Here is a 62,451-nt window from a genome sequence, read left to right as displayed (position 1 = left end):
TTTGTATACATAATTAGAAATAGCGACTTTTTTTTACATCAATCAAAAATAGAACACGATATTTTCTTGTTACTCTCCTTTTATTTATTGTATGTTTTATGACCTTATATAGTTTAGGTAGCTACTCTATTAACTATTTCAGTCCATTTTAGATTACTAATTAGTCGAGATAAATTCGTATGGTTTTAGTTTGAGCAGTCAGTCCAATATTTAATTAATTGAACCCTTATGAGATATTTTTTTATCTCATTAATTCTAAAATATTTAAATAACTGTATTGTGATTGTTGTCTAATCTCAATAATCCTTTTTTATGTAAAAAATAATATAAAATGTGTAAAAACATTTATATTACTTTGTGATATAATTACTTATTTAGAACATGCCATATGAATTCTATCAAGAAATTTAAGGTAGACTAACAGTTAAAATATGACGTTAATTTTTTTTTCTATTTTCTTAAACTTATTTTTTCTTTTTTTTATAAGTACTCCATTTTATATCTCATAAAGCATATAAAAATATAATTAATCAAGTATATTAAGATACAAACAGGAATAGTATTTACCTTGAAATAATAACATATTTACCTCGGGTCACAAACAGCGAAAATAAAGACACAAGCATCACTATACATGTAAATTACAAAGACCGATTTTGAAGAGCTCTAAAACTAGACGAATTTACAGTATTATAATTTATTTTTTAAATTTACGGTGTTTTCCTAATACTTTCATAAAATAATTTTTTCACCATTTAGTATGAAATAATTTAGCCTATTATAAACGCTTTAATAAACTTTATGCAATTATAATGGAACTTTTTACATTTTCTAATTTTCCTCGTTTAACACGCATTTTACATAAGTAAATAATTACAATAATGCAAATAAAATTGTATCTAAAAGACATGATATATTTTTTTATTTACTAAATTTAGAACATTATTTCTTTCTAAAAGTTCTTTTTCTCTATTTATATGATTGAAGAACGAAAACCGTAAAAGTGATCTTGATGACAAGTTCTTCAATTAAGAAGGATCAGTCTCTTCGTTTAAGTAAGTTAAGTTTCGATCCCTTTTCTCTGCTTCTTTTTTTATCTGTTGCATGTAGGTCAGACTCAATTTGCATGCGTCTTTTTAGTTTTCAGTTTGAGTCTTTGTTGATCAGTCGTCCTAACCGTGTATCATGATCGTCTTTTCGTTGCCTGTAGGTTCAGATAGAGCTTTTTGAGTTGTGAGAGCGGTATAAGACTCTTTAGAGTGGTTTGGTCTTCTAAAAAGGTAAGGGAAATTAATATTTGTTGTAATGTTTTTGTACGAAAAGTATGAAAATTTGTGTTTGATAGGTAGTGAAATTTATGTTAGGTTGAATATGATATTAATTGAAATGTTTTGTTGTGTGATATTGTATATTGATGAGTGCATTATTGCCTATTTATGAATATTTCAGTGTATGCTTGTGATTTGATAATGGTGTGAAATTTTGATGTTATTGTTTTGAAGTTTCATATTTGCAAATCTTATGTAGAGTCAAAAGTAGGAAATGGAGAGTGTTATTGAACTGATTTTTATTTAGTCAAAATAGAGGTTTTGGTAGGTGAATTTTGAGAAGAAGGGCTTTGGAGAGATAATTAATGTTTGAGGTATGTTTTTAGATCATTTTAAACTTATCTAGGATTTTAATTAATCATAATTGATGTTGAGTTGGTAATTTGTTAATAGGTTGAGTTTAAGTTGTTTTTGGTTCATTTTTTAGGAGCTTTTACTAGTGAGATTTTAAAGTATAAGGTTTGTGCTAAAGTGTAGGGTTTGGGGTTTGTTGTTGGGTCATTTCCAACTTGTTAGACCCCAAGTTGCCAAGTTATGTGTTGCAAAAGGAGGAATTGAGTTTAGACCCTTGTGAGTAGTTAAATTGGTTTAATGCACCTAGTTTCTGGTTTAATGAACAAATATGATGTTTGGTGGTTATTAGGAGGTCATTTAAAATTTAGATGGCTACTTAGAGTCTTAAGAACATAGTTTAAAGAAAAAGAAATAAAATACATGAGTTTTAGTTGTAGGTTGATTGGTTGAACCTTGATTCCTAACCAAATCATCAAATTGATATCTAATTTAAGTTATGAACTTATTTTTAAATCATTCCCAATGTCTAGGATGCCATTTTGATCATTGCTCAATTACTATATGCGGTCAACCAAGGTTAGTTTAGAGGTCTTTACTCTTCTTATATGATGCTCAACGATAGTCCAGCAGCGCTCAAGCGTCTGTCTTGCGAGAGGTTTGCGCTCAGCGGCACAAAAGTGGTGCTTAAGTACTAGCTTTACGAGAAGAATGACACTCAGCGGCAAGGATGTGCTGCTCCTAGGAGTCTTTGCCAAGCTTCTTGTTTTGGAATTCTTTTGCTTCTATGATCTTGCAATATTTGTTTTGGCACATAAGTTTATACTAAATGATCTAGATACAACAAAAAGTGGGGATTAGTGATGAGAATTGAATCAATACAACTTAAGATGTTTCTACACTTGTTAATGTATGTTTGTTTAAGATGTTATGTATAGTTTGCGATAAATTATGAATGACATGTGAATGGTAATGGTATAATTGCATTGTTTTAGTGGATCGATTATTCTAATATGATGTATATTTGTTGATGTTTATAAATATGTTCATGACATATGATGATGAATGCTATATATACGAGTTTGATTTAAAGTTGATATGAATGGTTTATGAGTATGAAATTGTATATGATACTATAAGAATTTCGAGGAGAAATCCTTAATATGGTTGTGTATAATGTATGTATTGGTATAGGGATGCTAGTAATTAGGGGTTATTCTTGTTGGTAGTCCCACATCGACTAGAGATAAGGTCAATTTGTAATATATATAATTGAGTGCAAACCTCACCTTACAAGTCAGTTTTGTGGGGTTGAGTTAGGCTTAAAGTCCACTTCTTAACATGGTATCAGAGCCATGGTTGGAGCTTATCCTAACGATATTTGTTGTTTGTTGGGCATATTGTTACACCCGCTATCGAGCCGCTATCGGACCAGCCATTAGTGTATAGTCTCACGTGCGAGATGTATATACCTCGGCGTGAGGGGGGTGTGTTGGATGTCCCGAATTCTGATGCTCTCAATAACTTTCAATCTCAAGAAGAGAAGGATAGTTATGTCGTAGAGAGTAGCAGAAGGTCTTTAGTCTATTAACCTCAGAGTGTAACAATTGTTAGGGATGATTTATTGTTGCACCACATAGTTCGATATCAATACATGTATTTGGATGGTCGAGTCTAGAAATGACATAATTATTTATGTATTGCTTGATTTATATTATTAAGGTCATATTATTATTTTAAAACGTATGAATGTACTTTTTATACTTTAACTTACTCTTCTATCTTTGTCTAGTCGTGTGTGTGTGTTTGTTTTCTCTATTTCAAAGTTCACCTTTAATGGTATGAGTTTATGGACTGTCTCTAGTGACCAGGAACTAGCTGGTGACGGAGCTGAAGTTTAAAGTAGGAGGTTTTGTCATTTCCTATTTGTTTTGTAAAGTATATATTATGCTTCTGGTTTAGTGTAGTATATCTCTTTGTAGTGTAGAACAATATATATATTTATTATTACTTCATTTTTTTTAATTGTAATAACAATTTATATATTATTCGTGAGATTTTTTATTTTATGAAAAGAAAAATATGATATATTCTACCCTAGTTGAAAACTACGATATTTGAGATGTTACACAAAAATATAAAAATATAATATAGTGACTTTGTTAGTTTTGCTAAAAATCGTACCCATGAAGTAAAAGTGTTTATTGTGAATAATGAGGAGGTAAAAAAAAGATGGATGAAAAAGATCATGAGTTTATTAACGTTGGATAGAGAAAAAAAAGAAGAAAAAAAAATGTAGTTATCGAAATTGATTATGAAAATTTTACCATAATGGTTATGTGAATGAAAAATTGTATGGTAAAGAATTAATGGATAAAGATGATAAATATAAATATTTAAGGTTTAAGAAAGAAATTATATAAAGATTTTGGAATGAATTTTGAATTTCCTACAAAATTCATAAAACCTATGATAGAATATGTATTTTTAAATAGTAAAGTGGGTAGAAGCTCGATCAAAACATACAAACTCAAACATTCATTTGATTAGATGTTTTGTAATAAAAAAATGTCCGTCAAAATTAATTCATTTGTTAGGTTTTAGTTTCAGTTTCTCTCTTCCATTTATAATAATCTTAATGATTCAACAACAAAATTAAAATTTAACTCATTTTAATAGAAAAAAATTTATTGGACATGGCTCGAATTTACTTAAGAGAGGTATAAAATTATAAAAATTAAATTTAAAATTTTATTTGTGGTATGTATAGTTATGAAGGATTAAAGTAAACGCTTTAAGTTCTATCACAGTTTCTGCATTTATCAGAAAACATAGTTTACTTGTGCATTAGGAACGAAACGTTTCGAATTTGAAAAACCAGAAGCAGGAACTTGAGTTTACGCGAATGGAGGAATACGGCGCAGCAGAGGCAGAATCGAAGGAGAATATTTGGTGCAGAGAAACAGTGCCAAAGGTTTTCAAAATTGTCTGCTGCACATTACCTCTTTCTAACACAGACCTCGTTTTGCTCCTTCTTGTATCGCCTTCGGTTCATCGAACCCTTCTCTCTTGCCAACCCCTTTGGGAGGTATCTACTTCTAAGCAATTGTCTTTTGTTTTTTACTAAATTACATTTTCATTTCTTGGTATCAATCTTTTTTTTATTTTCTGTTGTAATTAGTTTCTCAATTTGCGCGAGTTAAAGAATGCGGGGAATCGCCTTATAGCTGCTCTTTCTTTGGTCAGTATTTTTTCTTTTCTTTTTTGATTTATTTAACTTGTGTTTGGTTTTGGTTGAAGAATATGGTGAAGTATGTTAACTATGTAATAATAAAAAAATGATCTTTTTTGACTCCGAAATACCTACTTCATAACTTGTTTTAAGGGTAATCTGGTCATCAAAAAAATTAAACTTTTGTAATTGTAAAGTAATAGAGAGGAGGAAGGCCGAAATAATGGATGTCAAGTGAGTGCAAGAGTTTGTTAAGGTGTCAAGATCAATAATACAAGGCTTTATTACCATTATGTATAGTGTGTCTTGATTGTGAGAGTCAATAATAAACATTTTCTATTGAACTTGTTGATCCTTGATCCATATGTATGAAAAAACGTATGTTAGGTGATGAATTTTAAAAATAATGGCTTCCTTGTTTTTAAAATTTGTTATTTTATGGCTTTTTGTTTAACATTTTGCGGTTATTTGGGGGTGTAATTTGATGCATTCTTGTAGCCTAGATACAGCCATGTGAAGCAGATTAACCTTGAGTTTGCGAGAGATGTTGAAGACACGCATCTCATTCTTATTAAGGATAAGGTAACACGTGTATTTATTTTTTACTATTTTATACTTTTTTGTATATTTATCTTTGAATGTTAAGGATGGAAGTAGCCTGCTGGTTTAACCGAAATATCGTCATAGAAATTTGTTACTCTGTTGTGTACAGCAAGATTGATTAGTGTGATGCCTCAACTAAGAGAGAAAGAGAGAAAAGTGTGGGAATGTTTGGTGATTTGATATGATAGAGATCGAAAAGTGTCTACAGTGCGAAGTGTCCACCAATCAATTTGCAAAATCTTGTATTCTTATATTTTCTAACTTCACTATACTGAATTTTGCTTCAAACAGTTGCTAATATATTTGAAAGTGGAAAATTTTTCTAACCTCATCGAGCTTGGTAAAATTAGAGAGCATGAAAGATGAAACTAACATGGTATAGTCCAGTTTTAGTATTTCTTTCTCTTTTTAAAATTTTGGTTATTATATCATGTTGATATATCACATGTCCCAAATATAACTTGTGTCATTGTGAATTTATTGGATAATAAATAGAAAGACGATAGCATAAATTTACAGCTATATTCTGGTCATGGGAATGCAGATCATGGATTGAAGAAATAAGAATTTATTGTATCTAAGAGAAAAAAAAAACATTAAGATATGGGTACCATCGAACTGAAACCACTGTCCTGGATTGTGAATTGGCTACCAATAACTGATTGCATATTGATGGGCTAAATCTACCTGGTTGCAGTTAAAATGTAAAAGTCTTATCTGATTATCCTCTCATAATAACATCTACTTTATGTTATGGAATATATGTTGTCTGCGTTTCTAACCAAATATTTTGAAGCATTTCTAGTGTTTTAGTTCTCTTCAAAGCTTGGAGTCTTTAAATTTGAATGCCTGCCAAAAAATATCAGATACAGGAATTGAAGCAATAACCAGTTGTTGCCCCCAGCTCAAAAGCTTTTCGATCTACTGGAATATCAGGTGCTTTAAACTTTTCTTAATGTTTGATGTTTATGTTTGCAGCTGGTAATCTTTATTTGCATTCAAAAGTCAATCCTTATCATTAGTACTGAAATACGAATTGCAGGGTATCAGACCTAGGACTACAATATATAGTGAAGAACTGCAAACATATAGTTGACTTGAACATAAGTGGATGTAAGGTATGCCTCGGTTTTGTAATTAATTTATTCAGTGTTATTGATTTAGTATTGCATGTATGTACATTTACTATGCATTCCTTCATTTTATATTCTTGTTGCTAGTTTATATTAAATTTTCTTTGGTCTTTAGTTGTGTAACGTATTTCTAAGGCAGAAATTTTATCATTTTTACTCATTTATATAATTAGTTGAAGTTTATCCAATTGTTATTTGATACACTTATTAGATATTTATATAGTTATAATGTCTTTCTTGATATTTAATATTGGAGAAAAGAAAATGTATTTTCTTTTGATATTGAATACTTGATAATATCACGTTTTATTTACTATGATTTTTATTTTTTGTAAAGTAATTATTTAATTAATATTTGAAACATTAAAGGGCTAGGTATGGGTTTATCTATTCTCGGTAAGGGATGAAATGTAGAGATGTCAAAATATGTTCCGAGCCGTGAGCTAACTTAGCTCACCACGGCTGGAAAAAAGTTAGTTTTTTAAACGAGGATTAAACTTAATCCAACTCACTTAACCGTGTTAAATGTATTCGAGCTGAGTTGAAGGTGGGTTGACGCATAACCCACTAATAAAAACCCTTTATTAGTTTTTATACCATTTTTTCATAAGTTTTTTATTATAATTATTTGTTACTTCTAATCGTGTAAGTTAACAATTTGATTTTTTTAAATACTACAATATTATCCAATAATTTTTGAATAGTTTGGATGTTTAATTTATTTGTTTGCCAAGTTATGCAGGTTGACACTTTAATTTCCACCCACTATTTTTATAATAAGTTTGGTGAAATAGGTGAACACTTTGATTGTATTGCTATAAAGAAATGAGTTGGGTCAATCCGCCTTGATTGTATTGCACTAAATATATAAAATAAATTGAAAGAACAAAATATTCTTAAGTGAGACAACTCACTAATCCACGAACTTGTGGTGGGTCAAGCTGATTACAAAATTTCTGACTCATCAAAAAGTAAGCTGGGTTGGGCTGACAAATTTCTACCATATAAGTTTACAAGTAAGAGACACCATTGCTCGATCTTTAGCTTCAACATCGGGCCACTGCATTTTGCTTTTTACTTTTCTATGAGATAATATTTCCTCCGAGGAAGACACAATATCTTATAGTAGAGCATTTGTCACTGGAGGAGCTTGCCCAATTAGCATAATAGTACCCTGAATATTTTCTTTATCTTCGTATAGCAAACCTTGTCCTGGAGCCTTTATGAGGTACCTTAAAATACTAATGATGGTATTCCAATGATCAATACATGGTGCCTGCATAAGCTGACTAATTACTCCACCTGCAAAAGATAGATCATGCCTCTTAATAGTAAGATAAATTAGCTTTCCAACCAGCTGCCTATATCTTCCTGGATTAGGAAATGTTCACCTTCTTCCATTATTAGTTTATGATTTTGGTCCATAGGACTATCTACTAGATTACAATCAAGCATACTTGTCTCTTGTAGTATGTCAATAGTGTACCTCTTTTGATTGAACTACCTCAATATAATATTTGTCAACTTTCTTCTTGATTTCCTCCAAAAAATTCGACTTCCAAGAACATTTTTAGTTCTTCTATTGCAGATAGGGCATTAGTCATGAAAGAGACCATATCACGGTCAGTCATTTTGAGAGATGCAAGCTTGCTTGCATAATATAGAGGCATTGGATATCATTGATATAAATGTTTTAAGCTTTCTTCCAAAAGGAGTGGCATGTTGTGAAAGCTCTAAGGGACATTAGAAGTCTTGGTTCTACATACTGCCACAATAGAGCACAAAGTTGGAAATCAACTTGTTTCCACGGTTCAGCTTTTCCGGGAGGCACATGGCTTCCATCTTGCTCAAGGTGGTCATGATGACATTGGCCAAGAAACCACATTTCAACAGTTGCAGACCAAGAGAGGTATTTTTGCATTTAATTTTTCAGAGGAAATGGAAGGACTTCCAGGGAATGAGACAACAGTAGCAAAACAGCCACTCAGGAACAAAACAAGGTTTTAACTAGGAAACCCTAGATAGCCCGTTAAACCTTGCTTGTAAAAGGCAACCAAGGACAAAAACAATAGAGGAAGGGCCGACAAACACAACCAAAGCAACATTGTTGCTCGGGTGAGAGGAAGGTGGTGCGTGAGCTTCACACGTAGAGTGTCAATGAGGATAGACATGGTGCGTGTGGCATATGGGACTAATGTAGGCTTCCGGGCTGGTGGTGTTGGTCGTCTCTCGGAGTGGCAATCCAAATCTGGTGGTTGCCGATGGTAGATGGGGATGAATGGACAGTGAATAGTGGTTGACAACGTTGGACAATGTCAAGCAGTACAGGACAATTGCAGACAGTGGTGAACAACAATGGAGTTGGATAGCCGCAGACAGCGCAAACTAGTGTCGACGAACTAGACGAGACAAAAACTAGAGCATGATCGACCCACTTTAATACCAACTTGAGATTCAAACAAAGAGAAGATATATGTTTAGAGGGATTTTTAAAAGACCCGTCTCTCAATCTTCTATTTATAATGAAAAACATATACAAGAATCCATGGAAGAGTAAGGGCCTCTCCTGCCCTAGACACCTAGGTGTAGAACTATAGGTACAACTGATAGAAGTTCCCAACATTCTAACCCCTATACCTAGACTTAATGATAATACATAGATGTAATTATTCTAACACAACAAATCCTTGTTCTCTTTGCTTTATCTCGATAAGAAATGGTATTTTGTGCCTTAATGCAACTTCATATTTATAGTTTATGATAAATTGAAAATTATCTATTGAGAATTGGCACTTATATCCTCTGATGTCTGAACAAAGTACTATACCTAGACTTAATGATAATACATAAATGTAATTATTCTAACACAACAAATCCTTGTTCTCTTAGCTTTATCTCGATAAGAAATGGTATTTTGTGCCTTAATGCAACTTCATATTTATAGTTTATGATAAATTGAAAATTATCTATTGAGAGTTGGCACTTGTATCCTCTGATGTCTGAACAAAGTACTTTTATGATAATTGCAGAATATTTCAGACCAAGGTGTACAACTTATTGCTGACAATTATCCAGAACTAGAGTCACTAAATTTGACAAGGTATCGCCAGTAAATTATAACAGATTTTGTAACATCTTGCATGCTATGAGATTGTAAATATTATTTCCCAGATCATGGATCAGTAAAGTGATGGTTTGGGGTGGGAGGATTATGATGAACACTGGGGTCAATTATACCTATCTTCTGATGCTTGTCTCATAATTTGATATTTAGGTGCGTCAAATTAACAGATGAAAGTTTGATGAGTTTGTTGCCAAAATGTCTTTCTCTTCAGCGTTTGAATCTCTATGCACTGTCAAGGTTGGCCTTGAAACTTGACGCTAAATTCAAGTTGTACTGCCCTGGAATTTCATTAATTCATATCATTACTATTATTCAGTTTCACAGATGCAGCTTACAGGAACTTAGGTCTTCTATCACGTCTGAAGTTTTTGGATCTCTGTGGTGCCCAGGTAAAAAGTATTGGGTTTCTGCTATTATCTCTGGGCAACCCTATCTAATGCAGACAACTAATGGATACAATTTTGCTTGCAGAATCTTTCAGATGAAGGACTCTCCTGTATTTCTAAGTGCAAGAACCTTGAATCCCTCAATCTGACATGGTAAATGAATCTTCAATCTAAACATCTATCTGTCATATTAAAGTAAAGTGCTTGTATTCATAATTTTGCATGATAGGTGCACACGTGTGACTGATGAAGGGGTCATATCCATTGCAAAGGGTTGCACCTATCTTCAGTTTCTAAGGTATATTAATTTGAGAAATTTGTAGCACTTGAATTTACAGTACTGGGAGGTGCAGTCTTGACTTCTGAAATTTTTTTGTTCTTGTCATACTATGAACCTAAATTCTTCTCATGATATATGGTTGGATAAGGGGTTTGAATGTTCATTTTTTTGTTCCAGTGAGGACTATGACATTCACTTTTGCAACACTTGTACATGACATTTTTTTAATTAATCTTAACTAAAATTTCTATTATATAGTGCATATTTACTTCTTTCATACTATGCTTTGTGTTATCCAAAAATCATTTCTCTTACTGATTTGTTGAAAGGCATATGTAGCTTGTTTGGAATAGTTGGTGTGACTGACAAAAGTCTGGAGGAACTCTCAAAGTCCTGTTCCAACAAAATTACGACCCTTGACGTGTATGGATGTATTGGCATCAAGGCAAATTCCTACCTGAACATAGCACTATTTCTGTATAAAAGGAATGCTAGCAACATACTCTTTAACACACTATTTCTGATTGGTTATAATTCTTGAAGAAATGAAGAGTCAGACTTATAAAAAATTGCGATTTTCAATAAATTTTAACCAATGATAGCTTGTTCAAAAGAGTATATTGGTAGCATTCCTCTAGTGAAAAATTCCAATTATTTGCTGGACTGGTTTTTCTAACAGTTCCTTTATTCCCTTGCAGAACCGAAGCCGTGAATACTTGCTACAATTGTTTCCCTATTTGAAATGCTTTAAAGTGCATAGCTAATGAGGTGGTAGAGAAAAGAAGAAATTTGGTACTAAAAACAGTCCTTTTGACAATTAGGACATATTAACCTTGAAATTTGCAAATTTAAACACAAATTTTTTGCTATTTCTTTCTTCATGTGGTGCCTTTTTTAGGTTATCAATTTACGGTAGTAAATGTGTATTTTGGGGTGTTAAAAAACCGTGTGCAAGTAATTTTTGTTAATTTGAATGATTATGCCTTATTCTACAACTACAATTTCGACACAAGAAGCCCGAGTATAAGCGAACAACAAAACTGAGTTCTCGATAAGAAAATGACAAGCTTAAGTGGAAAGTGTTTTCCTATTTATAAATCAACCTACGAGTGTTAACCGTTTTTTATAAGTCTTATATGTAACTTCTACTAAAATTGAAAAGTGAAAGTTGAGGTTAATTTATGAAAGAAGTTTGATTTATTTATTTTATAAGTTTTTATTATGAAATCAAGATAAATCTTTGACATTGTGAAAATATAGTGGAATGATGGAGTCCTTCCTAATCCTTCTTTAGATTGTGTAATGATAACTAATTATTTTTCACTTATTTGATTTTCTAGTTTAATTACTTTTATTTTTCTTATGAACACTTCTTTTTGGAAAATCGTTGATCAAAGATGAAACAACCAATTACATAAGTCATCGCATGTTGCAAGTTATCTTAGTCTCATTTTACACTATAATCTGAAATATAAAATTGATTATGAAGTAAAGCGTGGAGCTAGTGATTTTGTTTAGATAAATTGTAGAGAGACCATCGATAAGATCGCTAAAATTGATGATTTGATTGCTTTTGATTAATATTTTCACGCGAAAATTTGGACCTTTTGGTAGTATAATAACTCAACATGCACATAAAATAAAACTACAATACAATGGTAGGAATTATATGGTAATGAACATCCATAATTACAAAGGCTTTTAACAATGTTGTGTTTAATTTTACAATCAATTACCCATACCACCTAGTAAGCTAGTATGATGTATTAATTTTTTTTTTATAATTATTTAGGTCCATTAAAATTCCATGAATGATGAGGTGGTTAGGATGGATAATTATACTTAAAAAAAACTACAATCATTTTACAGTTTTATTTTCTTCTCTTAAAAAAAAAATTCTGAACAGTCTTATTTTTCTTATTTAAACAGATATATCTTTCATTAAGCATTTTGCGAACACCTCAACTCTGTTGTTTCTTTAATTGAAAAAGATCTGTTCGAAATAACTTTATTGATCAAAGGTGTCAAAAGGTGTAATGAAAATAAATAATTCTCCAACAAAACATTCTGCAAAAACACAACATTCATTTTGTCGTACTGTGATGAAAAATAGAATGTTAATGTTTTTTTAAGCAACACAAGAAGAATACTGATCAAGCCCTTTCTTACAATCACTAGTTGTAAGCATCTCTTCCTATTTTGCCAATATATAATCATTGCAACAGTTCAGATCTCATCCCATTTTAAATTCTATTCTACATCATTATCAATTACGCCATACCAAATTTGTCAAGTTTCTGATGGACAGAGCTAAACGAAAACAATTATCAAGTTTCGAAGATTAACAGGACAGATACGTGAGAATTTGGAGCTCCAGGCATAGGGCTCCGAGGCGGTAACTAGGTTGGAAGGGGTCACTAGTTCTTTACTATTGCTAGTAATAAGATGTATGGAGTATGGAGCCCCAATGGGCATCTATGAGAAAATTCCCTTTTAAAGGGAAAAGAAAAACTAGGAGATTTGGGGAGAGGGCGTCAAGAAAGAGACAAGTCAATAAGGCAGAAAATCATAATTTTTTCTATGAGATAAAGGTGACATGATGATACACAGCAGATCATTGCTATAATCCCCACATGGAGATACCTGAAAAAGACAGGCATGATCTACCATTTTTACAAAAAACTTACCAACCAAATGCTTCTTTGAGCCTTTTTCTTTATGTATGTCTGAAACTGACCTACAAGGAATGGAAGTGATCATCAAAAAAAAAAAATTAAACAATCCTTGAAAAGCATGCAAACAATACACCCAAACTCTAACCAATGTCATACTGGAGCAGGATGTGAAATAGACAGGAAAAGACAACAAATTTGTTCAATCAGTACTTAACATTCTTTTACTCTTAAACCATGTTTAAAACCATCTTATGCCCCCGAGCATACTAGTGTGAATAATCTCAGAACACAGAGTAGCTCCTAATATCATGACAATGTCTGTCTTCATGACAGTTAACATTTCTTTGCAGGGCTGCCGCAGAATAATACGCATGTTGCTCATGCGAGCATCTTTAACAAGTTGACAAGGGAACATACAAATTCAAAGGCTGCCTATACAAGAAATTCCTCAATGTCAATGTTAAAACAGCATTCTAAGGAGTCAGATACACGGTGGCATTACATGGGTGCTACACGGTTTGTTTGCAATTTTAGGACACTGACAGCAAATGTCCTCTCTCTGATAATTCAAAATTGTAAATTACTACCTAGTTCCACCACCTCTCATTATTTTCATCCATTACATCCTTCTTCCCAACCCTCACTCTAAATGACACAACCCTATCACCATTTTTTCTGCTAATAAACAGGAGACTTGACAGCCTTTACACTTTAAAGGAACCAAGCACCCAAAGAAAGTTCATGACATTAATCTTCTTCAATAATAACTAATCAAGTATGCTACATGCTTGTGGAAGGGGTGGAGGCAGAGGATGGCAACTACCTTAAACGTCAACGCCTAGATTTATTCTTGCAGCAGCGGAACTCAGCTAAGAGAGCTATGTGATCTGAGGACCATTCAGGTGAAGGAAGTGCAGTGTCCTTCCTCAAACTCTCCTCGTCCAGTAACTCCAATAATGACTCCACAACTAAAGAATCCGCTGAAACCACAAGTCATATCGCTTCATAAAAAGGTGACTAATATATAGACTTTAAATTTAGCAAAATGATATACAACATGCCCACCTGTGTAAAATATATAATCTAGAGTGCCGATAAAATCTCTAGTGACATTTGTGAATAAAGGTTCATTTGTTCCACTGTCCAGTCTCCTTTTATGCTGATCATATCCAAGGCTAACTGTTCTCGCAAAAGATGAGTATGCACTGACCTAAATTTATGACACGAACAGCATATTCAATGGAACAAATGATACAAAAAACAGAACTAAAATAAGTAAACGAGCAAATTTTGAATATCCCATTCCATAATGGGATGCAGTCCAACAAATTACCAGTGGTAACTGATGAACCAACTTGCTGTGAGGACGTAAAATGTTAAGTGGGTCAACTGCTAAATCGGGATGTGAAGGGTCTACTTTCCCCATTGCAAGAAGTGCATGAGGAGCACTGCAACAAAGTTCAGATTAACCATTATAAATACAATATCCTTCCAAAATAAAAAAACAAAAGAAAAAGTATAAAGGAAAGTATTCATCAAACCTTCCCGGAACTGAATTAAAATCTCCACAAACCAACATTGGAATGTCTGCGCTTGCAGCTATTTTTTCCAACCCTTTTAAGAGAGTGTGAACCTAAAATAGGAGAGAAAACAATTAGATAGAGTAATGTCCAAAACAATCTTCTTGATAAGAACAGACTAGAAAATAATTATACCTGCCAGATTTTCACATCCTTTAAATCTTGGGGGACATTTACATGTGTGTTTGCCTAAAGTTCACAAGAAATATGTATTAGGAGTTACAAGTAGAATCCCTATAAAAGTAGTTCAACATAGATCTAAAAGGGGGTAGGTACATGGGAGAGATAGCATATCTATCATAGAGGAAGATCAAAATTATGGTTTCAAGAAAATTACCCATTAACTTCATCTATTTTATTTTTATAACTACCAGAATAAGATATTTTTCTTTTGCTCAATGGAAAAAAAATAAAATAAAACAGAAGAGGAGATGAAAGTAAAAGAGTGGGTCCCCCCAATGCATCACCAAATGACATGCGTAAAAAATGGTAGTTGGGTAGTATTTATATAGTAATGATGGAAAAAGGGCATGAGGGAACTTCCAGGACCCGTACTATACAAAATGGTCACCAGATGAAAAATTCCTGAATGCAGTAACAACCAGGAAACTGGGGAACAATAAACAAATGCAATAAGCAATGAAAGAAAATGTCAAATAAAAAATACACATCATTGTACACGAAAGAGCTTACCACACAAAGAAGCTGCCTTTTCCCAGGATTATCAAAAGGTTGATTGTTAACTTTTGCTTCTAGAACAACAATTAGTGCAACATTATCCTAATACAAAAAAAACTTGGTAAGTAACAATTATACGAGACAATAATTTTTTTTCCTTCTGAACATAAAAAGTGAAATGTAATCTTTCACAAAATAAGCCACCTTAACCAGTCTGTTCAAGGCACTTTTTTTCTGAGTGGTTGGAATTGTAGCCTCTGTCAAAGACTGTGCAGCCTTGTTAAATTCAACCTGCAGGCAAGCACACATCATTCTAATGTGTATAGAAACATAACTGAACAGCCATGTGCAAAATCAATGTCCAACCTCATATTTCTTCACATGTGAAAATCTGTCTCTGCGGAAAAATGTTGCACAACCATCAATTGTATTTGTGTTGCTACTGTACACCTGTAGCCCACAGAAAGTGTTTAGCATATAAAATATTTTGAAGTTTATGATCACAAGGACCAGAATATTGCAACAACCTCATTGGTTTTTCTCTTGTAAAGACCATAATAGCCATGTTTGTCCAGTTCAGGAGAAAAAAATTCATCATAATGATCGCTTTGAACCTGGAGGGGAAAAAGGTTGTCCATTAGCTAATACAGAAGCTATTGAAATCAAAAATTTCGAAGCTGGCTATGAGGATATTAAGATCAGAAGAGAATAAAGAACTAGAACTTAAATTTTCAGAATAACAGACCCCTCCCTCCAAAAATAAGGAGAAAAACCGCAAACATACACATGCATGGAAATTATGGTAATGTTTACTGTTACTTAATAATTCACAATAAAAGAATCAACTAAAGAGATTATGCCAACAAAGCGAAATAATTAATTTAAATACCAAATAAATAACCAACCCTTTTCCCATTAAGTAGGTCATCAATATGGATTACATGATGTCACAATGTTCTATGGTTATAGACAACAAACAACAGACCCCTAAATCCTTTTTAATAATTTTCTTCCATAGTTTTTCAAGAAGTGTGTATGTAGTAACTGCAACTCTAACTTCCCTGCCAGTTAATTCAACACCATTCTCGTCAAAATAAATAGTTAAGGTGCCAAGTAAATAAAACAAGTTTATTCAACCAAAATCAGAAGCAAGAACATGCTCATGTACCTCCTGAAGACAAATAATGTCTGCACGGTAACCAACAATTTCTCGTAACAAATTTTGCCGGCGATATGGCCAAGAAAGTGCCCAAGAAGGGCAGTAATTGTATAGGTCACTTGAGGCATATGCTTCAGACAATATATTGTAGGATAAAACAGTAAAAGTTCCTGAAGTTGTCATTCTCGCATCAACATCTAAATGCCCCACTCCATCAACACGTATCTGCCGGCGTGGAATAGGTGAAGGAGCAGGAATGACACGTGAAGTTAGTATAGTGTTAACAGGCCCCAAAGGCAGTTTCGTCTCGGCATCAACTACAACACACTCAAACTTAAGGACATGACCAACATCATCAGCGGTAGGGGTATAAGTCTTAGATCGTCCAACTTCAAACCAAGTTTCACCACTTCTTTGTGTAATAGCAGCTGGATACAAATTTGTTGCAGACCCATTTGTCAAGCTAGCACTTGAAGCAGAAGCAGATAAGCTGGAATTGATTGTCCCAGACCCAGTACTATTAAAGCGCCCAAATACCTCTTCCTCCTCATTTCCATTTTCATTAAGAGCACTTGCAGCACGATCATGTAAGACACGATGATGCTGCCATGCATCTGAAAAACACTTTGTGGTGCAATGGTAACTCTTAGAAAGAGGTATTTTGGCTTTAACACAACCTAGGCATTGCAGTGTGGCTTGCTCTGATGGATGTATGCTACAGACAGCAACTTTTTTATCACTCTGTACACGATACCTGCCAAATGTAAGGGCCAAAGGACAGAATCAGACAATGTAAAATATCAAACGTTAAAATCAGACTAATAGAAAGTGTATAAAGGTAACATACTTGGGATGAAATATATATTAAATAAAGTGAATAAGCAAACAAATATGTGAATGATTCATGAGTGATAAATTAAGAATCCAGGACATACCAATTAACCCAAAACCAAAATATGAAAAAAAAAAAGAGGGAGTATCAAGATAAAGAATTTGAACCTTAGTACATACACATACTACTACAAGTACAACCTTTCACCCACAAACAACTTTTAAATTAAACTTACAGGCAAAACCCAGACTGCATGAGACAGTTACAAGTAATACGATCATCAGCACAGAAAAACCAGAAGTTATATCTTTCTCCACTTGACCATTTGAATGCAGACAAATTAACTACGAACCTATAAAGCCCAAGAACTATCTACATAACATTTAAAAACTAAGCAAGTAACAGTGTCATTTTTTATAAGTATGTCATGTATGTAGATAGGCAGTAACACAGTTTCCTCAACAAATATAGACATTAACCATAGTTTATATATAATTGAACACATCACTTACAAAGACGAGCAGATACAATGTATATGTTAAACTACCCTACAATATATCTAGAATCATTAATTAAATACAAAGCATATTCCCTATAAAATTTTCCATGCTCATGGTAACAAGACTGGGTATTACATATGCAAGTTGGACACAAGAATGCTTCCAGCTTTGCTTCTTTGGAGGATGTTGGTGTGTGACACTGTGTCTGCCTCTATATACAGGCACACAGGATAACCCCAATATTTTGGATTCCTATTGTGATGCTGCAAGTACTCATTGACATTTTGGAGACCAAGGAAATAGGAATCCAGGATGTCTCCACATCCTTTTTTACTTAACAAATAGTTTTTAGTTACTTTGAGTTGCTGCACCTAACATAAAATTGGATAGCAGAATATCTCACATACCTATAAGAGGTTGATGAACTACCAAATTTCTCATTCACAACAAAAAATAGAAGTACAATAACATATTTCAGTAAAACTATAGAAACAACAAATATTTTAGTGTGATATCTTTCACTGTTAACTATATTTAAACTCAATTCCACGTCTAGGAAAAACTATAAGAGGATGAATTATCCCATAACCCAAAATTCAAAGCTTAGAGAGAAATTTTGATGAATAGTTAACAAAACATAACTTTATGAAGGCTAATTTTAATAAAGAGAAAACTCTACCCATGATCTCATAGCCAGTCCTAAGCTGGGGAGGAGGAGGATTGTGTTAGGCTCCCAGGAATAAGCATAAAACTTGTCAAAACCACAACACAGATCAATCATGGTTATTTAATGAGATTTCAAGATTTAAACATGATAGATGAATAGGGAATGAGAACTTTGACTCCAATATATAAGAAAAATGGGAAACATTCAGAATTGTGTTAAATTACATAGGGATTAAACATATGACCTACGCTATGAACTTATGGTAACAGTGGCTGTCCATAGATCAAGAGATGAGACTGAAATTGCAAAGAATTAACTTAGATTTGTGCTGGAAAGGTCTACAAGAGAAGCTATTTATTTTCTATGGAAACTGAGAAAGTGCACAGGTGCAGTTCCGCATACAATTGCATCCCAATGCCTGAGAATGCATTAACCAACAATCATAGCGCCTAGTATATCATTCAACTAATTTGCATCAATGCAGCACAAGGCTTTCATCCTATTCTCAAAATCTTTTAGTCTTACATAATACAAACTAAAAGAATTCTAATAACACCCAAAGCTTTTTAAAACAGCTGCAATCAGGATTTCAGCTGTTCTTGGCATCATGATTTTGGGACACAACCCAAATTTATGACACATTCTATTACACACAACACATGAAAATAGACCCATCACAGGAAAGTCCTAGTGCCTATTATATCATTCAATCTATAAGTGGCATCTTCCATCCTACCCTCAAAAGCTCTTAACCTAAGAGTTACTTACAGAACTCCCATCATTATAACAAAAAGAAAAGAAGATAGCAGTAACACCCAAGCTTTCAAAAACAATACCACCATCCGGGCCATCAAGGTTTTTGGTTGTGATCACGTATCAAGGTTTTTGAGCTCCCAGCCCATATTAAACTTTTATCAATAATTGTACACAATGACAAAATTTGGAATCTTGACCATATCCCCAGTTTCCCACAATGCCAAAACAATCGAACTAGTTCCCAAGTGCAATTTAAAAACCACCACAACATTTATCACTTTTTAAAATCTTTGTAAAACCACATACTCTTACTTTAACTCATAATATTACAAAATCCAAAGGATAAGAAAAGTAAAACAACCACTCAGCACACTTCTTTTCAACTCGGACACAACCGAAAAACAGGTTTTGTTATAACACCCTGGCAAACTAATCATGTCAACCAAAAACTAAGAGGTTAATTTTGTCAAATCCTAATAATCCCCTTTTGTTTGACCGAAAGTCAATCCCGACTATTTCATAAACAGGGAAGAAAACAGAAAGGGAATAAAAGAGTGCACGGAGGAAGGAACAGACCATTTGTAGCGAAGGAAATGACCATCTAAAGGGGCGATTTCGGAAACATCGTCGGTAGAGATGGTCTTATCAGGACGGCGAAGGAGGACGTAGGGTGTGAGTTCGCAACCTACAATAGGAATTTCCGAGGGCAGGTGCACGCGCACCACGCTCAGCATGCTTTACTTTTCTTCTTCTTCGTTCTCTTCTTCTTGACAACAGCGAAAACAATCTTGAAAACGGGATAACCCTATGATGGATAATCGAAAGTCGCGGCGGATACCTGGCGGATCCGCCATTACTTGACCCAAATACCCGCCAGCCTTGCAAATGGATCTGAGGATTCGAATAGAAGGTTCTAGAAAGGAAGAGGAAACGGTGAGATCGATTGCTAGGGTTTTACTGCAGAAGAAGAAGAGAGAGTGCAAGTAATTGTGTTTTCTCTTCCAGGGTTTGTTTTTTCTTTTCCTTTTCTCCAAATTTTCTTAGGGAGATTTTGTTAAGGGAGAAGGCATACGATACGACGACGCTGTGATGTTTTAGGATGTTTTGGAAGATTAGATTAGGAAGATATTTTTTAGGGCAAATTATTGGATTGGATTTTCTGGTGGTATGGTGCACTGTGGAATATTCCAAAATGGCTGAAATTGCATGAAGCCTCTTGTCTACATGTGATTATAGTAACAATTTATAATAAACAAATATAAATAAATGTTGTAATAATATTCAAATTATTAACAAACATAAATAAGTTTGTGTGTAATTGTATTGATATTTTTATTACATTAAAAATTATATTTTTATTACTTTTCATAAATAATTAATTAAAAAACAATATAATTTATAGTATATTAACATAAAGACATGTGTTATCGTGTATATATGTACACATTTTTTAATATTTATAATATTATATTAGTAGGTAATAATATTATAATGTTATTAAATTAATATATAAAATAAATTTATATATTTATTAAGATATATTTACCAGAATTTATGTATTATTATAAATATTATTTAAATTTTAAAAGTAGTTATTAAAAGAATAAAATTGAAAAAACAAAAAATATATCAAGTTATATATATTATTATAGATAAAATAAATTTTAATTATTGAAATAAAAAAATATTACAAATAATATTATGTAAATAGATTTTTATTATGAATGATTATTTAAATTTGAAACAACAATTACTAAAATAATGAAAGTGAAAGTAATTACTTTATAATTAATTATTTGAATTTAAAAAATAATTACTACAATGATGAAATTGAAAATAATTTTTATTATGAATAATTATTTAAATTTTAAAAATAGTATTAAGAATATTAAAGAAAATAAAACACCAATAGTATGTAATTATTAACTTAAAAATAATTATGTAATTATTTTAAAATAAAATTATTGTTTTAATTAATTAATACATAACATTTGGTGATGTAATCACACACAACTGCACAGAATTTAAGACTAAATCTTCATTCCTTAAACTGAACCAATTTTATTTTATTTTAAACATTTATTTATGATAATTCAGTAGGTATATATAAAGTAGATAAGCTCGAATCGGAAACACTATAAAAAGATCAAATAAACTTCACTAATAAAAAACATATATAAAAAACCAATAGATGATGGAATGAGAAAAACTAAATAATAGGAAGACAAAATAACTACAAAAGTATTTAAAAATAAATAAATAAGTGAAAACAATGGTGGAATAATAAGGAGGTCTTATAATCCGACCAGCTATAAGTAAGTCGAAGAAACATAGGTGTCATGTTACGTGGGTGTGGTGATTGAATAATTTATCACTTATTATATGAGAAAACATAGCAGACAAAAATTACTATATATTTAATTATTTAAAAGTATAAATATCAAAAAAGTTATTCAATTATTTTTATGGCAGACTCTATTATTCAATTATTTATGAAGACACACATGGACAATATGTTTGATGTTTAATAATAATGAAAGACACTGTCAACTTCTTTTATTTTAATTTGTTCAGAAAAAAAAACAATAAAAGGAAAGAAACAAAAAATAAAAAATAAGTTTATGATGTAAATTAGTTTCTATTGAGTTTTATTGGAATTAGATCATCTAACAAAAAAAAACTCATTTTTAAAAATAATTTAGTCACATATTATAATATATTAATTCTACGTGTTTAATTTAATTTGTATATTTATTACTTTAAAGAAATGTTAGTTTTATCATTATACGATTTATATTAAGACTCATATTTATTTTATTTTTCATTCATAAACTAACTTTATATATATATATATATATATATATATATATATATATCACCTTAATATGAATAAATAACATTAAATAAAATTTTAAGATATTTATAAAAGCAGTTTAAAATTATATAAAAATTATTATGTAAAATATCTGTTTTTTTTATTATTGAGATATTGGACTATGGACTTTCACACATCTTTATTAATCCTTAGACTTGTTAAGATTTGGAAAATAGATAATATTTTTTATTTTTATATAAGTCATATTTAGGTCTTAATTGGAAAAAAGTGATGAGTTTATGTATTTGATTTATTTTTATTTATTTTTACCATATATCTATCAATATATAACAGAGCTTGTTATAAGGGTTCATATGATCAATATAATTTTTGTGCTTCCTGGTTGGAGAAATATAATCCATAGCTACTTTTGGTTGAGTAGTTAATAAATGTTCATATTAAATCATTAGGTTTTTTATGGTATGGGGGCTAAAATGAAGTTAGGTGAGTGAAAAAAAAATTATATTAAGATTATAATAATGGTTTTTAAAAAATTAGGTAAGTTTTTTATCATTAAATGTATAGTGTTTAGATATTTTGAACAATGATGATAATGTTTTTAAATGGCTCAATGATGATAATGTTTTAAATAACTCCAGGGTTGTCTACTAGGAGAAAGGAATATATATCTTTTAGGGAGATAACTTATGTTCTTAATTTTGTGTAAGCCTGATAATTACATATGTCATATTATAATAATTAGTTTGATTTAATTACATAATAAAATAAAATTCTTATTTTATGTGCAATGTACACTACAACTAAAAATTGTTATGCTCAAATTTCATATCTTACACAACCATTTAACCATTTGTACACAATGAGTGGATAGATAATATTCATCATATATATGATTGAGATTAGTATTATAAATCTCATTAAAAATTCAATTCAACATTTAAACCAAATATATATAGAGAATGTCATTTTTGGAGATAGTATTAAAGAAAGGTGATTATTTCACTTAGATGGCTGGTATATGAAATTAATTAGTAATGTAATATTTTTTGTTACTTTGATATTAGTTTATCTTAATTTATTTATGTTTAATTTTTCTTTACTAATTTTAAAGACTATTTTTAACTTATTTATCTTTATAAAATTATTTTTATTTATTCATTTATCTCGTCTAGTAATATATGAGTATATTATGTTATTCTTTATTAAAAACTTAATATATGAGAATAAAATTTTAAAAATTATATAAATCGTTTAACATTACTTATGCAAGAGAAATGTTTCAGACAATTTATATTTTCTTTTATCATCATAAGTTTTTTTTTACTTCTATCTTAAATTGTTCATTTAACCTTTTTTATCGGATGTTAATATAATTTCATATATAAGAATTTTGGCTTAATGGTACATGTTTGATCCAATCATTGGTATTAGAACTCATAATCAAATAGTGAGATTCCTAGTGGAACAATGGTTGAGAGAGAGATTATTGCAAATAGCATCAATTGTCTTATGACGAGGCCAAGTGGGTTGAATCATGATGTTTTTGTTGTACACTCTTAAGTAGAAAGAATTGCACCCTGACTAATAGTTATAATTTTTGACCTAGTGGTAAGCACTTGATTTAACAATAGACATTCCAATAAGGTTGAAACTTCAATATGGTATTCATAAATGGATGATCAAAAGATCAAATCGCTATTCATATCTTAGTGTTCATTACTTTTTTTTTCTTTCTCTTTTGGCTTACTCCTTTTTTTATCTTATCAATCGCAATCATCTAGCAACCTCACACTAGTAGAAAAAAACCAAGCTATTAAATAAAGTTATTGTTGTGAAACTTGGTAAAATGATTTTCAACTTATGCCTTTGTAGGTTTCATTATGGTTCCCCAGTATAGATAATATAATTCAAGTTAAGTCTTACACACTGAGATTAATATAAGAAATTTGAAATATAGAATTTTTTTCAATTTAGAAGGAACACTCTTTAGTTTTTGTGTAATGGACTTTGAGTCCTATATTGACAAAGATCAAATAGGATTATGTTTTTATCATTGACCTCTTTTTGAACACTGATCAACACTGTATTATAATTCAATTAAACATTAAGTTAAAGGATAAAGTTGTTTTTAAAAAAAGTTGATTCCTTTAATCAATATTTCATCAGTGGAAAGTTGCCTATTTAGTTTTGTTAAAACTTCACTAATATAGCATGTTCATTTCTAGTGTGTTTATCTAAATTCATTAAATATATTTAATACCTTGTCGCATTATTTTCACAAGTTGACTATAACAACTTTACTTTCTTTGAAAATTTTCAACCTTATTGTATTCTAATTTAACATAATAAATGATTATGATTTACAAAATGACATTTACGCTGTTAAGTCATGAAGTAGAAAATCTTACTTTTAGAACTTACAAGTTTTTCAACTTTTTCATGTTATGCACATAAAATTGTAGGTAAGTCATTATTCATGTATGTATAGAATTACTTATATTTATATTTATATGTGTCTTACAAAGGAGCATTTGGAGGTTGTGTGTTTGCTTAATTGGTCTTATATTAAATAATTTTTAAGCATGGATATGCTATATATCTTTATTATATAAAACTCAACATAGTTAATATTGGACATATTTAAAACTCCACAAGTTGAAGTAAGCATTCAAACTCAAAAATTTGGTTTCTAGTGTTATAATCAACTTCCATACGTGTAAAAATGGCAAAACAGATTAGTCAACCTCGTTTTGGTCCATCCCGCCACTCACCCAAAAAAATGAGACGAGCTTGGCTAGTTCACTATACTAAAATGAGTTGAAAATTTTGACCTATCTTGCCAATGGGTGGGCAAACCTATCATTATTTGTTTAAAGAAATTGTTTATATGTATATTTACTTCATTATAATAAGTTATTGAAATTTAACTTGTAAGTGTTAATAACTTAAATTACAATATTATTGCATGCTTGCATCTTTAAGTAATATAATGTGACAATTTTAATCTTTTAATTTTTAATTTAAAAAAACGTGTCAACCCATCCTGACTCGCCTTTGGTCCATCAATTTAGCGAGTTAGACGAACAAGTCAAACCAAACTTGTAAGTTAAGAATTCCAACCAACTAGCCAATTTTTGGTGGGTTGCCAAGCAAATTCATGGATTATAACCTACTTTGTCACCCCTAGGACTACGTGAGTCAACCTTCATAAAGAATAAACAATATTGTAATTTGTTAATCATTGTGTATACTCAATTTGTTATTGTCGTATGATCTTCATGTTATTTTTATCATCTATTTATTAAATAATGTCTATTATATTTTTTTTTTCATGTAAACTTTGTATAAGCTTTAAAAATATTTACTCTTCATAAAAGTGTATTGTGTTTTAGTACTTAAGTAGTCTAATAAAATTTATTTTAAGCTTTTTTTCATTTTCTCATATAAACTTATATTTATTGATCCAGAGGCAAATAAAAACATAGCTTTATTTATTATCAACAAAGTTTTATTTATATCAATAAAGTTTTTAAAATTAGACTATTGTCTATTTGTGTGAAATTTCATGTGTTTTAATATCGTCTCCTTTTCCTACTTCAAAAATTCAATATATCGTACACAAACATCGAGATAATTTGAGTAACCCTACTTGACATTTACACAATTATTCATCACACAAAATTGTTAGTAAAACTTTTATCTCATCCGAAACATACCTTAATATTTTTTAAAGTGTCATGATAAAACTTTTCGTCACAATCTTACATATTTTATAATAATTTCCAAAATTTCTTTATCCACCTAAGAGCAATGTGACTTGTGTACATGAGAGATAACTCCATCATGTCTCACTGGGAAACTATTAATATGGTTATATCAATCAACTTTTAAATTGTCCCTCCAATTTTAAACAAAAAGAGTATATACACTTTGGACAGAAGACAAAAGACAATAGTAAATTATATGCATAAGAGATAACTTCATTATGTCTCATTGGAAGTTGCTAAGCAACATTGAAGTATTCATATTTTATAACATCCCATAATCTCACACTTGAAAATTCATAGTTGATATATATATATATATATAAGATTTCAACTACAAACTCATAAATATAACTCGAATTCTTCTAATTTATTCTTCTATCTCTTTCTTCATTGACACTGGATCAGACGACATTCCTTCATCTGCTCCCGTATAACGAATTATACGATCATTGCACATACACAAACACAAACAACTAGGGTGAGCTAACATGCAACAAATCATTTATAAAACATGCATAATTACTTTGATACAAACATCATATAATAATTATGTCAGACACCCTCATACCATCATACCACAATCACACCATAGATACTAATCCCATCATACCACAATTCCTAATAGACACTCATCCCACAATACCCAATAAACACTCATCCCACAATACCCAATAAACACTCATCCCACAATACTCAATAGACACTCGTTCCACAATACCCAATAGACACTACAATACCCAATAAACACTCATTCGGATGATACGTTGATGAGCGGTCACGGGAGGTTATGCACTTGTGATGACTTCTACTTCTTCTTACAAATACACTTTCAAAATACTCCATACCATTCACAAGGTTAGTCCTCAACACTATGTCCAAAACCGGCACATAGACCAGGACCTCCTGCCCCTCTCACCACATAATTCATCCTTCTTTACTTGAGACTGGATGATTATTAGAGTATCAGGATAACCTCCAACAACAGGACCCTCAACATCAACATATACACAAATACCATATCATTACAGAATCTCTCCACGAGACTCATACCATGCTCATATTCCTCAACTCATATTATACCATTAAAAAATCTTCCCATAATACTCATATCATGTTCAGATGCATAAATTCAAAACCAATATAATAAAAAACAATCATCACAGAAATCATACAAAATGAATATATCACAAAATAAATTAACAATACTAAAATATCACCATAAATGGTCACCGGAGAAGAATCAAATGTTTGACGAATCAAACTCACCATAGACGCCAGTACATATGACTAGTCACAACTTATTGGATTTGACCAGGGCTGCTCTATGATCAGGGATGTACCAACTCCGATTTTTAAGATTCCTCTATCCTACCATCACAATTATAATTCATAATTCCATATCTACCAAAGTAACATAAATTCATCAGAAATTTTCATTCCAACAAGATATATTGCACAATAATTTAACAGTACATAATCTGTTCAACAAGATTTAAGTTAAGAACTTGTCGAGTAGACTTCCAGGAAAGAGAGGTGCGTCACAATGGACAACTTAAATACCAAGTCTTTCCTTAGCCAAAGTGTTCATCAACTAGTTTTAACAAATTTCTTATTTACATATTCAAAAGAACAACATATAATATTAACACAGAAATTCAATATAGATAGATATATAACAAGCACATATGTTTTTCATTAACAGTATTCACACAGAATTTCAAGACATAAATAGTAATAAAACAATACTAAATCATAATATAAAAGCTTAGAAAGGTTAGCTCCCCTACCTCTATTCCAGACTCAATCTCTTGCTCAAAATTTGTTTCTCCGAAAACCCTCCAGAGCCTCTACTCTTCTTGCAACTAAAAATTTCTTCCTAACTCTTTCTTCTCTATTTCTCACTTGATTCTTCCTCTCTTTGTGCAGAATAGCCTCTCCTCTCATGGCTATTTATAGTTCAAAAATTTTACTATTCAACAATTTTTTTAATATTCTTTATTATTTTAATATTATTTATTATATTAATATTTTAATCACCACTTGACATATTGGCTCCCCCAATAATGCCTTAAAATCTGAGTGCTTTATCCACTATCAATATTTTAAATTTTTTTTTTAGAAAAAGGTAGAAGAGAGTTTGAAGCCATGTTCTTGAAATCACCACAATTTTCTACCAATTAAGCTACCAAAATTTCTTATTTAGCTTTACACATTTTATTTTTTACATAAACTTATTATATTTTCCATTCACAAAGAAATCTAGTAATAAAATGTTACTATTAAGGTAAATATTTTTCATGGGTCTTACAGTTTTAAACAAAAGGAGTGTATAAACTTTCAAAAAGATGAAGACAACATTTAAAGTTACAACAACATTGGAAACATAAGTAAAATATAATCTCAAGCATCCCTTGGGTAGTCTCTTTATTAACTTTCTGAATAATGTCAATTGGAAGATTTCTTAATTGACATTGAAAAATAATAATAATTGTATTTAAATGTTTACGCATCATAATAATACTAAACAATGTACGTCATAATACCTTGATCCTGAAAACCATTTATTATGATAGGTGAATGACTGATAAAAATATCTACGTCATAATAATACATTGTCATATTATAACGGACAAATAAAAATTTGTCATAATAAACTGTGCATATTATGATTGATTACAGAAACTTTCGAGCTATTGTGACGTAAATTTCTGTTACGTTATAATATGCGCAGACATACTATATCGCCCATAAATTTCACATAAAACAATGTTAAAATTTATAAACAAAACTAACTTAGAAATATTTCAATCTTAATCATATAAATAACGTTCCATTAACTTTGAATTGAAAAAGGAATAAAAACATAAAATTAAAAATATGAAAAACTTTAAATTATTAATTTTTAAATACATTTTTTTTAATTTTAAGATTTTAATTTTGTTTAAGAACATTATTTAAATGATATATTTTATCGTAAAATATTTTATTTTTCTTATAAAAGAAAATTTTCTCTTCGCATTCTCTTTTCAAATATAATTAAGGTAAAAAAAATCCTATTAAAATATGTGTTTAGTATTGGAGTAGTTTAATGATACTTCTTTTAAGCTTCTTTCATTTTGCCATATAGACTTATATTTATTAATCCACATTAGGTAGCTTAATTGGCAAATAAAAACATAGTTTTATTAATTGACAAAATTTTGAAAATTAAACTTTTGTCTATTTGTGTAAAATCTACTATGTGACTTGAGTAATATATCCGTACACAAATTTTGAGATGATTTGAGTAACTTATTTGACATTCACAAAATTATTCATCACCAACACACAAAATTACGAGTAAAAACTTTTATCTCGTCCTAAAAATACCTTAACATTTTTTAAAGTGTCATGATAAAACTTTTTTCATATATTACAACAACCTCTGAATTTCATTATCACCTAGGAGCAATGTGACTTGTGTAGATGAGAGATAACTCTGTTATGTCTAACAGGAAAGTTACTAATATGATGATTTCAAACAACTTTTAAATTGTTCCTCCAATTTTAAACAAAAGGAATATACACACTTTTATAAAGAAAAAAAACAACAATAAATTATGTGCATGAGTTAGGAAGTTGCTAATATGGTGTTATCAAGACTATTTGAAATTGTTCCTCTAGTTTTAAACAAAATGAGTGTACAAACTCTCATGAATATAAAACAAGAATTAAAGTTGCAAAAGTAAGTAAATATAATCTCAAGCAAACCCTTGTTAGTGCAGTCTCTTTTGATATATATAAAATATGGTGATATGTGCCATTATAGCTCTGTTAAACAATGATAGTGGTTTGGTTTCACTTTATTGATTGATTCTTAGTTTTTATATATTTATAATTTTTGTGATTTTATAGATTGATTGAAGACAAACGCACTTGGGTTGAAGAAAAGAACAAATTTAAATTGTTTAATTGATATGAGAGTACATTATAACACAAGTTAATCGATAAAATTGATAAAATATTGTACACTTTATTTGTTGTTTACTTATTATTGATATCTACTGTTCCTGGTCACTATTTGTAAATAAGAGTTAGTGGTTTTTAATCTTTTGGTACAGAGATTTAGTATTTGTTTTTATAATTAATGCCTTGAAGTGCGTGGTAACCTTTTCAATAAATAATAATAATAATAAAACGTGGTACACGACAGGAAGTATTAAAGAAATTATTTAATAATTAAAAAGTTAAACTTGCTTAATAGAAGTTACTAGATATTCTTAAACTAACACTTTAAGAATAAAAAAAAAGTTGTAGTAGATAAATTCAAAATCAAGGGTGTCTGATCTACTTAACCCTAAGCCAAATCAAGGTATTTATTTGGAAGAAAAAAAAGAGGAACATATTGGATATTTAATTGTTACATAGTTTTGTATGAAATAAGAACCAATAATTTCAATATTTCAACTAGATTCATTAGTTCTAGATGATGAAAGGTGTCTAAATTTTCAAATCAATCTATTGATTAAATACTTATAAAATGAAAATACATTTAAAAAAAAAACTTTACTTTAAAGATTAATTCTATAATATTTATATTTATATATACCGATTCGTCCTTTATTGTGTAAGAAATGCCATAATTACTGTAATATTTTTGTTTGATTATCTCGTCACCATGTTATGATATTTAAGAATCCGATTTAATTTTAAACCAAGTTTTATTTTTAAAAATTAAGCTAATATTGAGTTTACTGTCTTAAACATGTTTGTAGTTTGTAAAGTTAATGACTTTGCTTTTGTTTTCTATCAAAGAAAATTTTTCCTTTTTCTTATTCCTATAAAATTTAAAATAACTCTTTTTCAGTGCTTACAAAATATATAGACTTTTTGTTTTAATTCAGAAAAGTTTATATTTCGATTTTTTTTCCCTCCAAATGTTTTAATATTTGTTTTAATTTTAATATTTACTTCGAGATGAATTAATAGCCTTTCTTTTACAAAATTTAAGATTTTTTAAGTTAACGCACATCGATATTATATTAAAGCAGTAATATTTATTGAACACATAACTAATTAGTTAATATCTTACGATACTAATAATAAAAAAGTGATGATTTTAAATTTTAGAAAAATAAATGAGCAAACTAAATTTTTACTGTGTCTGAAAATATTAGTTATGACAATTGTAATATGGAGAATAATTATCGTATACTATTTTTAAGTTTTTGTAAGAGTGATGGTGTGAGAAGTGCTTATTCTTTACTATATAATATTTTCCAAAGAGACTTTATTTTATTATTTATTATTATAAAAATGATAATTATGTGCATATATAAGAAGTGCTTAATCATTCCTCACTTTAGAGTTTTCTTCTTCAAACAACTCTCACAAAACAATGGTGATAATTCCATTGGTTACCACTTCTCTCCTCTTCTTCTTCTTCTTTTTCTCGTCCGTCACCGTCGCTAAAACGCACCGTTTCGTGCAAAGCATTCCTCCTTCCTCCTTAGGCCTCCACCAGCAGCAGAAGCTCAGCCACCTCCACTTCTTCTTCCACGACGTTGTCGGCGGCCGCAACCAGACCGCGGTGCGGGTCGCGGCGGCACCCACCACAGACAAGTCCTCGACGTTGTTCGGCGCGGTGGTGATGATGGACGATCCGCTAACGGAGCTCCCAGATGCTGACTCCACAGTGGTCGGGAGGGCGCAGGGGATCTACGCGTCGGCGTCGACAACTGAACTGGGGTTTCTGATGGCCATGAACTTCGCATTCACGCAGGGGAAGTACAACGGGAGCAGCCTGGCCGTTTTGGGGCGGAACACGGTGGAATCAGCCGTGAGGGAGATGCCGGTGGTGGGCGGCAGCGGGCTGTTCCGGTTTGCCCGCGGGTATGCGCAGGCCAAGACGCATTCTATGAGCATGTGGGAAGCTGTTGTGGAGTACGACGTTTATGTTTTACATTATTGAAGGGTTTTGTATTACCAAAAAAATATGTGGATCCAAGTTCTTTTTCATATATTTATCATCATCTTTGTTTAAAACCTTTCTACGATATATCTATATATATATATATATATATATATATATATATATATATATATATATATAAATACAATATACTCTTTATATATATTTATATAAATAGTTTTTATTGTTAATAAAAAACCGTTTAATTGATGTCAATTCAATGATTTTCTTAATTGACATTGAAAAATAATAATAATTGTAATTAATGTTTAAATGTTGACAAAAAATAATCAACCTTGAGATTAAAAAAATTAGACTATATTTCATAAAAAAACAATGTTAAAATTGATAAACAAAACTATGTTAGAAATATTTCAACCTTAATCATATAAATGATGTTCCATTAAATTTGAATTGAAAAAGAATAAAAACATAAATTTAAAAATATGAGCAACTTTAAATTATTAATTTTAATACATTTTTTCTATTTTAACATTTTAATTTTGTTTAAGAACGTTATTTAAATGATATATTTTATCGTAAAATATTTACATTTTTTATAAAATAAATTATTCTCTTAACACTCTCTTTTCAAATATAATTAAGGGAAATAATTCTTTTAAAATATGAAGAGGACAAATGTGGCGGGACCATATTAGTTACTCTTTTATTTGTTGAAAATAAATTAAAAAAAAGTTGTCAAAGACTACCAAATATCAAATCAACTAGCTGCATCAATATATTAATATGAGAAAACAAATCGTTGATGAAAATAATTGTACATGCTTGACAACTATTCCAAATAAATCTCTTTTAATCAATATTGATTTGACAGTAACTATGTCCATTGCATTCATTATTGCATTCATTTTATTGATCCAAACACATCACTTCTGTGTTAGAGTAAGAGTAAGAGAGTTCGATATAGACGCAAAGTTATAATTGAGTTGTTAGATGATGGGTGTTCATGAATGTAGTTGAGTTGTTAAATGATAAGTTGTTTAGAGTGTAATTGAGTAATTAGATAATGAATTTGTTTCGGCAGGATTTAGATTTCTAATGTAAAACATTCAAAGTTGTTCGCTTCATTATTCAGTTGCGCTGTCTTCTCTCTTCTTCTTTTCCAAGTTGTGGGGGAGAGTGTCTGTAAAAGACACTCCGACGCTCCAGTCAGTGACTTTCTGTAATAATCTTGTAATCAAGATTAGTTATCAGAGTTCAAAGTTACCTCTTCCCTCAGACAAATATTTATAAATTATAAATTATGATGAGCTTACCATTAGGTCTGACTCATTAATCACCAATAAATGACATTATTCCTATTAATTGTCAATAAATGACAATTATTTTCATTAACTCCCCATCAACGGGCAGTTATTATTATTGATTACCTTAACGATTGTTTTTACCGATCAGTTAACTATTTATTCGCTCGGTTTATGGGCCTGAGAGGTATCATCGGTCGACCATGAGCCCAAAATAACTTAGAGGCTCTTTTGCACCTTTACCGTTCGGTCGGCTATGAACCCATAGTAACAGAATCATACGGAGGTGTAACTGAATTGTTATACAATGAGTATCAAGGGGTGTAACTAAGTTGTTAGATGATAGATCATTTGTAGTGTAATTGAGTTTTTAAAGGTGTGGATGGATCGTCTTAGGTGTAATTGAGTTGTTAGACGATGAGTCGCTTGAGAGTGTAACTGAATTGTTAGACATGAATTGTTTAAGGATGTAATTAAGTTGTTAGACGATGGGTCGTTTGGGAGTATAACTGAGTTGTTAGACGATGAGAATGGGTCATCTGAAGGTGAGGCCGAGTTGTTAGAGGATGAGTCATCTTGGATAAATCAGCTTGTTCCAAAATACTCATTGTAATTTAGTGACACTTGGATCGCTTGGGGTCAGACTGAGTTGTTAGACGACGAGTCATCTTGGAGAGATCAACTTATTCTAAAATATCCATTGTAATTGATTGACACTTGTCCAAAACCATGGATTTTTCGATCATTTGCATATGTGCTGATTTGACAGTTCACTTCTTTTAAAATATAAATACTCACCCATTTAATAAATCATCTTGTAGGAGCTCAACCCGTAAAAGCTCAATCTAAAGACTTCGTCCTGAAGGAAGTATGTTTGTAGGAGCTCCACCTAGAGGAAGTCGATTTGAAGAGCTCAACTTATTTGAAGTTGGCTTCAAAAAGGTCAACTTGTGGAAGTTTAGACTGAAAAAAATTGACCTAAAGAACTTGATTTAAAAGAACTCAATTGAAGAAACTTGACCAAACGAGTTTTATCATATCTCATTACATAGTAATTTTATTAATATATTATTTTTATATACAAAAATGAAAACAATTATTAAAAAAAAATCTCGCATAAGGACAAATCATTCAACTAGTTATGTTCACAAACTTGATGCAAAGTCAAATTCAGAAACCACATTTCTATACCTAAATTCCAAGCAAATGAACATTGATTAACTTATGTAAGAGTTTAATGACTAAATATTGAATGGTTTAAATTAGTTACATAATTTTTTTTAGAATATCATGTTGAAATAGTTGGTGCCTTTTAACTTTCTCATATTATACAATCCGCTCTTTATTTTTCTCTATTATTTCATTTAGGTTAATTATACATATAATCTTATTTGTTTGTTGTTTTTCTTAAATAGGTTTCTCCCTTATTTTTTTTTTGTCTCAATTGGGTCTCAATTTTTGAAAAATTAAAGTGATTAAGGTCTTGCCTCTAGTTTTGTACTAACAAGGTTAAAGAGAATGTCATGTGTTAGTTTTTTTTTTAAATATCTTTTAAATTATTTTTATTTTTACTTTTTATAAATTTAAAAAAATTGTCACACAACATTGTGCCACATGGAAATGACAGTGTGACGTAGCACTGACAATGCCACATGCCATTGTTATGCCCCTTGTCATTGCATTAATGTTAATTTGGTCCTTGTATTTCTATTTTGTCTCAATTTGGTCTGTGTATTTTTATTTTATTTTAATCTAGTTCTATTTTTTTCTTTAAAAAATTAAACAATTTTGTTCCTCTCTAAATTCAAACAAAATTTAATTTGTATATAAACCTTTGCAAATATTTTTAACAAGATTAAGATTAAGTTTATTTATATTTATATTTAGTTAGTTATATAAATGTTAATTATGTTTAGAAAAAAACATTAACATGATATGCTGGGGTGGAGTGACTTAGTGAATAAATTATTGATGTGAAAATGAATTTTTATGTCATTGATGTGAAATTTAACTTTTTTAAAATACAAATTTAGAGAAAATTTTCATTGAAACAATAACTAAAGGTAGTTCATTCTTTCTTGATCTTCCACATTAATTAAATTTTTCACGAAATTTTCTTTAATTTTTTATTTTAAGAAAATGAAATTCCATGTTATTAATTTGTTCATTGTTTTTTTTAATTCTTATAAGTATTTTTAAAGAATATAATTAAATTTTGTTTAAATTTGGGGAAGGACAATTGTTTAGTTTTTAAAAATATTAGGACTGAATTGAGACAAAATAAGATTTAATACATCATTTGGTTCCTACTTTTAGGGTTTTGGTTCAAAGTAATCCTACCTTTTAAAAAAGTTCAGTAAGACCTCATATTTCGTTAAAAAAAATGTTCAATTTGGTCCTTTTCGCTCACGCTGTTAAAAATATAACTATGCAAATGTCACCGTGGCATCTCATAATCTCATAAGCATGTGGCACACGTTAATAGGTGGACTTAAATGATTTTTTAATTTTAAAAAAAAAAATCCCTGCCACATCATCATCACCATCTCCAGACAAAACCTAATTTCTCTCCAATAAACCCTAGCTGCCGCACCATCCAGCACCGTTACTGTCATCCTCGCCAGCAGTCGTCCTCTCCAACGCATCACACGCCACCACCAAAGCTATGTGACAAGAACGCGAGAAACCCTAAGTCTCCACGGTTTGCTTGCAGGTCTGATTGTGGTGGCAGGTGGAGGCAAGCAGCGGCGCGATTAATGGTGGAGAAGAGTAGTGATTCGCGATCTGCAGCAGCTGTCGATTTGGTTGGTGGTTAGTGGTGGACAATTCTATGGTGGAGATTGGATGGCAATGCTGCTAGCGCGACGACGATTTGGCTGGTGCGAGAGTGAAAATGGTGAAGATTGGTGGTCGCGGCATAGCAAGAGATCGCGTTGGGTGGTGGTGCAAGAACGAAGGTGAGATGTGAAAGTGATGGAGGTGCAATAGAAAGGAGAAAACACTTTGGTGGTAGTGCGTGATGTGTTGGAGAGGACGACTGCCGGTGAGGATGGCGGTGACGATGCTGGATCGTGCGGCGGCTAGGGTTTCTTGGAGAGAAATTAGGGTTTGTGTGGAGATGGTGATGATGACGTGGCATTTGCACCGTTATGTTTTTAACGATGTGAGCGAAAATGACCGAAATGAACATTTTTTAACGAAATATGGGATCTACTGAACTTTTTTAAAAAGCAAGATTACTTTAAACCAAACCCCTAAAAGTAAGGACAAAATAAAAATATAAAAATTAAATTAAGACAAAATCAAAATACAAATATCAAACTAAGACTAATAGAATAACATGTGGCTTGAAAATGACACATAATACATACTATACACATAATGTTAGTTTGACACATAGTATTTTGTTTATTTAAAAGATAAATAAAAAAATAATTAAAATATATTTAAAAAAATTCAACAAAACCACCAAGTGACAACTGATATTTTTCTTAACGATTTAGTATAAAACTATTAGTAATAATTTAATTACTTTAATTTTTCAAAAAAATAGAAATTCAATTAAAATAAAGAAAAAATAAAAAATTTATTTAAGAAAAGTCACTATATGACTATCCATATGATTAAACTTCTCGTTTATTTTCCTTATATTTTTATTAAACTAAAGAACTTAATTTTAATTATTTTTATTGAGTATAAGGTATTTTAATAAAGTTTCATATATATCTTTTACGCAGACAAAATTAAAAAAAAAATAATAATTAAAAGTTCATTATTTACGCTGAATATTTTTTTATTTTTTTATTTTATAAATTCAAGTTCTACTATAGTTCCATAATCTTGTACAAACTAAGTAACAATAATATTTATTTTTACAATTTAATATTATAAGGTAATAATATGTTCCAGATTTTGTATGTTGGTTGGTCTAACAGTAACTTCTAATTTTTATTGTATAAATTTTTATTTATTTTGTAGATAATTTTTATTATAAATAGTTATTTTAATTTAAGTTTTCTTTAGAAAAAAAAAATCAGAAAATCTAAACAGGAAGTAGTTGTTGGTTTATTGAAGAATTTATTTTAAAAAATGTATTAATTTTGAAAAAAAATCCTTTTTTTTCCCTAAAGGAATTACTTCTACAATATCTAACGCGCCATTTTCTATTTTCGAAAAATCACCACTACTTAGAAAATATATAATTTGTTCTGAAAAAAAATATTCGAATTTGGAGATCTTTAAATAAATCGTTATCACTAAACGAATAAAAAAGGAAATTATGTAGAAGATAAACAAATCATAACAAAAATGATATGAAAAAGATGTCACAAATTTATTTTAAATAAAGTAAATTGCGAGAGTATTCAATATTCTTCTTCATCTTTCTAAACCCTTTCGTAGCAGCAGAGAGAGAGGAATGGGTACTCGAGAGGTCTACGAAGAGAAACTAAGGAGGGGAAATCTCGATCGCGATCCTACTCTCAACCCCGGCCTTGGTTCCCCACGATGCCCTCGTTGTCTCTCGCTTCTCAACCCTAATTCCGTTAGTATTTTTCTCACTTTCTTTTTCTCAAAGTGTTTGTTTATAACTGCGCTTAAGGTGTTCGATGAATTGACTCTACGAATCTGTCTTTGTTTTACGATCAGGAAAGAGGCGAGTGGACCATCACTCCCGTCTTGCACGACGCCACTGCTGTCGTAAGTTCCTTCCTTCCCAATTGGATCCGCTTTGGGGTTGTCGTATCATTATATATTGATTTTAATTCTGTAATGCAGACGAGGTTGTTGAAACATTGCGAATTTTGTTTTTAGGATTCAAAGTTCGAACTGACTTATTTTGGGCTCGAGTTCGGACTGTGCTTTTGTTTTAGTATTCTTTCTGGCTCCTTATTGTCTTTGTGCTTGCTGTTAAATAGGCTGGCTTGGGGATTGGTGCTATGCTTAGTGTAGTTCATGGTTTCAATACAGGTAAGCTTATTTATTTGTTTTCTTCTTTGTGGTATACCGTTGGGGATTATATTAGATTTGATATGTAATTTCTTTTCTGTATTAATCTCAGGCCATTTAATTTAGAAAATGTTTTAAGTATTTGTTTTTTAGTTAAGAATTATAATATAGTAGGACATTTTAATACCTTTGAAATTTTGGTCTGTGATGGAGCCAAATGCTGTCGTCGGATCCATATGTAGCCGCCCTCACGCTGGGGGATAAGGCTTTGTTGTTGTATTATAATATTTAGAGATGATGTTAAATCGTTTGTGCTGCTAATGGATTAAAATTAAAATTCATCTTCCTTCTTGTTGAGGATATTGCTAATTATCTTTGGGTGTAGGTTTGCCATATCTTCTAAAGGCTGTGAAGGGACCGAAGTGGCTTCCACTAGTCGTTGGGGTATGTAGGCCTTGATTGACTTTTGAGTTTGCTTTGCATATTGAAATTACTTGGCTTTATGCTCTGTTTCTGCCGTGAATAAACATAGCATAGAAGTTGGTTTCAAACGCCTTCCTTTTATACTGAGCATATTTGGTGCTTTGATGTACCATAGAGTTCTGTTTTATACTATAGTTATCTTATTTCTTTTATGGTTTGTTCACAGATTCCTCCATTGTTGATATTCTCAGGCATAAGTTCTGCTTTTGGAGGTAACTTCTGCACATGCCTACATCTTAGGCTTATATTTGGTTACTTATATTTTTAATAGGGCTTACTGAGTCACAGCTAAATATTTGACAACTATTTGATGGTAGTGGCTTTAACATAAAAGGAAACATGAACGGATAGGTTATACCCCCATTTGTTTCTGCTTTTGCCAATTGGTTTACTTGAATCAGTTTTGTAAATCTCAGCCTTGGGTATGTGTGCTAGTAACATGGAGTATATACTCCCAGTGTATGAAATAATATTCAAACAAATATAAAAAGCATTTATGATGACTGAAATGGAAAAAATAGCCTTAAGAGTCACAAATAACATATCGTCTAGCTACTATTGAAAATGCATGAAAAGATAATGACTCAGTTCAAGTTTAAGGTGTAACTGATGATATCAAAGACATTAGTTTTAGTAACAAAAGAACAAAAGAGACATCTTCTTTTACGTCTATAATCATCTGGATTGGGAAAAAAACCGAAGTTTCACATCAACTTAAAATAATTCCAAAATTTAGTATATATAATATAAGTGGGGTAAAATCTTCATCTTATAAACTGTTTTTGTTGAATTAAGTTTAGGTAAGTATGTATATTCCACTGAAAACTAAATACTGGAAAGTTTTCATTCAGATCATGCAAATTTGCTATTATGGGTGACTGCATTGCCTTGGGCAAACAAAGAGAAATTCTTTATCCCTGTTGTATAGGCTAAGGTTACCGTTATTGATAGTTTCTTAGTAGAACATCAGGATCCTTCTAAATACTTGGAGGATTGTGCTCCTTCTTAGTTGGGATGCAATGTACACCATACGGAGGAGTATTGTACATGCATTAGAAACCCATAGCCTGTTGGATGTGTTGGATGGATAGCCTGAGTTGAAGTTTATTTTGAAGTCCAAAATACCTGAGGGAACATTCAGGATTAGTTGCTCAAGCTAAAGACGGAAGAGTTAACAATCCACTGGTATATTCTAGAAGAAAGAAAAAGGTAAGTGAGATGGTAGTTAGTCAGTGATGCTCAAGTTGTCAGAAGTGAGGGACTGGATGGTTTATGGGGAAGAGATGTGGAAAGCGGAGGCCATTAAAGTGAGTAGTATTTCTCTGCTGGAGTGTGGAACAAGGATATTGTCTTCCTGTAGTAAGATTCAAAAGAGAGCTTTTAGTAGATCGTTACATGGGGAAAATTCTAGAAAGCTTTTAATTGCTCGTTACATTAGGAAATTCGAAAATCCTTTTGAGGAGTTTCTTAACCTAAGGCAAAGGGGGTCTATTGAACAATTTATCAAAACATTGAAGCTAATATCTTTTGATCCACGTCATTCCACTTGCCATAGCAGTATATAAACTTTTGTTGGAGTGGCTGCAGCCTGATGAGCATTGGAAAATTACAAACAAAAATTGGTTGAAGGTTCACCATGGACATGGGGCATTTTACTTGTTAGGCATTGCTCCACGTTCATGCTGATGTGAACTGATGTCGGATGAAAGATATTGCAGTTTTGAATCTCAAGGACTAATTTCTAAATTTATAAATCTTAGGGACTACAGTTAGTGATCGTAACAACTTTTAGGGACGAAAGTGAGAATGTACAACCTCAAGCATGGAGAGGCTGTACACCAGTGATTAGTGAAATGGAAGGGGAAATCTGTTGATCACTTAGTCAATTCCCCACATTTTGTCTTGAGGACAAGGAAATTCTTCAACAGGAGGGCAGTGATAGGGTCCATGAATCTGAAGGAGAGTTAATGATATAAGGCCTGAATTTTGGAGGGTTTACCAGAGGAGTGCAGAAGGGGTTACTAGCGGAGATTCAATAAATGGCTAGGCTGAGGTTAAACATTTTGTTATGCCAAAATTAGGGGTAGCGTCAGGTGGGTTTGAGAGGGAGAGATTTGAATTTTACAATACTCCTGTAGCGATGTGTAAAGAGCTTCTTCTCCAAGGTCTGTCCGAGCCTCTCTTTTTTGTTCTGGTTTACGTATATTTCACTGAAGCTTACTATAATACTGGGGATTTTTCTTTCAGTTCTTGGCGTTTTCCCTAGTATTTTGCTTTTCTGTCCAGTATATTTAGTTCGTTACAAGTCAGCCCTTACCATCTTGCATCCTGCAGTCATGAACAATTGACCATACATGCGAACCTGACTGTTTGAAGAGTATAAAGGAGTTACCCCCTTAAATTAAAAAAATTAATGGGTTGGTGGAAAATAGGTTTAAGTGAGAACAAAGTAGAAACTTCCTTTAGCATATGCAAGAGCAAAATAGAAGTCTTGCCATCTTCATAGACTCCAAGAGCAAATTAGAAAAGGGTTTTTTGTTTAAAAAGAAATGAAATAGACAATAGACTCCAATTTTGAGGAAGCATTGTGGTTGTAGTGCTGTGTTTAGGGTATATGACTATTCATGCAAAAACTTGACAACCGAAATAGGTGAATCTAGTGGAGCTTTGCAGTAGTTGGTGTCCCTAAATGGCATAGCTTTGCTGCAATTGCGCTTTTATTTGCTTGAATTGACTACTTTAGCATTAAGATGTAATATTTGGTAATTGATGCATGAAATACAGACTCTACTATCGATATTACTTATAGATTGAACTGATGTTTACAGTAGAATATGTTACTTGCCATGTGGTATGTCATACACCTTTCATAAGAAAAATCACTTAGAGGTCTTTTAAGTCTTGTAGTTTATTGTGTCGATGATACTATATGCTTTAAATACCTTTTAGTAATGTGGATACATGTGGAAATTTTAGGATATGTGCTTCCAAAGTTCACTCAACTCACCGTAACATCCTATTATGCTGCATCGAGTGCCTCACATTATGGAATCTCTCTTGTTACCCGACATATTGAAGAGAACTACAGCTCAAAAACTCAGCATCTCAAGAGGCTCTGATGATATTCCTTTCGGGTGTACTTACAAGGAAAATACATTACCTGGCAATTTTGTCTGCATAAACGTCCTGTGGATGGTTAGGATTGTTAAACCCTAGTAACATTTTTGTTTCTCCTTACGGAAATGCTTATATGTGAATAATCCTTGTTTATATTTTACTATTAAGCTTTGGTAATAAGAAGTCCATTTATTTAACTGTAGTGTGTAGTGTTTCAAGGGCAAGCAACTATGAAAAATAATTAACAAAAAATCTAGTCAACCTTATTTTTATAGTTATTTTATCTGTAAGGTTAATTTACATAAAACTAATTCTAGTCTGCAGCAGTTGAATGGGCCTCACATGCTCTGCTAGGGTATATTGGTGGTTCTACTCTCCTAAATGATTTAGTTATTGTTTCTCTATCTCTGTACTTTATTCTTACTCATAATATAAAACATGATTGACATGCCTTTTCTCGTAATTTAATTTGTTTAGGTTACGGAAGTGAATGCGTTCGTATTTAATATTATACATAATTTAGAATTTTAAATTGTGTAATTTGGAAGAATATTTTAGATTGTATAATTTTAGAATGAGATTGTACAATCCGAAATGTGGTTTTGAATTAGGTAATTTGATATTATATTTTGGTTTGCATAATTTACAATACGATTGTATAGTTCTGAATTATGTAGTACGAGATATAGCTTTATATCACAAAATCTGAATCTGTTTACATTATATAATTTGAGAGAAATGTATTTTAGATGGTTTTGAATTGCATAATCTAAAGGTTTTGGATTACTTACTTTAGAATATAGTTTGAAATTAATTATAAAGAGTAAATAACATGATAATGGTAATTTTTGTTATAATATGGGACGAGAGAAGAAATTACGAATATGACTAAAGAAAACCTAAAAGGAATGTTTAAATATACTTTGGGATGTTCATTATTATTATTTGGTAGTTGTAGGATGTGCTGAGAATCATTCACAGAAAGAAAGTACTTAAAAGAGGATTGTGTAGCGGATAACATGATTAAAGCTGTCAATGTAACAGAGATAAGGTTATACCAAAAATGTTACATAGTAAATAGAACACACCTAAATTTAGAGGGATTTTTCAAAGGGTATCTTCTAAAATATTTGATAGATTAATCAATTTAAAAGGGTATTTTCTTTTCAAACAAAACCTTAGTCTTAAAAAAAAAACTATTCTGAAATATATAGTTATTGTAAATAGGGCAGTAGCTAGATTGAAAGAATGAAGATAATATTTTTGTTGTAAGATTGAAAAAGCAGGTGTAGAATAATTTTGGCCTGTTTTGTAGAAGATTGAAGAAGTTACCTGGTTAGCAAACAAGCTACATCAATTTTTCCCCTAACTAACCCATTGGCCTACATCAATTCTCAAGTAACACGTTATGCCTTTTATTATTTATCAACATAATACATTTATTATGTACTTAAAATATTCGATTCTCCAACAGTTTAATTCTGGTTCTTATTTTGGTTATCAACACTTGAAACAAATGTGGTAACCATATTACTAAATTACAATCTAATTTCCCTTCCTCTTTAAGAAAATAAAATTAGATTTTGAATCAAATAATTTAATTAACAAAACAAAGAAATTAATATCAAACTAACTAATCAAAATAAAGAAAACTTATTAAGTTATTTACATAACATATAACATAATATATGTGGAAATTTTAATCATATATTAAAATAAGTTAATAACATATTTAGAAATTAAATTAAAAATAATGATTTAAAAAGAAATTAAATCACACATCAAATTTTAGAAATTAAATTAATAGTATATTTAGAAATTAAATGTGATTATTTTGATCTGTGATTTAATTTCTTTCTCAACTCTTTTTCTTTAATTTCTTTCTCTCTCAACTCTTTTGCTTTAGTTTCTTTCACTTGACTAATTTTATTTTTTATGTTTTTCTTTTTTTTTTCATCTTTTCCTTTTTCATCACAATTTGAGTATTTCTTCTTCCATATTCATCAAACATTTTCATTTAATTTCTATAGTTATGCTCTTTCTTTTCTTTCCTCAAAATTTTCTTTCAATTTTCTCTCCATATGTGAAAGAAACTCAACAACAAACAATTTGTCAAACAACTTGTGGTATGTATCAAGTTGAAGGACACTTTTAGTACTAATACCTCTAATAAATTTGAAAATACAAATAAAAATTAAAATTATTTATGAAAAAAAAACTCACATTAAAAGCCTAAGCTTCTCATACCAACGGATGAGAAATCAGTATGGATTGTTTTGATATTCAGTTTAAAGAAGCATATTGATGCTATACTTAATAAAAATGAGAAAACGAGTGATGAGGATAATCGTAACATTTTACCTAGTAAGATCAAAATTGATTTTTATAATTTAGAATTCTAGAAGCATCTCACAAATAAAAATCTCATTTTCTATCAAATTAATATATATATTCTATTTGTATTACAACTGAATTTTTATTAAAAAATGATTTAAACAAATTCTTTTACATTTTATATTAATTTTCAATAACTAATATTTAATATTAATTAATATTGCATGAATCATTATTTCTTATATTTAATTAAAAGATAAAAATTATAAAGAAACTAAAAGATCCCTCAACAACTTATTAATTTTTTAAGCGAATTACTTGAAAAATAAGAATTCCATATACTGTTTGTGATTTAAAAATAATAAATATTTTAACGTATGTTGTTAATTAAAGCATTTATTTAAAAGAGTTTAGGAATATATTAATTAAATATTTAATATATAATTTTAACGTTAATTAATTAATACTCTTTAAAAAATATTAATTATTAATATTAAAAGTTATAATGATTTAGACAAATATTTAAATATAAATTAGTAATAAATATTGTTAAAACTATTTTAAAAAACATTTATTATGAGTAATAATGATTTAAAAAAATTAATGTAAAATAAATTCGAGAAATGATTATTAACATTAAAGGTAAAGTTATATCAAAGTAACTTTATATAACAGATCATAAATGAGATAGAAGAGATAATGTAGGAAAAAAAGAATTGAAGAATAAGAACCACAATATATATGGAACATGTTTTGCTGTGACATTGTAAATCTTTTATATGTTAAAAAACATATCAATTTTATACCAATATTTTAAGGAAACACAATTTGTCCATGAAATCGTATATTTTGGTCTTAAAGTGAAACATATGAACCACATTAAATTCAGTTTTAAAATTATGCTACAGGGGACCATACTACTTTAGTAAATAATTATCACAATATTAATTCTATGCATTTTATTGTTTTCATTTTGTAGACTAAGCATCAGCAATACATTTCAACAATAAGACGAATTTGCTACTCTTTCAAAAGTAGATATTAAAAGATTTTTTAATATTCAATCTAATTTTATTTCTAACACAATACTATTTTAATTATTTTCTAAATGTATTAATTATTATAATTTATTTTATTACATGAATTAAATCATTCTTAAAGTTTTCACTTATTTTCTTCAACTATACAATTTCTCTCCTTTCATTTAAATTATCTCATTTCTGCCCTCTTTTTATCCTTCTATTTCTTTTTCCACTCATTCCAATATAAGGGATTAACATTAAAAAAATAAAACTTCTTATGGGAGAGTATTCTTATTCTAGATTGAAGTCAAACTCATTATCATTAAAATCTTTAATTTATTATCTATATATAGCACATATTTACAAATTCGACGAAAATTTAAATAATTAAAGCAGTAAAAAAAGTTAATAGTTTTTAATAGAAATTACAGGTTAACTTAATCAGAAGATTGACACAGTTTCAACAGTTTTAAAAATTCCTATTTTTGAGAGTTGATTGGAATCACTGAAAGACTTCCTAAAAGTTCAATTGGCCAATCCAAGATCCTATTTAACATTATGATAATCTAATGAACCAAGTGGGTCAGATCTTTTTCCCAATCAGTGAAAAAAAATTCAAGTTTATCTAAAGAGAAAATAAATAATTGGAATCATATAGTGCTATTATCTTAGCCCCTTTAGTCATACCTATATGCATACCATAGATATTTTTTTAGGAAGTAATATTTTATAGTTCAAGAATGGTACAATTGACAAAATAGTCATTCAAAATGTAAATTGTCACAACATAGAAATAGTCAAAAGGGTTAATTTCTAAGTTGAAATTTAAATCCATCACCATCATGATCAAAATTAGCATGAGTTTCTGAGACCTAGAATTAATGTAATGGACAAAATCACAGCAACAGATTTTGAAGTAAAGCCAATTGAAGATTCCATTTCTGATTTGTGTGTGAAGAGGGAAACTTCCATAATTAAAGGAATCAAATTGATGAAAATGGAAAGAGTGAGACAGAAATTGTTATTATTAGAAGCATATTTGTGAGATGAAAAAATGGTGATTTGTAGTGATAATGTGAAGGAAGTGGTAGTAGGAAGAATTAACATTGGACACATGGGATGAGAGAAACAACAACAATAATAATAAAATTATGTAAATTTGTTTGTTCAGTAGATGTCATAATGGAGTTGTGTTATGACAAGTGCACAGAAACTGAACATGAAATTGATTTGTTTAGGTGGGTATCACATGTAGCTGTGAATCAAACTCACTTAACCAATAAGGCATGAGATAGGGTTGTGTGTGGGTGTGCCTACCCTACATTGTACATTTGGATCAATTAATGAATAAAAAAACTTGGCAGCTCCTAAGACCCAGAGATGGTAGCTTCTAGGGGTGACCCTAGCTAGGGACTACCATTCCCATCATTCCTTACCTTCAAAACTATTATACTTTCTCTTAGCATCCATTCTTTGTGGGGTTCCAAATTAATTCTAAGATAAAGAACGGTTTAATCATGTTTGTAGTTTGAGAGGTTTTAGTAGTTTTTGTTTCCAATTGAAAAATTCATTTTAGTGAATTTATCACATTAGCCATTATATATAAGATTGCTTATTTAAATATCATTCTTAATATAAGAATATGACTTATAAACTCCCTTAGTATTATTACTTGTACAAGTATTATATAACCATATTCTAATTTTAATAGCTTGTTTAATATAAACTTTCATAGACAAAAAAGAAATAAAAAAAAGAAATAAACTTTCACAGTCATACAAGACAGATGTATTTAAAGATCAATCTGTGAATTCAAAAATTTTTGTGATGTGGAAAATCTTCTTAATACATAATTCTATCAGTGTTGTTTTAATCTTGTAGTAACTTTAATTTATTCAATTGATATTATTATTCTCTAAATGTTATCTTTGTTGGTATAATTATTATACGAGTTACATTCGAAATTCATTGAGACTAACATCAACAATGATCCAACATGAGAAAGAAAAAGAGAGAAAATGTGGAAACAAAAGTCATGAAAAACAATGTTAAGCATGGTGTGAGTGAGTGAGTGATGGTCAGAAAGTTTCATGAGAAGTAGCTCATGTGGTGATGATTACTGTGTGTAAGAGTTGAATGAAAGACTTGAAAAGAGGGAAGGCTATGTTGATTTTAGTGATACAAGAAATTTATGGAGATGTGGGGGCGATGTTCCTTAAATTGGACTGTTGTTTCCCTCTCTGCATCTGAAAATAAGAAAATAAGAAAATAAGAAAATAAGAAAATAAGAAAATAAGAAAATAAGAAAATAAGAAAATAAGAAGAAGTGGTCCTAAGGAGTCATAATGTGTGTACTCTTCTCTCTGTGTGTGTCTTCATTGTGGCCTTTATCACCTTTGCTCCCTCACATGCGCTTTTATATGTTACATTTACTTGTGGGGTCTTCCCTAGTTGGACTGATGTTAACACCACGGCGCTATTCAGGGATTGTCTTTCTTTATATTTCTCCTTTTCAAACTCACTTTTATATTTCTCCTTTTCAATCTAAACCAAAACCAAAACCAACCTACCTTTCTAGCTACCACTTCTATATATCAACTTCCTAAATCATCTCTCTCTCTATATACATGGACCATACAATCAAACAAACAATATATTTTAAGGTTTATTTATGTACAGTATATAAAAGCTGGTTTGTTTTTTACTGTGCAATTGTTTTTTCCAAGTCTTGTTGTACGATGGAACCTTAAACTGTGTTCATGGAAAGATGAATCAACATATTTGGATCGGTTTAGGAGATAGAAATCGGTGGTGGGATTTCAAATTCTTGGTTTTTCAATGGCAAACTGTGACTGGTGTTTGACTATACAAAAATTTGAAAAAGAGAGTGAAATCTGCCTCAAAAGCGAAATTTGTTTTTATGTCATGTACCTTGAGTTCTGTGATCTCGAAGAACAAACACCGAGCAAAGTTGATATGGAAGCAAATTGTTTATTCATTTTGTGGTAAAGGCATTGAAATTTATGAACATTTAAGATCTCTGCATAATAGGTTCCAAAACATGAAGTCAGGTGAGGACCTAAACACATGTATAGATATAATATACATGCAGATTGCAGAATCTAACTGGTGAAAAGAAGAGTCCTTAATTATATCACAACAAAGTCATGATGAGCAGTGTTTTGTACTAGAAAAAAGAGTTCTGCACATCCCTTTTATTTCACCTGTTTGTTGAGAGAACTGAGCAGAATTATAGGGAAGAAAGATCTCTTTTCATTTTGTAAAAGGAAATATAGTAACAGTCAGAAAGACACACATATAGTACTTAACATAGGTCATGACAGCATCTAATAATACATTGCCTTTAATTCCCATCAACACCCTTCTCAACTTCTCACTCACTGCTTCCCCTCGTTTACTAATTCTAATCATAACAAAAATAGTATTCTTACTTTTATGCCTTCTTCTAGTAAAAATATAATCTCAAAGGGTTACATCATATATATATATATATATATATATATATATATATATATATATATATATATATATACATATAAATAATTGTATTCAAATTCTTCACTTTTCACCTTTTTTACTTTTTGCAGGAGATTTTGTCATTTTTATTCACCATCATCTGTGATCAATTCTCATATATATATGTCAATGTTAATCATTTTCTTTTCTCCATTATTATTGCATGTATTTTTCAAAATTATAAACTCATCACAATGAAATTCTGTGTATGACTGTTGTGTCTGCTGTTATTTTATCTGTGGAAACTAATATATATATATATATATATATATATATATATATATATATATATATATATATATATATATATATATATGATTATACATATGCAAACGAATATATGATTTTGAAAAAAAAGGCAACTTATTTTGTCATTTTATGATAGCAGTGATTAATTAAATTAAATATAGAAAGCAAGCTTTATTTCTGTTTGATGAATTCCTCTTTCTGTGACTTTAAGACATTAAAAAATAAATACATCTGACATTTGATCCATGAAACAAAAAAGTAGGCTTTAATTAGCAGACACTTGGGTACTTAAATATGTTAGTAAATTAATGAATTAAAATTAATCGTATTTTGAAATTTTAAGGAGTGCATATATAATCCTATGAAGAAGTACATATGCATGGTTGGTTGAGCCATTATTTACGTTTAAGGTCATTTGTTCATATGTACTTGTTCGGTGGAAAACAACAGACAAATGAGTCCACCACCACTGAAGTTTGTCGACAATGTCTTCATCAATGATTCGTTCATCTTATTATCTTTTTGTTCTTGCAAAACTACGTGCAATATCTTTCTTAATGCTTTTCTTTGAAGCATATACCTAGCTAATTGTAGGTTCAGTAGATCATTCTGTTATTAATGCAGGTATTTTACGCCTTCTTACGCAATATTATTGGCTTCACTTATGGTATATGCAAACTAATTAATGGAATTTAAGCGATTATTATGTTTGTTGTCCATCTCCTCATTTAAAAAACTCGTTATCTGAAAATGAAAAATAATATTTATATAATTAAAACTTATACATTTGTAAGATGAAGTTTTTACTTTTGTAAATTAATTTTATTTTTATTAGATGTGTGATTTTTAATATATTTTTTCACATTAAAATATTTATATCTCAATTATAAAATTATATATTAATAAATAATTTGATAACATATTAAATAATAGATCCAATATATAATAAATATCACTACGAATATATTCTAATTTATAATTATAAAAAAGTAAATTTTAAATTTAATTTAACTTTAATAAGTTAATTTTGTAAGATTGAATTAATCTTAAAATTATTTTTAACACGTAATTTAGCTTTCTTGAATAGTGAATATGTACCTCGTATGTAACATTAAGAGCAAATAATCATACTGGGTTAGAGAATTCATAGATATATAGTTAGTATTCTGTAAAGGTTGTGCTATTGTAAGGATTGGGCACCCGTCTACTCTAAATTCTCTTTCTCACTGAATTTTCTTTTGTTAAGTGAAAATGAAAAGTTATTTTTCTCCCACAACAAAACTAAGATATACAACAAAGGAGAAAGGTAATTTGATTTATTTTAGAATAAATATTCCAAACAGTATTTGATCCATAGATAAGCTTTATAAACATAAAAAGTCTTAGACATTATTTTAATCTTTGTAAATACGAATTTGATTTTAATCTTTCAATATTTATTTTTAAAATCCAAAAGCATATTTTTACGAGAGCATTGAATATGCATGATTATATATTGGTCAAATATATGTATATATAAAAATTATGATCATATTAAGAATTCAAGTTCAACTAATTCCACTAAGATGTAATAAGTTTGTGTTTATATTTTTTGTATTTTATGCTATTGTATGTAACCCTTTTGAACTAGAATATCTTATTGTTTCACTAATATATTTCTTTATTGTCGATAACAAAAAAGATTGTGTTTAACATGTAGACAACATAAACAAAATGATTGTTTTGATTTTTTCTTAAATGATTTTCTTACATATTAATTGTTTATAATAATTTTTGTGATATGTTATTTAGAATATAATGCAAACAGTTAATCTAAATATTAAAAAAAATATACAGCTTAATACTTTTCATGGGAATGGACTGTCACTAAAATATCTTTCATACTTGCATTATTTGTATTTTCTAGCACATAAAACTGAATCATACAGCAGCACATTGAGGCAATTAATGAGTAATTACTTATGATATGTATTTTTTCTGAAGTCTTATTGTCAGGATATGATGTATGCATGTGTACCTCAAATCTGATTGATCACGGCATTGAAGAGTTGCTTGTACAATTGCCTTGAGAAGCAGATGAAATGGCCAACACGAACTGTAGCCAAATTAAATATTCATCACCCTTAGAAGATTGCAGAGGTTCTCCATACTTGTAAGAAATGGAATGGTGGAAAAGTACTTGAGTCAAACAAGTAGTTTTAAGTATCCTGAGTTGAATGAACTTTTTTTTTGTTTCATCTGAATTCGAACAACAATTGTTAATGTTTAGCATGTGATTAATGATGTTTTTTGTTCCACCTCTCATAATTAATGTGACTTTTGTATGTCAGATATAATTTCAAGCATATAACTATGTTATTTACATTGTAAACAAGGCTTATATAGTATATACTCTCTGACGACCTTTCAAACATTCTGTAACTGATCGATGTTTCAAATACTAAGCATTATTGCTCATTATAACACTGTTTGCTGTTTTTTTTTTTGTTTTAACTTTTTTTAAGGGTTATAGAAGGAGGAAATATGTGACAAGACAAAGGATCGTATATCCTACCTAATTAAGTGTTGACCATTAGTGTGGGAACTGATTAAACATGTTCACCTAGTTAATTCAGGAGACCAATATATTGATAATGCAATCACATTTATTGTTTACCAGTCACCTCACAACTGGTTTAAGTTTTCAGTCACATTAAAGTGGTTTTGTCTCTGGTTACACTGTTTATAAACTAACCATAAAATAAGGATTATTTATGAACCATGATGTTTTCTTAAGGATTTTGATATACCAACATGAGCAAAAAGACACAGCAGAAAAGAAAATCTGAAATGGTGGTAAAAATGGCATGTGTGTGTGAGTGTGAGTGTCTGAATTTGATAGGTATGGTAATAGATTGGGTAGTGGGCATTGTGGCAAATAAATCTCTGACCCTTTGTGCTGCCAAAATAACAGATGATTAAAGTAGACAGAAGCATGAGTACTAACTATCAGTCTATTATTGTTAAGGAGAAGATGTCCTCCTCCCTCTTTCCCTAGAGAAGGAATCTCCAAGTCCTATATTTCCACTCACAACACCAAAACTAACCCACCTAACATCTCTTTCTCTCTCTATCTTTCTATGTATATCAGACATAAAAGCAATGGGTACAGAAGATGGAAAAATAAAGATGGCAGTGTAACTACCATGTTCATATGTTCCATAAAGTCCTGAGACCAAAAGGAAGACACATCCTTTTCTGAGGGTTGGTTTTGCCATTTTAAACCCATATATCAAAAACCCTTTGGTACCACTTCCTTTGAATCATCAGATCTGTGTTTTGGAAACAAGGGCATAAAAGAAGTAACCCATCTTGTGGGTCAACACTACTCATCAACTTGCTAAATTATTCACCCTTTTGTCACTTCAATTTTTTTGAATCATTAATACTCATTACATATATGCATCAACTCTAATTCTACTCTCTACATCCTCCCAAACCGTTATCAATTTTTCCAAACACCAGGACCACTTTCTTCAACCTCTATACCCAGTTCAGTCATCTGGGGTCAACCTAGCTAGCCACACAACACAGAAAAAGCTCCAACATGTTCTTCAAGAACCAACACATGCTCTCAACCAAGATATATTCCTTCACCATTTATTGAGAGAACACAAAAATATACCATGTTTTTGCTACCTTGATTTTGCTCACTTTGTGTCTTAAGCCCTAGGTGGGAGCTGGCTAGGTTCCCATGCATATACATATTAGACACACATGATAACATTATTAAACTGATCCATATGTGCACAAATCAATACAGGCACACATGTATAGAAACATATCTGTGAATCTTCAATTCTTCATGTTCATATACCTGTCACTCATTAATTCTCTCTCTGCATACTTTGCACTGGTTTAAATAAGTGAATGAAAAAAAAAAAGAAGAAGCATCCGCCACACACGTAATTTTGCAATTAATTAATTGTATATGGGAGCAATGGTGCCTGCTAATGGCATGGAAATATCACTTTCTTTCTGCAAAAACTTGATCAGACCCATCAAACCTTATCATCATTGCCTTCTCACAATTACATTACATTGAATCAGAACCCACCTCTCTCATCACCCCACCTGCCTGGACAACATGATGGATTTCGGCACACGTGTGTCTCCACAAATTGTTCATGCGCTCACACTGTCTCTTACCCTTTCTATAATCCCACACGTGTGAAATAGTTCTCGCAGGTCTCACCATGAAACGACGACGTGACTTCACACACACACACACACATATATATATATATATACAGTTTCTTTCAGTGAACCTATGACAGACACACGCACCACCGTGGTCATAATCACAGAACAAATGTTTTGTTAATTGTGGTCTCTAATGATTGTTTTCCGGTTACAGAACAAAAAGCAAAACAGTAGAAAGACGAGATCAGATAATCATGATTTGAACATAAATTAAGGTTTGATTTGTGATGATGAAACCACATATATATGATCTAAAATTCAACTGTTAATGTGAAATGAAATAAAAAAGAAAGAAGGAAAGAATTAGAAATGGAAACAATTCCTCCCTCACGGGTAGAAATTTCTCATATTTTATGGATTCTGTCCCCAAAGTCGCTCTAGAAAGAGTCGCTGCCGAATCCCTCGATTCTCGTAGTGCCACCATAGGTTATTACTGGCTCACGATAATACTATGTACGAAAACTATGGAAACATGTTACTACAGATGAAGATCCAAACTCACATGGTCGTGCACACTTCCGCGTTTGGAGTCATACACGTAGCGATTTTGCGACCCCGACGATCCCACAACCTGCGAGGCTCTCACGTTCGTTATCTCCTGCGACGCGAACAAAGGCGGCAACGACGACCGTTCGTGGCTGAAACTAGGGTTATTGCTCGGAATTCGCCACAGAGCCAAAGGGTTTCCGTTAATAGGCTGCTGGTGCTGGTGGTGGCTGTGAGAAAACGGTGTCGTTCCGTAGAACCTCGTGTTGGTGGCGGTGGACGCGGTGGCGTTGTTCCACGTTGGATACGGCATTGGCGGTGTCGGAGCGGAACCAAAGCGGTAGTTCATGAGATTGTAGACATGGTGAGCGTCAGAGAAGGTGCTTCCGTGCACCATCGTTGACTGAAGGTGGGCGCGTTTGGCGTGTTGGCGTTCCCGTTTGTGCGCGTTTTGGTGACCGCCGAGGGCTTGGGAGGTGGGGAAGTTCCGGCAGCAGTAGTGACACTCGAACCTGCGACTGGTTTCGCCGTTGTTATCAGTAACGGTGACAGTGGTGGTAGTGGTATCGTCCTTGGTAGCATCGAGTTCGAAGGAGTTAAGGTTGTTACTGTTACTGTTGGTGTTGGTTAATGTTTCTGCAGAGTCAGAGTCCTCCGGCGAAACAGCAGTGTTGTTTCCGCCGGCGAATTCTATGCCGAAGAGACGAATGGCGGACTTCTCCTTGGCGAGAGGAGCAGGACGGATGAAAGGTAGTTGGGAGAAGGAGTCCACGTTCATGAAGTCGTGGACTTCTCTGTCTGAGGTTGTTGTTGTTGATGTTGTCTTGTCCATAAGAAGAGAGAGAGAAGAGAGTAGAAGAGTAGAGAGGCAGAGAAAGAGAAAAGTAGGAGAGTGAAGGTGTTGTTGCGTTGTGGTGAGAGTGTGTGTAGAAGGAGAAGAAGGGGTGTGGTGGGTCCTATAAACAGAGGGAGAGTGGGGACTCATCTGAGGACAATTGGGTCTGATCCATCTCAGAGTGAAGCCTGACAAGGCCACAAACTCTAGAGTGCCTTCGCCTTCTCAAAGTACCACCTTCACTCCCTTTCACTTCATTTTGGATCCACATCCATCTATCTATATACATCTATATGCATTTAGCCACCTTTTTTTTCCCATACCATCACCAACACCACCAAACTCTCTCTTTTTTTAAGACTATAAAAAAATAATATACTTTACTATAGTACACCTTAATTTAATCTTACATTATTATTATTATTATTATGCGATATTTTATCTATTTAGCTATATAAGATCTTCCGTAAAGTTCCAGAAATATACTAAAAATATAAATATATTTCTTATTAGTGTAATTGTGAACTAAACATTTGTATACTCAATCATCACATTAAATTCTTATATTCTTATGTCCTTGATTTCTTTTTTTTCTTATTCTTTAAGACTCTCTCTTTTTTCAAGAGTTTCCTCTGATACATAAATATCTATAACAATCAAATATATATATATATATATATATATATATATATATATATATATATATATATATATATATATATATATATATATATATAATATTGAATTTTTTATTATATTTTTAAACAATGATAAACTAACACATTTATATTTATTTGACATATAAAAGTAAAAAAATATTTATTTTTTTAAATATAAAAATTAAAATAAATATAAAATTTTGTGTGTATTAAAATATATATATTTTTATATATTTTCTTTACATATTTTGTGCATGATACAACATTAATTTTAAGATTTTCTTCTTTTGTTTATTGTAGAAGAAATATTTATTTATTTTGACACCCTCCATATGAAAAAAAGTTAAGAAATAGGAATGTTTGAGTTTAAACAATTTGGTCCTCTCTCTAGAGATGTTGATACTACTGGATGTTTGTGCACAGGTCATTTTTCAAAGAGGCGGTGGTATATAAAAGGTTAATTTTATATAAATATGATGAATAATAATACACTTTTTTATTCACATTCTAAAAAGTAAATAAAAAATAAAAAATTAAACTTTTATTTTCATGCATTATCAGGATTAGGGATAGATAAAAGCTGCGACGGATAGTTGGTATCCTCTGATATTTACTACCTGCAGATATTTGTGTGAGTAGCAGATCGAGTAGTGGGTGAATTTTTTTTGTCGGGTCGGATTGTGAGTAGACATTATCCGTGCCCGACCCGATCCGTTGTCATCTCTAATCAGTACAATCATTTTATTCTGTGTATCAACGATAAACCATCATAAAATATAACTTTTATATGGTTTATATACGTTTTGGATCTCTAGAAAATTTAAAATTTTTACATTTAATTTGTAATAATCTTTTATTTATTTCCTAAAAAAATTATTTTCATTTGGTAAATAAAAAACATAATTTTTGTCCTTTTAAGTTATTCTTAAAATATTTGATATTTTTCTATCATGATAATTCGTATACTTCTGCCATATAATGACATCACATTATGTATAGGAAGAGATAAAATATAAAATAAAAGAAATCGGGGATAAGAAAAGTCCTATTTTTCTTTTTTTGTTTGATTGGAGAGTAAATGCAAAATTTTTAACGGAAAAATCTACTTAAATTTCATCCAATGTGATAAATATGTCAAAACGGTATTGGAAGTTGTTTTAATAGTAAGAAACATCAATATTTGTTTTAAGGTTTTTTTTTGGGATGTTTTGGAGTATTCATGTGTTATTGTCTTTTTTGTAGATGTGAGAATGAGTGCCATCATTACATAAGCAGTTTTAGATTTTGCTAGACTGTTATGACATTTAGGAATGAAATACGATAAAACAAGTTGAAACAGATATCATTTGAAGGATGCCAAAGAGGTTGTAAGCATATCGATCGATATTTAGAGGAAAAACAAATAGACAAAAAGAGTTTGAAAGATGGTCAAATTTTCAGATACAGAGCTAAAGCGGAAGAGGGTAACAACCAAAAACGATTCAAAGGAATAAATTGAGTGGGATCATATATGTTAGTGACATGAATATGTATTTATTTTTATCTCGTAAATGGTCCATGAAGGTAGGTTATTCCATTTGGATCCTATTTGCATATACTTACGATTTTAAAGCAGTTCTTTAACTCATTTTTCTTTGAACTTTAATTCAGCTATCTATTTCTTGATATAAGTGTATTACTCAGATTAGTAGAAGAGTATGAAGGTTTATTCGCAAGTCTTATCTCAAGGCACTAAAATGATATAAGAGATATTTATACAAAAGAGAAAAACTTGTGTGCTTGAAAAAAAGATACAAATTATGATTTGCAAAAGAGTGTTCTGTTTTCCTCTTCTTGTTTTTTTCTCTTCTCCATTTTGCATGTTTTTAATGTGCTGATGGATGCATTAAATGAGTTTCACTAGCTTATTCATGGGACAAAAATTTGTTGGAAGATTGTGTCCATGAGATAATAAGTTTTAATAGAGTCATTCAATTATCTGATCTATTAACAAGTGCACAAAATTTGTTTTAATACAGTCAAACGGAAGTTATGGTATCCACATAAAATAGCAAAGATATTGGTAATTGATTTTTAGTTTTTTTTTTATAGAAAAATATGGATAATAATATATATGGTATAGGTTGAGTGAAGTAGAGACTAAAGATTAAGTTATATATTTAGATTCAAACATTAAGCATAAATCCAAACAATGGAAGCATAAACATCTAAAGATAATTGTATAAAGGAAAACATAAGAAATTTATTGTTTCAATGATATCACATCACAGAAATCAACTATTCATGGAATAGAATGTTACAATACAAATTTAACAACATCTATACATAGTATTTACAATATGAATATAGTCTCTCTAAAAAAATAAACTAATAATCAGCTCTTGGGTACTCACCTTTGAGGTTTCTTCTTCCTTCTTATGACTCAATTATGTTTTGGTGATCCAACCTTAAGGTTTCCTTTAACAATATTTAACAATTTAAAATTTTCAATATACATGTGTATATTGTGTTATTGTTTATAATGAGGAGTGATTAGTTATAAAATTTCAATTTTTTTTTGGGAATTTTAAATTTTAAATTTTAATTTTCAAATGAAAACAACTTATTTTACTCTAAATAATTTCAAATTCATCAAATACATTATAAAAGATATTATTTTCATATTCCACACTCCAAAAAGTTCTTATTTAAAGGGAAATATACAAGACTCTTAAAAAAATAATTGAATACAAAACTGAATATTTTATAGTATAAAATTGATCAGGATAATTTGATTGGTGAAGTTTGTGAAAATTTGTCTAGAGTTTAATATTTAAAATTCAAAGTGAGCAGAAAATCTTCCTAGATAAAAAATAAGTAAAATGAACAATATATAAATAAAAAGATCCATAAATCTATTATTTTCAAATTTCGGGTTAGAGATATCTTAACTTTTTATTGTTTTTTTCACGTGTGTCTCTCCTGGAGAAACCTACTAGTGGTAAGTTATAAATTCCACACTAGATGAAAATGAAATTTGACTTCTAAATCCTGTAACTATTCGAATACATATATATGTATGGTCCACTTTTGAATATGTTATTGAGATTTATTAGCAATAATTGAAGTATGAGTTTAAATCTCACGTTGAGTAGAAATCACAAAATTAAATACCATAAAAGAAAAAAAAATCATAAATCAAATACTTTATAGTTTTGGATTAAAAGTAATGTGAATCTTGATGTGAATTGAAATAAAGTCACATATATAATCTTTCTAGTAAATATTTTTTTAAAAAATTATTAGCAGTATCAGATTTGTCTTATTGATTACTTTAGATTGTTGTAATGATATAAATAATCTCTTCCTAACTTCTTTTATTTGAAAAGAAAAAAAAACATCAAAACTCATTTAAAAATAATTGTAATGTAAAGTTTAGTCGTATGTGAATGTTATGTTTTGTAGCTTTTTAATTTTCTTTTTGTACCTATTAAAATATTTGTTATTTGTGATAACGAAAAATGGGTATGAAATCTAAGCATTGTGAAGAACCCTAATATTAAAATATCCCTCTATATGGAAGAAGCTAACATTTAATCTCTCTTATTATCGACAACAATCTTACACTTAAAAGTGCGGTGATTGTTTTATTCTTTTATAATGTTAGAAATTTTACATCGACAAAAGATAAGACTAATTCATATTTTATAAGTGAATATAAATTATAATTTAACTAATTTTGTAAAGTTAAGTTAGACTTAAAGTTTACTAACACGATAAAAGATACATGATTGTATAAAAAAAAAGAGATTGATGTTGGTGATTGGATCCAGCTTTCTGAGTTTGCTGCAGAAGTATATGGTAAGAGAGAGATTTAGCAGTACTTGGTTTTGGTTTGCACACGTCAATCGGTAGTGTTATAATATGTACGTGTATTGATGAGAAAGCAGCGATTGAGTTGGATAATGAATTCTAAGTTTAGAATGACTAAGAAATGAGGTTGCTCTCTCTTTCTAGGACCATGTTTTGTGTGCATGGTACTACTAGTTGGTGTCCCTTCTTTATTTCTTTCTTCCCTCATTTTATATCTATTGCAGGTTTTTCCAGACGTGGTCCTCCATCAAAAATCATCATCATCTTCCTCCTCACACTTAAATCACTAAATAAAATTTAATTAAATATATTTTTAATGTTTTAAATTTTTATATAATTTCATCTTTAAACTTAAAAAATTAATAAATATAATTATTTTAATTTAATATAGTCAAAAAAATTTAATGTATCAAACGTTTTAAATTAACATTTGTTTATACTATTTAATATATTTTAACTCAAATGTTAAATATAATAATGTTTAACATGTAAAAAAAAGTTTGATGTATGTTTATGTTTAAGGATAAAGTATTAAAGTTTATATTAGAAAAAAAATTTCAATTTTAGATTTAAGTTTAAGAACTAAGGTAGTTATGATTTTAGATTAATTATTGTTTTCATATATATATTTATAATATTGAATAACAAAATAGATATTTTTCTTTCATTTCGACGAAAAAAAGGAAACACTACGGTGCCAGAAATGAGAAGCAATTTGGTACTTTCAAAGCTTTTTTTTTCTTACAGGAGCACTTTCAAAGTTGAAAAGATTATATCATTGTTTCTGATATACGTACAAAAAGACATGTCTTAGTTTCCAAATCTCAACTTCTATATTGAAGAAGCATTGAAAATTAAAAAAAAAATAATACACTATGGGATAATTTAGCACGCAAACTGGAAAAGTTAAAAGAGAAAATATATTTTCAATTAAAAATTATAGTAATCAGAACAAATAAATCTAGGGGGAGGGGGAATTTAAGAGGGGTACTAATTAAGATCAAATAATTAATTAATTAATTAATAAAACTTATATGAATAAAATATGTGCAAGTATTTTTGTCTTTTTAATTATTACGGTATGATTTATTTGAATTATGTTTTGGTCTGCAGGTTTTTCTTTTAATTTTGATGATATTATAGATTTGAATAAAGTTAGATATTCGACAAGGTTTAAAACAAATTAGGCAGTGCTTCATGTTTACTCGAAAATTTTGTAATTGGATTATAGATTAAAAAAATACTTTACTCACAAAAAATAAGCAAGTATTCTTATTATACATTGTACATGAACTAATTATATAAATTTGAATTTTAAAAGAACCATAAAATAAAAACATTTTATGAGAATCGTGAAAAAAAAAATTACAGATGAGGCCAAGATAATTGACTCGTTCAGAAGTTTAAAATGTAGGCATAAAAATATTTAAAATTATACAATATTGACATGCATATATATTTAGCTGAGAAAATCAGAAGAGAAAGGTCAAAGTATAAATGTTTGAAATTTAAATGAGTTTTAAATTATGTAAAATGTAAAAAGTACATAAAAAATATTTAATTTTTTTTATTTACTTGACATAAAAATATGGTTGCAATGCAGAAGATATATATTTGTTGGCTAGTGCTAATTTTAAGTACACTCATTTAAATATATATATTTATTTATTTATAGGGGTGGATCGATTAGTCGTATTCAACTTTTCTGTATTTGAATTTGTCCCATAAATATATACTGTGCCATATACAAAAAGAGAAGAGTTAAAGATGTCAACCTGTTTTTCTTTCAATTCTTTCAATAACTGCAGTGGCCATGTCCACTTTTATCTTTTGTTTGCTTAAAAATCACTCTTAATTGAAAAAGAGAGAGAGAGAGAGGATCCATTGATTTGTCAGTGAGTTTTTTCACACAATTAATCTGAAATGGTAATTTAATGATATTTTTCTTCACTTTTTGTTTTCCTTTCTTTTGTGCATAAAACAGAACAGTCTTTATTCATCAATGTTTGACTCGCTTTGCCATATACATTTGCCCCAACCCAACTTTCTCTCACTCTTGCATAATTCTAACCCTTTCTTCCCCATATCCAAGACATGTCACCATCCATACTTTCTTTCTCTACAAAATATTCATTTTCTCTCTTACTCTTCCCTCTCTTTGTTATCATCATCAATCCATCACCCTCATAACCCTTTTTTCTAGCATATACTTGATGTTCTACTTCTCATACTAAAGATCTAATCAATCAATCTAACTACCGACTTTCTTTTAGGTCTAGAGTTTCTAAATATTTTACTATTTATTTCTTCAATATCTAAACTATTTATTTGTTCTTTAGACATTAGACATCTATGACAAATGTATACTACATATATAAATGCAAACCTTTATTTTATAGAGTTATATTAGGTTTACACTTTCTTAAGATGATATCAGAATTATTTAAAAATATTTTCTAGCGAAATTTGTTGTTTATTGAGTTTATAGTGTAACTTGTTATCAGACTGTCCATGAAAATATAATCTTAACTGTAGAGAGGTTCAATATACACACATAAATTTTCACACTGGTAAGCTATTATTCACTCTAGGTCAAGTTACTGATTTGCTTTTGGTATCACTCCAAAAGGTCTCTTATCAAGGAAGATATCTTATGTGTATATAAACATTTGTCCATCTTTTGTTTTTACCTGATGTGAGACTTTGTTTGTATTCTAACATAAATTTTACTTTATAATTTGATTTGTAATATATATTAGGTATGTGATGTTTATAAGGTTGTAAATATACTTATATAATGAATAATGAATCAAGAGAAGGTGTTATTGTGTTGTTTTATTTGAAGAAACATTTTTGAAAGTGGAGGTTTTGAGGAGTCATTAGCAAGAAGGGATTGAAAGGTCACATGACATCCCCTCCCTTAATAGGAACAAGAAGTGATGCAAAGGCCTTTGGCAATAAGGTCACATTCATGAGAGAGGGGACCATTCTTAACATATGGGGTTTCAATGCAATTGCGCCACTTTCATGTCCTAATAAAGTAGAAAATTACCAGATCACCAGTTGCCTATTTGCTTTGCCTCTTCACATGGCAACATCATCAGCGACGTTTCATCAATCTTAGAAAACGACACCACTTTACTTCAATTATTTTTATATTTATATATATCTTCACCATTCTTTTAATTAAGTTATTACGTAAACACCTCTTTAATAGTAAGAGGCTTTATCCAATTATTTGCATATTATTTTAAAATATCACTTTTTTTAGCAATAACCGAATTCCTAAACTTAGTAAACTAAAAGTCCACCCTTCAAATTCAATCATGGGATGGGTGTATAGTTTTTCACCTTTTCTATTGTTTTTATTTAATAAAATTAAAAACTAATTTAGCTCACAGTGTTGGGCACGATAAAAACATAATTAATTAGATATAAAAAGAATTAACTTTTTTTAATCGACAAAGAGATACCAGGATGTCTCGACCGTTACACAAAACCTAAAACCTAAATGCAAGGTATGTTGGAAATGGTGATGATCCTCTCAACACACGATTCAATGCGAAAACACAGGATTCAATGCTAAAGTACCCTACCTATTGTACGACACACAGAGGGTAGTACCACTCTTTAGTTGAATTTAGAT

At 30.4% G+C, this 62,451-nt stretch overlaps 5 protein-coding genes and 1 long non-coding RNA gene across 9 annotated transcripts; 3 read left to right on the top strand and 3 right to left on the bottom strand.

Annotated features, from left to right (window-relative positions):
• The first annotated feature begins 4,411 nt into the window (after nucleotides 1-4,411).
• LOC108318695 (F-box protein At3g58530) lies at nucleotides 4,412-11,370 on the top strand. Of its 3 annotated transcripts, none has more exons than XR_008247671.1 (12): nucleotides 4,412-4,707; nucleotides 4,801-4,860; nucleotides 5,350-5,433; nucleotides 6,260-6,390; nucleotides 6,497-6,572; nucleotides 9,617-9,687; nucleotides 9,862-9,948; nucleotides 10,028-10,100; nucleotides 10,183-10,250; nucleotides 10,327-10,395; nucleotides 10,707-10,822; nucleotides 11,076-11,097. XR_008247671.1 is itself a non-coding variant. In XM_017556456.2 (12 exons), the coding sequence occupies exons 1-12, from the start codon at nucleotides 4,525-4,527 to the stop codon at nucleotides 11,139-11,141; spliced, it is 1,074 nt and encodes a 357-aa protein (XP_017411945.1). In that variant the 5' UTR covers nucleotides 4,414-4,524; the 3' UTR covers nucleotides 11,142-11,370. The 3 variants fall into 3 exon arrangements, 2 of the variants coding, with proteins under 2 accessions (XP_017411946.1, XP_017411945.1); XM_017556456.2 differs by having other exon boundaries at nucleotides 4,414-4,707; nucleotides 10,717-10,822; nucleotides 11,076-11,370; XM_017556457.2 differs by lacking the exon at nucleotides 10,327-10,395 and having other exon boundaries at nucleotides 4,413-4,707; nucleotides 10,717-10,822; nucleotides 11,076-11,370.
• On the bottom strand, nucleotides 7,426-20,329 carry LOC108318707 (carbon catabolite repressor protein 4 homolog 1). 2 transcript variants are annotated; one of them, XR_008247670.1, is made up of 13 exons: nucleotides 19,801-20,329; nucleotides 16,479-17,223; nucleotides 15,838-15,924; nucleotides 15,677-15,760; nucleotides 15,515-15,601; nucleotides 15,326-15,412; nucleotides 14,768-14,821; nucleotides 14,594-14,685; nucleotides 14,386-14,500; nucleotides 14,118-14,262; nucleotides 13,876-14,032; nucleotides 13,065-13,114; nucleotides 7,426-7,889 (listed from the first exon to the last, which is right to left on the bottom strand). XR_008247670.1 is itself a non-coding variant. In XM_052874606.1 (12 exons), the coding sequence occupies exons 1-11, from the start codon at nucleotides 19,956-19,958 to the stop codon at nucleotides 13,884-13,886; spliced, it is 1,803 nt and encodes a 600-aa protein (XP_052730566.1). In that variant the 5' UTR covers nucleotides 19,959-20,329; the 3' UTR covers nucleotides 12,932-13,114; nucleotides 13,876-13,883. The 2 variants fall into 2 exon arrangements, 1 of the variants encoding a protein (XP_052730566.1); XM_052874606.1 differs by lacking the exon at nucleotides 7,426-7,889 and having other exon boundaries at nucleotides 12,932-13,114.
• A 10,834-nt stretch (nucleotides 20,330-31,163) lies between these two features.
• LOC108325568 (dirigent protein 22) lies at nucleotides 31,164-31,851 on the top strand. Its single transcript, XM_017558665.2, has one exon. It carries the CDS (start codon nucleotides 31,205-31,207, stop codon nucleotides 31,775-31,777), a length of 573 nt encoding a protein of 190 aa, XP_017414154.1. The 5' UTR covers nucleotides 31,164-31,204; the 3' UTR covers nucleotides 31,778-31,851.
• Nucleotides 31,852-37,379: 5,528 nt separating this feature from the next.
• Nucleotides 37,380-41,786, top strand: LOC108324223 (uncharacterized). Its single transcript, XM_017557094.2, has 6 exons — nucleotides 37,380-37,585; nucleotides 37,690-37,740; nucleotides 37,959-38,010; nucleotides 38,375-38,433; nucleotides 38,639-38,684; nucleotides 41,449-41,786. The coding sequence occupies exons 1-6, from the start codon at nucleotides 37,460-37,462 to the stop codon at nucleotides 41,589-41,591; spliced, it is 477 nt and encodes a 158-aa protein (XP_017412583.1). The 5' UTR covers nucleotides 37,380-37,459; the 3' UTR covers nucleotides 41,592-41,786.
• A 5,184-nt stretch (nucleotides 41,787-46,970) lies between these two features.
• On the bottom strand, nucleotides 46,971-51,067 carry LOC128195885 (uncharacterized). The gene is made up of 3 exons (XR_008247669.1): nucleotides 50,749-51,067; nucleotides 47,877-47,985; nucleotides 46,971-47,191 (listed from the first exon to the last, which is right to left on the bottom strand). It is a non-coding gene; the product is annotated as an uncharacterized LOC128195885 (long non-coding RNA).
• Nucleotides 51,068-53,194: 2,127 nt separating this feature from the next.
• LOC108324981 (zinc finger protein 8) lies at nucleotides 53,195-54,548 on the bottom strand. The gene has a single exon (XM_017557948.2). The coding sequence runs from the start codon at nucleotides 54,442-54,444 to the stop codon at nucleotides 53,452-53,454; it is 993 nt and encodes a 330-aa protein (XP_017413437.1). The 5' UTR covers nucleotides 54,445-54,548; the 3' UTR covers nucleotides 53,195-53,451.
• Between the last annotated feature and the right edge of the window lie 7,903 nt (nucleotides 54,549-62,451).

This window comes from Vigna angularis, chromosome 3 (assembly GCF_016808095.1).
Source record: "Vigna angularis cultivar LongXiaoDou No.4 chromosome 3, ASM1680809v1, whole genome shotgun sequence".
NCBI classification, from domain to species: domain Eukaryota; kingdom Viridiplantae; phylum Streptophyta; class Magnoliopsida; order Fabales; family Fabaceae; genus Vigna; species Vigna angularis.
This window is presented reverse-complemented; position numbering and strand designations above follow the sequence as displayed.

Excerpts from the sequence above, each read along its gene's own strand:
- LOC108324223 (XM_017557094.2), top strand. The coding sequence starts at position 37,460 with ATGGGTACTCGAGAGGTCTACGAAGAGAAACTAAGGAGGGGAAATCTC. Across the intron at positions 37,741-37,958 it reads TGCACGACGCCACTGCTGTC|GCTGGCTTGGGGATTGGTGC; the intron begins GTAAGTTCCTTC and ends GCTGTTAAATAG. Across the intron at positions 38,011-38,374 it reads AGTTCATGGTTTCAATACAG|GTTTGCCATATCTTCTAAAG; the intron begins GTAAGCTTATTT and ends CTTTGGGTGTAG.
- LOC108318695 (XM_017556456.2), top strand. The coding sequence starts at position 4,525 with ATGGAGGAATACGGCGCAGCAGAGGCAGAATCGAAGGAGAATATTTGG. Across the intron at positions 4,861-5,349 it reads TTATAGCTGCTCTTTCTTTG|CCTAGATACAGCCATGTGAA; the intron begins GTCAGTATTTTT and ends GCATTCTTGTAG. Across the intron at positions 10,101-10,182 it reads TGGATCTCTGTGGTGCCCAG|AATCTTTCAGATGAAGGACT; the intron begins GTAAAAAGTATT and ends TTTTGCTTGCAG.
- LOC108325568 (XM_017558665.2), top strand. The coding sequence starts at position 31,205 with ATGGTGATAATTCCATTGGTTACCACTTCTCTCCTCTTCTTCTTCTTC.
- LOC108324981 (XM_017557948.2), bottom strand. The coding sequence starts at position 54,444 with ATGAGTCCCCACTCTCCCTCTGTTTATAGGACCCACCACACCCCTTCT.
- LOC108318707 (XM_052874606.1), bottom strand. The coding sequence starts at position 19,958 with ATGCTGAGCGTGGTGCGCGTGCACCTGCCCTCGGAAATTCCTATTGTA. Across the intron at positions 15,761-15,837 it reads ACAAGAGAAAAACCAATGAG|GTGTACAGTAGCAACACAAA; the intron begins GTTGTTGCAATA and ends TGTGGGCTACAG. Across the intron at positions 14,686-14,767 it reads AGGATGTGAAAATCTGGCAG|GTTCACACTCTCTTAAAAGG; the intron begins GTATAATTATTT and ends CTCCTATTTTAG.